We start from the raw sequence: 72089 nt of genomic DNA, 5'->3' as shown, positions 1-72089 counted from the left end.
AAACTACAATACTGCAGGCTTTAGGACTGAATAGGTTTGTGACATGCATATAGACTGACATACATATGTTGTGTGACTGCCTTAGTTAATTGCCTAAAATTAAGTTTTTTTGTTTTTGTTTTTTTTTTTTTTATTTAACTTCCAAGATGCATGTTATGGGGTTTTTTGGGTTTTGTTTTTGTTTTTGTCTTGCAAACCAGTTCATTTTTCTAACATAGCTGAAATTCTTAGTACTAAAGAAATATGATTCTCGTGTTAATCTACCTATATGTACACCAGCATAACACAGTAACAGGTATGTTCAGCATTTAAATGTTGAATTATCCTGATTAACTCCATACTTCTAGGGTAATGTGGTCCAGATGCTGAATTGGAAGTAGCAAGGTGTAGAGACCAGACATATTTTGTCATTTATGCTGCTTACTGTAAATGGTAAGAGGTTCTGCTTCACAATTCTCCACGTGTAGATTCCTCAGGAGATCTAAAACTTAGCAATATGAGAACAAGCTATTTTCTGGTTTTCATGAAGACATTTAAATATTTAAATTTTAGATCTGTCTTCTATTTTTTTGAAGAAAGTTCTATGGGATTGAGTTTATTTTATCTTGAAAAAACTAAGGCAGAAAGAAAATTTGGTGTAGTAGAGCCTAACTTAAAAAGTTATTTATAAAATCAGTAGCACTGAATAACTTTTAAAATGATGGTCATGTACTTTATTAATGATATCTGAAAGCTACTCAACCATTAGTAATTAGTGTTCTTATAAGGAATACTATGATGACTTCATCACATGTTTGAGAATTTACATGATTTTTATGTAACCATAATTGAATAACCAAATTAGTCTTTTTTCTTACACTTACTTTTGGTAAATAGTAAAAAAGTTAATATGGGCATATCTAACCAGTTCTAGGGGGTATTCTGATATCTATATCTTGCTCAGCCTCAGACATGATTATATGGTCATGATTTAAGTACAAAAGGATGAGTATTCAAAATCCTCAGCCATTGAAGAATTCAGTTGAATTGTTAATTAGCCTTTTATGTTGTATTTAAAGTCATATTACAAAATATAAAGTAATACTTTTTAATTGAAATAACATTTTCTGCCCACAATTAAATTTTATCAAAAATATAAATTGTTAAATTAATGATATTTAGAGAGTAAAGACCTCAAAAATTTCAGCAAGTAGGTTTTGGGTTCTAGCTGTACTTTGAGTTGAATCCTAATTATCAAACCATGCCCACCCCAAACTCAGACCTTTTTTTGAAATCTTAAAAATTTTCTGTGGAGTGGGAAGTTACCATTGTAGTAACAGGTCCTTTACTATTTGGAAAGTATTATTATGATAAATAGAATATCTTTATAATTTTGGTTGCTAAAATGGAACACAATATAATTATTGGCCATAGCTACCAAAAGCTCATCAGATAAAGTTATGTTCTTTTTTTAAAAAAGCAAAATGAAGTCATATTTTACCTTTCCAATACAGTAAGTTGCTTGTAACTTCTATTAATACTAGAAAAGAATTTGTGTAGACCTGTGCTGTGGTTTATGGCAAGAAGTTTTAGAAACATGTTTTTGCTCTTTGTAACTTAGGAAGTTAGCTCTGATTCCAAAATGGGATTTGTTTTTTCATCGGGCATTTTAAAAGCCAGCTTTAATTAAAACCACCAACGAGGTAATCCATATAATTGTACTTTGTTCAACCCTGTTGTAATATCAATGTGTTAGGTTTCAGAATTTTTAGGAGATGAAGTTCTGTTTTTGGAGTCTTATTACCCTGACCTTCATACATTCATTATTATTTCAGATCTGGGATGACTTTGGCAAGTTTGTTTTGCTGAGGTCTTTGGAAGTGGGGGAAAAAACCCTTGTATTATTTGAAATGAAATTCTTTACAGATTAGGGAGTATCGGAATTAGTGTATTAACTGTTGTTAGTAATGCTTGCTGCACATTGAATGATATTTCTCTAGAATGCTCTTACACACAAAAACTAAAGAATTGTACTTTGAGACTCTGATTAGATGATATCATGATAATGAAGAGCTATATTGTTCACAGATATTTCACTTTTGAACATGATTAAAAACCCAACTACTTAGGTAAGGGCAGCTGAATATGTGCAATGCCAGTTTACCTGTAATCTTAGTATAGCATTTTTAAAAAAGATACTTGTATTTGCTTGCAATCATTACCATTAGTGAATTAAGTTAGGCTTTCCTAAGATGTCCGGAAATAAACTCCTGCTTTCCTATTTTAGAAATAAAATTCATATTATTTTAGATTAGGATTTTAGACCTTGGACTATTAGCATTTTGGACTTGGTTTTTTTTTTTTTTCTTTTTTTTTTTCTTTTTTGGGTAATGGGGGAGTGCTGTCATGTGCATTGTAGGATATTAGCAATATCCCTGATGTTTATCCACTAGATGCCGGTAGGACCCCACATAACCCAGTTGTGACAACCAACATTGTCTCCATAGGTTGGCAGATGCCCCAGGTGAAGGGAGGCAGGCTTTGCCTCAGTAGAGAACAACAGTTTGCCAGAAAATTTGCTTGTTTCTAGCAGCAATACCCAACTGAGAGTGTATGTAGGTATTTCTCCAGAAAAGGTAAACAGAAATCTCATGTTTACATAGGCAAAGAGTTTTCAGACAATCTTAAATGTCAGTATTTTATTTTCCTAACTATATGTACTGCTTCTAATCAACCTGTTTTCTTCTACCAATTAAAACAATCATGGCTTAGTGAAAATAGGTTTCTATTCTTATGTTCTGTCTTGAGTAAATCCTTTAACCTGGAGTGTTTTTCTCTGCTATAAAATGGCTTTTTGCATACTTGGTAGAAATATGATTATGAAGGGGGTTGTAAGGCAGTTCAAGTGCTTTTATATCAGTGCTTTTAACTTGTACTGCATACAAGTTTAGGAGCAGTAGTCATGAGCAACCAATGTACTTGAATTCTTCAGTGAAACCAGAGTATAATGGGTTTTCAAAATCATTAACTTTCTGTCCATGGGAACGGTTTGTCCATTAATTTACTTTATTGAACTAAAGGCTCGTTTCCAATATGGACATCTTTGTTTAGCTTTATGCCAAATGGTGATATTTTGTATTATAATTCCAAAATATATTTGGGAAGAATTATTAAAGTCAAGCTGACTCTAGCAGGTTTTTCTAGAATTAGTTTATGATTGGAGACAATAAAATTATTGCCTCTGTATGAATCTTGATAGAATTTTAAGGGATATGGTGCTGGTAGGCAGAAAAACTACCACAGATTTCCCATTTCTTGAAGTGGGACAGTGAGTAGTCCTTCAAATTTCTGAACCATGTCATGCCCATTTGAGAGAAAATGGCCTAATGAAAGATAAGTTAATTGCCTTTTACATAGTATTAATGCAATATTGAAGCCTATTGGTCAGAAGTTTAAATGTCCAGAATGCTGAGTTTGGAAATCTTGAACTTCGCTACATATTTAGAAATTTTCTCTATGACTGAAAGTCTATATCCATAGTTTTAAAAAATACATTTAAAAGATTTAAATTTATTAATTTGATTCAACATCAGTTTTCCTTTAAAACAAGCCAGCAGTCATGAACAGGTTTGGCTGCTGAGATAAGAGTACCACTGCTGATAGGTACGCTGCCAGAGCCCTTACAGTGCTCTACATGTAAAGACACATAAATCTAACAACTTGTGTGTGTATTTTATGTGTGCATTTATACACACACACATATTATGGTCTGTAGTAAATCTTTTAATCTGTTTTTCTCTGACTGTAAAGTGGCTTTTTGAATACTTAATAGTAAGTATGATAATAAAGGGGGCTTTGAAGACAATTTAAGTCCTTTCAAACCAGTATACTACATATAAGCTTAAGAGCAGTAGCCATGAGCAACCAATGTACTTGAATCCTTTAGTAAAACTGGAACAATTATGTTTCCATGTCCCTGTGCTTCCATCCCTTGTACATGGGTCATCAAGTTAAAGGCAAAGCAAATTTTATTTTCCCATCTTTTGCTACTCTTTAGTACTGTGTACTTGAGTATGTGTGATTATTAGTAAGTATTGTAATATCCAGAGAAATATAAGGTTCTTTATGATTTATGGCAGAGGTTCCTTTGGGGGGCCGGGAGCAAAACAAGCCTAAGAGGGGAAATGTATTCCATATACTAGGAATAGTATTAGAGCCTAGAGGCAAGACTATATGGTATGTTGAGGAGGTCTGTGTGGCTGTAATTTAGAAAAGGGAGAGTAATGAGTGGCTGGGAAGGGCAGAGCATAAGGGCCTTTTCAATAGTTTGAATTTGATTATAAGGATAATAGCCATAAAAAAGGCTTAAAGCCAGAGTGATCAGGTTTGTATTTTGGGGAGATAAGTTGCAGTGCAGAGAAAGGATAGGAAGGAAGTAAGGTCCTTACCTTATTGATGAGTTAGGACATATTAGGGTAATATAGATAAGGAGTGGTAAACGTTCTGAACCATTGTAGTTTTGAAGCAGAGCTAAGAACATTTGAAGTAAACTTTGCAGGATTTAGCAAGTGATTGGATATTGGAAGCATGTGTACAGTTGCATGCTGCAATACAAGCAGCCCTCCAAATGGTGATTCAGAACAAGATTGATTTATTCTATATGTCTTTTGGTAGCTTGGGAGGGAGAGATCTGTTTTCTATCTCATCTGGGACCCAGGATGATCAAGATGCCATTCCAAACATTGCTGGTCTTTGTAGCAGAGGGCTCTGAATGCTTTCACCTGAAATGACACACCTCTTTTGTTCACTTTTTGGTGGACAATTGAATACACATTCACAAGGCATTGGTGGGAGCAGCAAGCTCACAGTTGAGCTGGGGAACGATTCCTTTTTAAAGAAAAACAAGGGAGAGATTGAACCCATTGCGTACTCCACTAGAAAATGCCATGTTCCTATTCTCAGGAATTCTTTCCAACCACCCTGCCAGTAAGTTTAAGTTCAGACCCCTCTCCTTTCTCCCTTTACTTTTCCTTCACCATTTAGAAAACCACCTTCACCTTTTCCAAAATAGCAATTTAATATTTTCTTTCTTCTTTTAAATCCATGGCACCTAGGGCTGTGGGAAATGAATTGTTTACCTTAAACACTTTTTTTCTTTAGTATATTTCAAGTGTATTTTTCCAAACAAAAGCAGCAGTCATCCTTAATAATTTAATGTTTACATTTATCTCCCTTGATGTCCACTGTTTTTTTAAACATCTTTTTTCCTGATTTTATGTCTTTTATAGTAAATTGATAACTTACAATTTATGTATTTATGGGGCAAAAATGACATACAGTACGAATTTTTAAATCAATTACCACATGCATCACCTCAAATACTTTGGTGAAAACATTTGAAACTCTTACCTATTTTGAAATATACAATGCATCATTATTAACTATAGTCACTGTGCTGTGCAATAGTTCTCAAAAACTCATTTCTGTCTAACTAAAACTCTTGTACCCACTATTTCAACCTATCACTTTGCAAGATATAATTCAGATATTTTCATCCAGAGTTGTTTGAACTAAACTCCAGTATCCTCTAACTACAACCTACCCAGCAAGTTCTGTCATAATCTCAGTCACTGTAAAAATTTCATTAACCTTGTAGAATCTTGCAGTTTCTGTAGGTCTCTGCTAGCTGTCTGGCTGATTTTTATAAATGTCTTTTTCATAAAATTACTTCATCTTTTATTGGAATGTGGACATTCCCTTTCCCACTCCCTGTACTTCAAGTGTTTAACCCTTGCTTCCATATTCAGCAGACAACCACTAACCTCATTTCATTAATATAGTTAAAGCCTTTATAACTCACCAAGTTCATCTGCTGGACTCTCAAAAAATGCTAAGCCTCATCTAAAATATATAATTAAAAAATGCATCTTCAATATAATATCTATTTGTAGAGACTTAGATTTGCTTTCTGAATTTTTTGCCCTTTTCTCAACCTATTCTATAATCTAGCCTTCATCCCTCTTTTGATGATCATAGCAAAACAAGCTCAGTAAATTCTTAGATGCTTGAACATTACATTTTGTCTTTTTTTAAAAATTTGAATTCTTTCATATTATACTGTTGCTTATGCCTTCTTTGAAACTACCTTGACTTCTAGGACACCATAGTCTTCTGAGGATTTGTTTATACCTGTGTTGTCACTACATCTCATTTGCCTTTAGATTCCTCAAACACAGAATATCTAAAGATGAACTCATCCTTTTCCTTAGTTTTTCCTCTCTGCTGCTGATACCCTATTTACCTACCCATCCATTCAAGCTAAAAATCTGAGAGCTGCACTTTTCGGAGGCAGAATAGAATAAGAACAAGGACTGTACTGTCAGCTATCACATGAGTTTGAATCTTGGCTGACTTGAATGAATCGCTTATCCTCAAATTCCTGGTCTAGAATATGGGGGAAAATTAGTAGCTACCTTCTAATGTTATTTTGAGAATTCAATAAAAATATTTGTAAATTATTTAAAACAGGATCTGATACATACTAAGTACTATGCAGTTGTTAACTTCTTCCTCTGCCTATTTTTTCCCCAAATATCCATTGTGCCCATCCCCATAACTCTTGGTTCAAGACCTTATTTCCTCCTTATCTATTGGACTGATTGCAAACAATTAAGGCCTCTTAATTACTGTTTTTGTGCTCCTTCAGCAAGCTATTTATTATGCACTTTTATCAGAGCTGTTGGGGCAAGAAAGACAGGTAAGAGATATCAGGAAGCTTGCTGATTACCTTGTGAAGATTGATGCAGGGGGCACACAAGTATGAACTCTAAAGTTCGTAGAGGAGATGAAATGTCTTGAGAAATTAGTTATTAGAAAAATGCTTTTCAAATGAGTGTGCATCACAATCCCCTGGGGAACTTGTTAAAATAGGTTCTAATTCAGTACATGGTAATGTTACCCAATAATTCACATTTCTAGTAAGTTCTAGGTCTTGATGCTATCTCCAAAGACCACATTTTGAAAACCACTGCATTAGGATAACCAGAAAACTTTCATTCCTAAGTCTTCTAAAGAAACCACTGCCGAAACAATGGTCCCTACCATTTCACATTAGCACTACATTGAATATATTTGTCTTAGAGGTTTTCAAAAAATAAAAAGAAAATTGCTAAGGATTCTAAAGTAAGAATCATTTTCTAGAAGAATCCCTTTCTTAGTAGATTACAACAAGAGGAGCTGGTACCTAGAGCTCTTCATTCTAGTATTGATAACCTTCTAGGTCCTCTAAACTCAGTAGATGAAGTATAAACAAAGGCCTGATGTTGTCTCTTTACTTCAGTACTCATTTCTAGAGGAAAAGTCTTATCCTCACAGGGGAACACAAACCTACAGACCAAAACACCTCCAAAGCTAAGAAGTTGTGGGAATAGTTGCCTCTTTCACCCTCCAAAGTCAACCAAGTCCTTGTGTTCTGAATCTGAGTTTTCTTACCTCAGTTATAAGGTTTGTGTTTCATGACTGAAAGCAGGCACTACCATGGATCCAGAAGACAAACACCCAGTTTTTGTTTGGACAGAGAATGTTTAGCAAATGAGAGAGAGGTAAGAGAAGGGGATATAGGAATACTTGGAGAAAACTCAGTAGGGAGTAGGAAAAACAAGAATGGAACTTTCTGTGACTAGAGAAAATAGAAGTGGAGCATATATCCACAGTTAATGGGGAAGAGAAGAGTCTGTTCCTACATAGGTCCCAAGATTTTGAATAGGATTGCTGTCTGCTATGAGTTCTCTGGCTTACAACTCTTGAAAAAAGACTCCAATTCTTCAGGAGAATGGACAACAGGCTGGGAAAATTAGTGTCTCAGTGGTGAAGAACAGAGGCCTCTTATCTTAATCCTTGGTCCCAAGACTCTTTCCTGTCCCACTGTCATGAAAAAGATTGAGAATGAATTTCATGCCACTTTGAGTAGTGGAGTTCTGAGATAGGCTTTGCTTTATTTAAAGCAAATTTCAACATCCTTAAATTTCCTCAGTATATTCCATGCATTTGAAAGAAGTTTCAGCATTAAAGAGAAAGAAATTGCAGCCTTGTTAAAATTTGCTAAAAAGGTTAATTTCTTTATAATTCCAGGGAGAAATAGCAAGAAAGTAAGGGGCTAAGAATGGGGAGCTAAAAGTTATTGAAGAATAACATATTTAGAGCAAATGGTATAAGTCATAAGTATATGGCTCACAGTGAATTACCAAAGAGTGGGTATACCCAGGCCTTCACTCTGGTCAACAATGAGGACACGGTCAGCACCCTTCTCATGCTTCTCATTGTTCCTCTTTGTCCTGGTAACTTGGAGATACCTGGGACTATGACTTTGGATTTCTTACCTACTTTCACTCCCTAGATAGGCTCATTAACTCTTAAGAATTTAAATATGTATGCTGACAACTCCAAAATAAATGTCTCTAGGCAGAACTTTTCCCCCAAACTTGAGTCTGGTATATCCAACTGCCTCCTTGCCCTCCCTAGTTGGACATCTAGTAAGTTTCTCAGGCTTGACAGATCCAGAACTGAACTCCTGACTGTCCACCTCATAACTATAGTCAGTATCTTTCAATAGTCATAGTCAAATCCTTCTAATTACTGAAGTCCAGAGACTTCCAGTCAGTCTTGATTCCTCCTTTTTCTCACATATATAATTTGTGAGGAAATCTTATTTGCTGTATTCTAAAAGTCAGCCATAGTTCTGATCACTCCTTGGCATCAAATGCTACCAGTTTACAATAATCACCATTCTACCTGGTTGGCCTCCCAACTACCTTGATGCTTTCTCATGTATTCTTCTATAGTTTAGTCTCAATAGAGCAGTCTGAGTGGTCCTATTAGAAAGTAAATCCATTACTAAGAAAACTTCCAGATATAGACTTTTACCCCTCTTACTTCAGCTATCTCCTGTTCACTCTGCTGCAGTTTGCCTATCTGCCGTGCTGGTGCTTTCTCATACCAGGTACATTCCTAGGCCATTTGCATTGGCTCTTCCTTCTGCCTACAACACTGTCCCTGAAGAGCTCTGCTTCTGCCAGGTATCTATGTAGCTCATTCCTTCTTCTTTTTTGAATGTTTGTCCAAATATTACCAATGCTGTCCTCAATCCCCATTATCCCTTTTATTCCATACAGTAACCTTTATCACCTTCAAATGTGCAACATTACCTAAGTATTGTATGTTTCTTAACCCATCCCCATAGAACTTAAGCTCCAAATAGGCAAGGATTTTACCATTTGAATTGTTATTAGATTACTAAGAAGCCCATGATATATGCTCAATAAATATTTATTGAATGAATGAATGAGTGAATAAATAAATAATTAAATTCCGTGTTTCTGTATATTCCAGATTGTAGTATCAAGCTATGTGATCTTTGGATGTGTTTTTTTTTATTAGTTGCTCATGACAATACAATGATCTTGACATATCATACATTTGAATCAAATGGGGTATAATTTCTCATTTTTCCAAGTGTACAGGTTGCAGAATCACATTGGTTATATGGCTACGTATGGATGTGATTATTTTGATGGAGTCATTTTAATGCCAGAACAATGTGACAACTTTTTTTGAGACTACTGTTTTTACATAGGCAAAAAAAAAAAAATTATTCCTTTAATCAGTAATATATATGCACGGCAGAAAATTCAAAATATTTTACAAAGGGTATATTATGAAAAGCAAATCTCTCTTCTATCTTTATCTCCTAATTTCTCCTCTTGCTCTTAATGCTTTGCTCTTAACTTTCTTGTGTGTCATTCCAGAAATTGTTTAAACATATACACACATATTTGTAGATATTCTCTTTTACCCAAACAGCACCATACTTCTTCCCCTTACTCTTTTTAAGATTAATTTTGAATTTAACAGGGTAGCTTGGATAATCTTGCATATTAGTAGAAATACACATAAGCATACTTAATTCTGTTAAGGTATTCTAATCCATAGTATAGATTTCCCATTATTTACACAGCCACTTCTTTATTGATGCTGTTTCCAACATATTGTTATTTCAAGCAACACTGCAGTCAACATTAAAAATGAAGACATTTTGAAGTTGCCAAAATAAACCAAAGAAAAAGAAAACATATCTAGGTTCTAATTTTTTTAAATTAATAAGTAATTTTTAAATGTTCTTTTGGGATTGTTTTGGCTACACTAAAATATTATAATTTACAATATATTGAGCCTGACTACATCAACTACAATTCCTAGGATGAGAAACCAGGATAAGGTGGATCAGATGGTCTCTGTGGTTTCTCTGTCACTAAACTTTCTTGCTGTACTCTACTCTGCCTTCCAGTGCTAAAACTGTCTGACCTGCCTCATCAGGGAGGTTTGACCCATCCTGCAAGCAAGCCACATGACACCCCATTTTCTCATAATCCTCTGTATCTTGAATGGTTTGGGATATTTTTAAATGTGTGTGTATCCACACCATATATTGAATTAATACTAATAAATAGGAAATATATGTATTAATATGTAATTATTAAGGTATTAATCCAATTTTGATTAATAAGTCACTCCTTAATGAAACCTTCCATTTTCAGTCTGAAGACAATGAGATGGACTGGAGATCTTTGGAGTCAAGCTGTGCAGTTGCTGACCTTCCTATATCCTGAGAACAAGAAGATAGGGGTGGGGTGGTAGACATCTGGGCCACAAGATGATCCTTATTCTCAGGTTTGGGTGACACAGGCAGTTTTCAAAATTAAATATCTAACAGTTATTGTATTTCTCAAAGCTACAAACATATTATAGTTAATATTCAAAACTCCTTTACAGTGTTTTGGGAGATAGAATTGGGACATCCTTAGAGGCTTACACAGTTTTAGCAGACCTAAAAATATAATTAGTATCAGTAATAACATACTCTGAAAAAAAATCCAAATACATAGGTCTTACAGAAAATATAGGTCTCCTGTAATCCAGCTTAGGTTGATGGATGCAGTAAAGCACAGTAAGTCTTTTTTTTTTTTTTGTACATTGTTATTTGGAAATAAAAATTGGAAACCTAGATATGTATACGTTTTTGATACATCCACTTTGATTCAGATGTGTCAAAATGACCTATTTTATAGTGCCATTTTAAGTCTTTAATGTCTTGATGACAAAAACCAGATCTGTGTCTTTCTATCCTTTTATTTTTCTCTTTCCCTCTTTACCAAACTGTTCTACCCACCCCACCTTGTCCTTACCCTCCACTACAACCTCCTGGGACTTCTTTCTCTAATTTCTCCTTTACTTAGTCCTTCTAAGCCTAACAGTCAAAACATGAGAAAAGAATAATAGACTATATTTTTAGGTTAAGTTTCTTAATCTATAGACTTGAGTGTTATTATATATTTTTGGTGGTAAGGAGTTGTGATGCAAATTAAATTATTTTTTACTGTTTTTATTCTAGTTTTCCTATAGATACTTTTGCCCCTCTGGATTTGATGTCCTTGAGAGAAAAGAAATATGAGCATTTGATGTTCATTGAGTTATTTTGACTCTGAAATCCTCAGTACACAAAAATAAATAACTTATAAAAATCAACTTGTCAGCATTTTTTATTGGTGATGGTAATGATAGTCTTAGGTATGGGAATATAAGAACAAATAATTAAACAATTCTCTTTAACTGTGGAGTAACAAGTGATTAATGAGAATGAAAGAATTTTCTCTAGAAATAAACATCTGAAATAGTTTATGCCACCCAATATGATATTAAACTCTTAGAATTTATTTGATTTCATAGTAATGACAGTGGAAAAATTATGTTATTTAATGTGATATAGCTGGTATTTAAAAGAATATAAAGGAGTATTTTCTAAATATTGGAATTCCAGAACATTATAATTATATGATTTGGTGTTTTCAAAAGCTAGAATACTGAATGTTTTTACAGAATGCCTATAAACTTCTCCCAGTCCATTTAATAAGGCATAGTTGATGAATAAAAATTTTATAAATTTTTGGTATACAACTTGGTATTTTAATATATGGATACTTTGTGAAATGGATGTCTACTTATAGCCAATTAACATATCCACACTCTGTATCCTTACCATTTTTGTTATGAGAATTTTAAATATCTATTCTCAGCAATTTTTAAGTATACATTATTATTAACTACATTGCTATGCTATATAACACTATGCTATATAACTGCACTCCAAAACTCACTTGTCCCAAGACTTTATACTCTTTGATCAGTATCTCTTCATTCCTCCCAAGCCCACCACCCCTACCCATTGGTAACCACCATTCTACCCTCTTGTTTTAACTTTCTAAGTATCTATATTAAAGTAATATCATGAAGTATTTGCCTTTCTGCATCTGTCTAATAACCTAGCATAATAACTTCCAGGTTTACCCACACTGGTGCAAATGACAGGATCTCCAAAGAATTTTGTTTAGTCTGAATAGTATTCCACAGTGTACATATAAGCCACATTGTCTTTATCCATTCATCTTATCAATGAACACTTAGGTTGTCCCTGGCTCCTCCTGCTCTCTGCTTCCCAGCTGCCATAAACTGAGCATCTTTCCTCTGTGACCAGGCAGTTCTGCCTCGATGTTCTGCTTCACCTGAGGCCTAAAATAATAGGGTCTGTGACCATGGAGTGGCATCCCTGAAACTGTGAGCCAAAATAAACTTTTTCTCCTCTATACTGTTCTTGTCAGGCATTTTAGTCACAGTGACACAAAGCTGAATAACATAAATCATTTGTTCATTTTGTAATTTGAGTTGTTTTCTTGTCATTGAGTTATTTGAGTTCCTTATATATTTTGGATATTAGCCCCTTCTCAGATATTTATTTTGCAAATATTTTATCCCAATGTGTTTATTGACTTTTCATTTTATTGATAGTTTTTTGTTTGTTTGTTTTGTTTTGCAGTGCAGACGTTTGATGATCTCCTTTGTCAATTTTTTCTTGCCTATTCTTTTGGGATCATATCAAAAATGAAAAAAAATCATTGCTCAGATCAATTGTGAAAAAGGCTTTCTCCTAAGTTTTGTTTTAATCCTTCTACATTTTCAGATCTTATGTTTAAGTCTTTAACCTGTTTTAAGTGGATCTTTGTATATGATGTGAGGTAAGGATCTAATTTTATTCTCTGCACAGTTTTTTCAACATCATTTGTTGAAGCCACTTTTTCCCTTTGTGAGTTCTTGGCACCTCCTGTAAAGGTATATTAACCGTAAATATGACAACTTATTTCTGAAATTTCTGTATTTCATTGGTCTATAAATCTGTTTTTATGAAAGTACCATGCTGTTTTGATGGCTATAATTTTGCAATATATTATGAATCAGCAGTGTGATGCCTCTAGCTTTTTTCTATTGTTCAAGATTACTTTGGCTATTTGCAGTCTTTTGTTGTTCAACAGAAATTTTGGGATTCTTATTTCTGTGAAAAATGTTGCTGGAATTTTGATAGGGTTTGTGTTGAATCTGTAGATAATTTGGGGTACTATAGACATTTTAGTAATATTAATTCTTTCAGCCTATAAATGATATGTTACCATTTTTGTATTTTCTATAATTTTCTTTTTAACAATATTTGATGGTTTTCAGAGATCTTTTGTCTCCTTGGTTAAATTCATTCCTTAGTATTTCAATTTTCTGATGCTATTGGAAATGAAATAGTTTTCTTGATTTCTTTTTCAGACAGTTAATTGTTAGTTTATAGAAATGCTGCTGATTTTTGTATGCTGGTTGTGTGTATCCATATCTTCACTGAATTTGATTATTAGTTCTCACAGGTTTTTGGTGGAGTCTTTAAGGTTTTCTATATAGTCAGGCCATCTGTAAGCAGAGACAATTTTATTTCTTCTTTCCCAATTCAGATGTCTTTTATTTCTTTTTATTATCTACTTATCACCATGGCCAGGACTTCCATTACTATATTGATTAGAAGTGGCAATAGTGGACATCCTTGTCTTGTTTCTTGCGTTAGAGGAAAAGCTTGCAATTGAGAGAAACCTATTCAACCAAGAATGGTGAACTTCAAACTGAGTTGAACTAAGCTTCAAATGAGATCACAACTGTTAATGACATTTCAGCCTGAGGAGAGTGCCCAGTTAACCAACACTTGGACATGTAACCCTTGGAAACTGTGAGATAATAAATTTATATTGTTTTGTTATGGGCCAGGCTATATAAGAAATGACCAAACAGACTCCATCTTACCCTGGGACTCTACATCATGTAAAAACTGCTTCTCCCATGAGAAATCGCCGCCTCTGTACCCATCAATTGTGGCTTAGCATAGCATGTTTGGCAACACAAAATGGCAATTCTTAAGCAATGTAAAATTGTTCTCTCTTTGGTTCCCATTTTTCTTGGACAATGTACCCTGTCAGAGATTGATTGTACAGATATTAGTAACCATTCTTTAACTTGTACTCAACTAGGGACATTTTGACCCACTCCTCCTTCTGCTTATGATTTTAAATCTCATGACATTTGTTTATGGTTTTGAATCATAGCAACAGCCACTTATGATTAATATGGTTTTGGCCTATAAAATGTATACTGAAACTTCAGGAGGGGGTTGAAGGTTGTAGACTTGCAGCTTGCCCCTTGGCCTGCCAGCTGGTGGATCCAGACCACAAACTGGTAAATAAAGATTCTGTCTACTGCTTCAAGATTGACTTGGTGATTTAGTGCAATCTCGACTTAGTAGTTCTAAGCTGCTAATTAATTATACAGCAATTAATTATACAGCAACAGAAAACTAAAACATAGGTCTGACATGCTTCATATTCTATTACATTGCAATATATTGTTTTTTTTCCTTTTTGAGACTTTTGGATATGAAACGGCCAAGAAGTTACACTCTGTAATGATTATTTGGTTATTTTACTTACTATGTATGTTATTTCCCCATGGAAAATCAGTGCTTACATTTTTCATGCATTTCTAAATTATGTTAATAGTAAAGAACATTATTAACTCTTCCTCACTGCCATATTTGTTGAGATTATTTCATAACAAAATAATAGCAATAATATCAGTCACTCCTAATAATTACTTAGTAGATGCTATATGGTAAGCATTGTGCAAAATGTTTTTTTTTTTTGAGTTCTCACAAAGTGCTACCAAATAAATATTATTTTTATTACTTTCTTCTTAAAGTCCAGGAGCTTGCTCAAAATCATATACCTTGTGAATGGTAGATCCAGAATTTTATCCCAGGCTGCCTACCTCTTTAGCCTGTACATTTAACAACTATGTTATACTATCCGCAGTGATTTACGATGTCAACATTATTGAAAATAAAAGTGGACCTTTAGCATTCTTGTATTTTACATTTCATATATTTATTTTCAGTGCTAGTGCTCAAACTTGCATGCTAGCCAAGTTCTCTACCACTGAGCTAACCCTCAGCTCTCCTGTGTATGATTTTGACTAGTTCCAAGCAGTCCTGTAGGCCCATGTGATTTTGTTGTAGTATAATTTCATGTCATTTAAATTTGAAGGGGTAGGGCAACTAGCGAGGGACCCAGGCTGATGGCCAGGTAGTTCTCAGCTAATGGCTATGAATGCTCTGATGCTCATTAAACAAACCCAAGGGATCATTTCAGATTTTAAATGTTTTCCTTTGCACTATGGTAGAAATTATATGGTATAGTAAAGAAAAGGGTAGAGTTTTAATGATATTTGGCTTGAAGGATCCAGGAAGGCTTAGGTATCTGAACATAAGGACCAACAGTAGAAGAGAAGCAAGAAGCCATTCTATCATGAGAGACGAGGCCAATGTCCCATTGATATGAATGAAGGGGGCTCTCAGCTTAGGTCTGAGGTCTAAATGGAACTTGCGAGTCCTCAAGCCTATGTCCTAAATTCGGAATCTATTACCACCTCCACTTGGCCTCCTGGCAGAGTAGCTTTCATCAGTGGCCAACAGGTTCAGGCATGTGTTCAGAAATAGGCTGCTGGGCCGTGGAGGTAGCCTTGACTCAGTGACTATTCCTGATGTGGAGAATAAACAGCAGTTAAGCATCTATGCAAGGAAAATGTCTACGTAACACACAACTAATAAACATGTCTGAGTCATTATCTTGGATTCCAGCTGATCACATGAGCTCTCCTCCCTTGAGATACCTAGGAGAGGATGAGCAATCTTCCTTTTAAAATGGTAATTTTAGATTTAGGGGTTTGAGAGTCTGAAAACAACTCCCAAGATGTAAGGTGAATCTATTCTTATTATTTATTGCACAGATGTATACCCAGCAGCATCTAAAGACACATAGTTGAAGCTGGTTCCAGAATGGACACATTCATGTTTCCCTTTGCTTATGTTTAATTTTATAAGCCCTAAGTCTATGGTCATGAGGTAGAAATAAACAAAGGATAATGATTTTATGGTTAAAACAAAATCAAACTAAAAGCCACTTCTATCCTCAGCTGAAGATTTGGAATGTGATCTGACTTCCAAGTTGAAAGGGAAGAAAAAAAAAAAAAGCCACAACAGAGCATGGGATTGAAAGGCAGTCTCCTTCCAGGGGGCGCCCTCCAGCCTGTCTATCTACATTATAATCCTATTGTGAGGCTGCTTATGTTGTCACCCACAGTCACTTCTATTAGTTACATTTTAAAGTGAGAAACCAGAGAGCTTTTGAAAACTATGATTAATTTTGAATTCCTTATAAACAGCCAAAGCCTTTCCCCCTTTTATTATTTCTAAGTGAGAGTGCTTTAAAAATATGTTAATATCTAGTTGCATACTCAGGCTTAATTGCCCAGCCAGCCTTTTGAGATTAATTATAAATCCCAAGCTGTCATTACATTTCAGACTGGTTTCTCTGGTTGGGAGCAGTCTGCCTCTGAACCAGTGCTTCCTGTGCTCTTGACTTTCTCCTGTGAACTGTTCGGAAGTTCTTAGGGAAATCTGTACCGCTGCCCTCAAGGTGGCTTATCTCTTTCCAATTTATTTTGATGGGGGTCATATCTGTGAGTCTATTAGATTTATGACCCCAAAGCCTATTGATCTCATTTTTAATATGCTCAAATACAAAGATAGCGAAAAGAGTTTAAGTGGAAAGAATTTGAAAGACAGAAATATAGTAATAATTTTGAATAATTCATTCAATTGACAAAAATGCATTGAGTCCTTCCTGTGTGCTTGGCACCTTATAGAAAGTGGGGACAAAGGAGTGGACCAAACAACAACCTTATCTCAAGAAGCATATGCTTACCGGGCATTGTGGTGCATGCCTGTAATCCCAGGATCATGGGAGACTGAGGTTAGAGGATGGTAAGTTCAAAGCCAGCCTCAGCAACTTAGTGAGGCCCTAAGCAGCTCAGCGAGACCCTGTCTCTACATAAAACACACACACAAAAAGGGCTGGGGATGTGGCTCAGTGATTAAACACCCCTGGGTTCAATTACCAGTAACACCCCCCCCTCAAAAAAAGCATATGTTTATATGGGGATAAAGGGAGATGATAATCACAAGCTAAGCGGGGATACATGCTAAAGCAGGGGAGAAGAAAACAGTACATTTCATACAGGATTTTGAGAGAAGGCCTCTATGATAAGGTGACAAATGATCAGGCGCCTGAAGAAAGTGGGTGGCTTGTGAGGAGGAAGAATATTTCCTTCAGAGGATGCAGTAAGTACAAAGGCCCTAGGGCGAGAGAGAGAGAGAGAGAGAGAGAGAGAGAGAGAGAGAGAGAGAGAGCGCATTCAACAAACAGCAAAGAGGCCAGTGGAGCCGAATGGAGGGGATGAGGGGAAAGGTAGGTTGGGGAGATCAAGTCAGAGAAGTATTGGGCTAAAGAGGACTTCAGAGTTCAGGGCTAGAACTTCAGATGGAAAACTTTGGAGAGAATCTTCATTTCCTGTTGCTGCAATAACTAACTTTCACAAGTGTATAGCTTAGGAAAATACAACTTAATTATCTTAACTGGGGGCTCAAAAATCCAAAATGACTTGTAGGGTCTGCTAGTTTGTTAGGGCTTCCACAACATTGTACAAAAGGAGTGACTTAAACCACAAAGACTCATCAGTTTACAGTACTGGAGACTCTAGGCTGAGGTCAAGGTGTGAGTAGGGGTGATGAGGAATCATCTTCTTCCTACCTCACCTTTAGCTTCTGGTAGCTTGTGGCAATCTTGCCTTCATTGGTGCTTTTTATCTTCACAGGTAGCTCTTGTGTGTCTGTGTCCAAATCCTCCCTTTTTTTATACAGATATCTATCACATTAAATCAGAACCTACCCTAATGACCTCAGGTAAAATTGATGATCTCTGTAGAGACCTGATCTCCAAATAAGATCAGAGTCTGTGGCATTGGGGCTTAGGACTCCAACTTGTCTTTTTTGGGGGAGGAGAACAAAATTCACTCTTAACACAGAGGTTGGAATCGAGGCGATGGCAAGGCTGCATTGCTGATGGGGACTCTGGGGGGGAACAAGTCTCCTTGGCTCTTCCACCTTCTGGAGGCCACCCACATTCCTAGGTTCATGCCTCTGTCCCACCCTGGTGGCATTGAAGCCTGCCCTTCCATTGCCATGTCTTTCTGATTGTGACTCTGTTGCCTCCCTTTTATAAAGACCCTTGTTAATACACCTGGAACACCAAAGAGAATCTCAAGATTATCCCCATCTCAAGATCCTTAATTTAGTCACATCTGCTCTTTTCCCATATAAGGTAGCATATTCACAGACTGTGGGGATTAAGGGTCAGGGATTAGGATATTTTTGAAGGGTCATTATTTTCCCTACCCCTGAGGGTTTTGAGGAGAGGAGTGACATAATCTGTGTTGCGTTTAAAAATATTGTTCTCTTGATTGCTGTGTGGAGTCAGAAGAGTTTGAAGCAGAAGACTCATCTGGAGGCTGTGGCCAAAGTTGCTGGTAAGAGATGATGTGTCCTGGCACAGGGCAATGGAAATCTTGAAGTCAAATTCAAAGGTCAAATTCTGGACCTTTCTTGAAGACTTGGCTTACCCACTGATTGTGTTAGAAATGTGAGGTGGTAACAAAGAATCTTTTCTTTTTGTTTTTTAAGAAAGCTTTTACTGTTGCGTTATGGTTATACATAATAGTTGGGTTCATTTTGACATAATCATATTTGCATGGAATTTTTTTGTTCCATTTTAGTCTCCAGTGACACCTGGTTCCCTCCCCTCCTCCCATTCCTCATCTGCTACTGGTCTTTCTTAATCACTTATTTTGTTGTTTTTCTTATTGGTGCTTTACAGATATACATTAAGGTGAAATTCATTGTGGTATATTTATCCCAAGTAATCTTTATTGACTCTTTTTCAGAATAGCAGTAACTCACATTTATTTACCACCTTGAAGTTTTTCAACATGAGTGTGTGTTTTCTTGTTGGAACCTGCCACAACCCTATTATGTATCATTATGTTTATATGCATTATACATAGGAGAGAGTGGAAGATCAAAGAGGTGACTTTTAATGATTTGATTTTTAGTTTGTGGAGTTTATATTTTTTTAAAATTGTCTATTTCAATGCTTGATGAGTTTTTTATTTTATTTATTTTTAGTTGTTGATAGATCTTTATTTTATTTATTTATATGTGGTGCTGAGACTCGAACCCAATGCGGCACACATGCCAGGCAAGCGCACTATAGCTAAGCCATAACCTCAGCCCCAATGCTTGATGAGTTTTTTTTTTAAAGTATCACAATGTTTATTGATAGATACAAGTATATAAAATCAGGGCATGAACATGACTTGATAAATTAAGTAGACTTAATTTCAATACTATAATAAGAGGCACCAATTCAAATTCTCACCATTTGTTTCACACCCACAAAAACCACTTCAAGGGCATTAATGATCTCTCAAAACTGATCAGTTTTGTGCAAGTAAACCATGTTTCTTTTAAAAAGACTTGTGCACTTGCCCAGGCTCAAGGATATTAAAATCTAGCACATAAAGCCCATTACTAGAGGTAGAAATACAGGCAATATACTATTACGGCAACAACCATCAATTACAGTTAAGAATTTTTCTGTAACAACCAAATGGATAATCAAATATTGCAACAACTCAAGTATTACTGAGCAAAGTGCATTTCTACAGTATTCAGTGTTGCTATTCAGTTAAGCACAGAAATTGTTGGTTAAGCTTAGACTAGTTAGTTATAAAGGGAAACAGACATTCTCTGGTGTCACCTATGTTATAAATAAATTTACTAACCCAGAGCCTACAATAGTTTCATATTTAGTTTGATGGGGATTAAATAAGTTAATATATACAGAGTTCAGAACATTGTCTGGTACATGTAAGAACTCTGTAATGTTAACAACCATGACGGTTATCACTTATGATTTAGATTCAGTTCTTCCAAAAGAAAGGATAAATGACAACTTTAAGAAGGCAAAGCAAAACAATAAGAAACAAAATTCAAGAAAAAATTTGTGTTATGAGTACCCAGATAGTCAACATTTAATTCAGTATATCCAGGAATCATGTCAAAAATTAAACATCATTATATAATATAGTTCTTGAATTGTAATTGAAATCAAATTAGGTAAAGAAACAGCACTTTTATGAAATTCTAATCATAATTCATTGTGCAGTTCCTTGTACAAGAGACCTTGGAGACATGTTTTTCTTTGGCTTTCTTACACATTACATCTTTGTGCAGTGAACTCCTATATGCATGTGCTAAGCTCACAAACTCCAGTGTTTATTTTTTGTAAATATTCATCTTCTCTCCTGTTGTCAGAGTGACTTTTAAAAATGTAAACCTGATCATTACTCCCCTGCTTAAAATTCTTTCCAAACTTTTCATTGCCCACAGTCATATTTTCTAGATTTTTGGTTTATTAACCAAACTGGGAAATTTTTGAGAATAAAAAGAGATATTAAAATATTAAAATCATATGATTTTTAAAATATTTACTTATTGATCAACAAACTGTTTTTATATTACTGTTGGTCATAAAAATAGTTCCATTCAAAACTATGTTTTTAAAAGTCTCTCTAAAGATGTTATCTGAATATTTAAAAAACACAAGTGTAATAATTATTCCTGAAACCTATTACTACGCTTAAATAAGTTTCTTAGTTGAATGTGTCTCTTTGACTATGACCCTGTGTTTCTTTCCCTCTTTGCTTCCTCCTCCTCCTTCTTCCACTTGCTTCTTTTGCTTTGAGTAAATAATGCATTTGAGGATATATGGTTCTCATAAAATTGCTTATAATTTTAAAAATTGGATTTTATGATCTATAAATTAGAAAATTTTAATATCTTTAATTGACTTTTCTCTAAAGACCTTCTTTTTAATGAGAATGTGTGCTGAGGTCATTAGTAAGCTCAGAGAAAATTTTGCTAAATTAAAGATATTTTCAATTCTATTTTGAAAAATATTAAAACAGGTAAAAAATATTTGGCCCAGATATTTTTATTGGATTAAAAAAAATCCATTGTACCTTTCTTTGGCATGCATTTTATCACAAAAGTAGTTTTAAAATGTTGTCTTTCTTTATGATTATTTGGAATGTTTCACCAAATTTAGATTTTGCAAAAGTGCAGACTTCTCAACTCTATTCCATTCTATTCTCAACAAAAGTGCAGTTCATTCAATCAAAAATAGGAGCTCCATCAAAAGATGGTCCCTAAGTCACTCCAAAGAGTAATTACAAATTAAATTCTCTATACTGTTTAAGGCCTTATTTTTTAATTTGGCCACTTCCTTCTACTGTGGATACAAATTTTACTACTTCTCAGTTTGTAAATTTCATTTTCAATAACTGTAATTCCCTTAAAAGATTTGCAAGCTGCAGTTCCTTGGTCATCCTTTTTTGAATGCCTTAATTAAAGATTCCAAAACTTGTTAATAAAATGCAACCTAAATTTAGAAAATTTATGTACAAAATGTTCTAATACTATTGTATGCTACTTAGGTTGACTTGAAAAGTAATTTATTTTAAAAAGTCAAACATCAAAAATCCAACTGACTACAGGCAGCAAATCAGAAAACAAAAACAAAAGCACAGGAATTCTATTTTCATTCAATATCAGCTTCATCAAAACAATTTCCTAGTTCAGTTATTTTAACTACATATGTCCATATATATATACATGTGTGTATGTGCATGTATACTTGTATATACATATATATATATATATATATATACATGTATCTGTGTATATGTACAGATTTAGGAAACTTATTTTGAAAAGATTTATATTTTATGTGTGAATTCCATATTCGTTCTTTATGGGGTTCTTTGTTTAGGTTTTTATGCTATGTTCCACAAAAAAAAATTTGTATCTGTATATGATTATTTTCAGTAGTATAATTATTATAAAAAGTTAAAGAAGTACCTGTTGAACTCTTTTGGTAATAGCATTCATGAATAATGAAAAATGATGTTTTATCTTTTACTGCATGAACTTCTACAGGATTTAGTTTTATTCCTTGAATGAAATGAAAGAAATTAAAGCAACATTGGAATTGTATTTGAAACCTTTGATGTCATGATTTAAAACTAATATTATTTAACTGTTTGTGAATTTCTTTTGCCAATATAGAGAGCATGTTGCTTAGCTTCTCATATATGTGCATAAGAAGACTTGGAATTAAAAATAGGCAACATTCTAATTGGAATAACAATGCTTTTATCTAAATGAAAAGTTAGTGCTTCACAAAGTGCTGTGTCAAAGCTTCTTCTGCATTAGCATGTGTTGGCTTTGTCTGGCACCACATCATTAAAATATTCACTCCTAAAGGGCATGCTGATATTTCCTAGGCAAAGAGGCACCTTCTGGTGGTTTCCACAATGGATGGGAAGTGTCAAAAAACACCTTGTGCTGGTATGTGCTTATCATCAACTATTTGAGAAGTGAAAATTCAGTACTTCTTATCACATTATACCTGGGTGTCTCCCACCTCCCACTTTCTGAATTCATTGTTGCTGAAAAGATTTATTGCAAAATAAAAAAAAAACATTACCAAGTAATAAAAGAGCTGTGAATTTATAATGCACAATAAACGACAATACATCACATCAAAGGTCTTTGGAAGAACTGCTCAGCTTCTATTTCTTATATCTTTTCTCTCCCTAAACATAATTTAGCATGTTACTTACTCTGCCAGATGCTGGGCTGGTGCTGCCTGGATCTTGAAGAATGTGCCATGAACCAAGGTTCTACTTACTGACTGCCACACTAAGTGGTGCACAGGGGCATTAATGTATGGTATTCTGCTGCACACCTGTAATACCAGTGGCCCAGGTGGCTGAGGCAGGAAGAATCGCAAGTTGGAGGCCAGCCTCAAAAATTTTGTGAAACCCTGTCTCTAAATTTAAAAAAAGGCCAGGGATATAGCTCAGTGGTAGAGTTTCCCTTTGTTCAATCCCCATTTCTTCCACCACCGCCACTACTCACCATCAGGAAATTCTTCCAATTCAAAGTAACTGTTCTGATTTAAATCTCAATGTCTTTCAGAATTGGGATCCCTTCTCCTCGGAGGGTAGCTCAGGCAGCTCAACCACCCAAAGCTGTTACATTCTTTTGACATTGGGAGTCACAGCCATTCTGTGGCCTGAATGGTTTTGGCCCTTACAGCCATGACTTATGCTGGTTTACTTCTAACTGAGTCATCAGGTTGTCACAGCCACTCAGGTGACTCTGCATCCACCAGAGGCTCTTGGAGGCTGCTGGCCTTTCTCAGTCATTTTATACTCAGGAAATGTAGGAATGCAGAGAGTGCGAGCTTAGGGTACAAACCCCAGGCAGCAGCCTACACATCTTCCCTGTCTGTGGCTGCCAGATTTAATGTGGGGTTTCTCCCTAAGTCTCCTCCCCTCCTGGACCACACTGAGAAGGAGGCACTGTTCTCACCATCTGAGATTCCCCTTAGGCTTTTCTGGGGTTGGGTTGCAGTTTCTGTATTCCTGCTGCCTCCTTGCTCCCAGCAATCTGTCTGGGAACTGGAATGCTGGGCCTTTTTCCAAGGACCTTCCAATTTATTTACACGGGTCTCATCCCCTGGATTCTTCCTTTTCTATTCTAATTTTATTTGGGGAGTAATAAAGCAGTTCACATCACTGTAGAGTTTATTATCTTAAAACCTATATACCAGGCCCCACAGCATTTGGTTCATGATATTCAAATTTCCGATTTTAGAACAACAACAGAAAAAACCCAAAACAACTCCCCTCTATCCAAAAACATGAAACAAAAAGCCATTATTTCTCAACTTCCTGATTCTTACTGTGGAAAGCCATGGCCTTTGTGACCTAGGACGGCACTTAAAGATAACTCCTGCTGCTGCTGGTGTGGTGGCACGTGGGACTAGGAGAGGCAGTGGGGGAGGGAGGAGGATAAACGGAGATGGAAAAATGTGTGGTTCAGTATTGAAATATTATCCTATATCACAGTCTGGCAAAGGCTAGTACTGAGAGCATAGAGAGTGAAATTAGTACTTAGAAGGTTAAAAGTGAAAGCTTCTGGAACGCAGATGTTTGAACAAAATGTTGAAAGAAAAGTAGAAAAAAATTGGCATTTTAAATATGATAAATATGCATATTCTGACCTTTGTATATCTCAAGTCTCTGCAGATCATCAAAATTAATTATAGGGGTAAACTGACAATTCATAATCTGGAATCTTCAGATGATAAGCAATATTGGGAACTCCACATCAAATCCTTATTCTAACCAGTCTAGTTTTCTTTCTGAAACAGACACCAAAGCACATTATTTGGAAGCTGTTGTTTGAATTTGCCCATGGGCTTTAGAAGTCAGAACCTGCCCAATATTCATTTTCTCTATATCTAGTAATGATGTCTTATTGAATCACTGATGAGTTTAAAACATGAAGTGATTATTAATGTCCTCACCAGAAGCAGAACTCTTTAACCAAGTTGACTTTAGGAGAAAAAATAACAAAGCCTAGGTTGATAGTAGGGAGAAGAGGTCAAGTTCTTGTGTCTGTGCTCAGGCTGTGCCTGAAACATTAGGTTTATGCAATACAAGAGTTCAGCTGTAGGCCTGGGATAGGGCTATTCTCCTAGATGTTATAGACACTGGTCTTATGGGCATTGATAGCCTGTTCACTTCTGACTTCAGAGAGAGTCAACCATTCTCCAGAGAGGCAAGGAGTGGCTGAGGAGTTGTAAGCTGGTTCATTCATTAAAGGTTTTTTCTTGATGGGTGCAAAACTTTGGCCCATGAGGAGATGGGTCTGTCTAGCCATAAGAGAGTTCTTAGGACAGATTGGGAGGAAAGCAAGTGGGCATATCTTTGTCTCCTTGTGGATTGGCTAGGAAGCATCATTCTGGTTGTTCATGGTGCTGTGTGCCTCTGGAGAACAGCCCCTTCCTTACTGTCTCAAACATCAAGAATGGCCATCCATCTGGCACGCATCTGCAGAGTGCTTTCCATGTGTTAGACAGTCCCGAGTTCTGGGTTGTGGAGTCCCATACCTAATCTCTTCTCAGAATGAACCTGTGGCAATTTTATTAACATGTGCTGGTCACTGCGGTGAGGGCCTAGCAAAGCAAGGGACTACAGACTGCTCCCCAGGAGGAGACAGGAGAGGGACAACTGAGTTGCCATTTAAGGACAAGTAGGCATTACCCAGACTGTCAAAGGGAAGGCATTTGACATAGAAGCAAGAGCACATGTTCAGTGTGCAGATGGAGAGAGCCTGGCTCACTTAGGGAACATTTCAAGTAGTACTGGGTGCTGGAGTTTGAGTTTGTGTTGGGAGTACACTTGCTGAGAATTTACCCAAAATCAACTCATTAGAGACTGATGAGATCTATAGGGAAAGGATTAGACACATTTTAAAATCTTTTACATAAAATTCATGAAAAGTGGTGTCTCAGTGAAAATCTATTCTGTACCAAATGGCTCAGTTTACTTTTGAGTAGTCTTACTCACAGTTTTACTCTCATTTCAACGAGAGACTTGCAGAGGCTTTAAGACAGTTGCTCCATTGGTGGTATTAGAGCCTTGTACATCTTGGTCAAGTGCTTCAGCTACATGTGTTTATCGTGTAGCATAAACAATGGAAATGTTCAGCTGGAAAATAGCTGGATGATCAACAAGAAGGTGTCTGAGACCCCAAGTGACCGAGCAGGTGAGGTTCTATGGTGAGGGAGGAAGCAGCATGCAAGGAAGGACAGGATGAAGGTGACAGGTGGCAAGAATTTGGTTGTGGATTAGTGAGGCATTTCAGGTTCCTGGCTACTTATGAAAACTCAGTTTCTGACCCCAAATGTGGATTTGGTAGGAGGTTGGGATGCTGAAGTACTGTTTTGCTATTGTGTGGGCAGTGTTCTGCCTCAAGAAGAGGATTGGCAGTAGCAGATTTGCTTTCCCAGATACCAGAAAATGTTCCCAGGTTAACTTATTAAGTAACTCCACCTAAGTATCATTGTAAAGAGACGGAGCCCAGGGGAGAGGGAGGCTTGGGTTTAGACACCAATATCCCTACTTGACCCTCATGCTTTTCCTTTTAGTCTGTCTAGCTTGGGAAGTCAAATTCAAAACCTATAGGAATTTAGCAGAGTAAGAATTGTGTCTTTTAGATTTTCTTGCAATACTTCTTATAAGCTAGACTCTCAAGAGTAACTGAATTTAAAAAAAGGTGGGTAGGGGGCTATCACATGCTACTAACCATTTTTTATCAGTTATAAAAGATTCCTTCTAAATTCCTAAATTTTGTATTCCATGTTTTGTGCTTTATAAATTAAGCACAGTCACTATTTAGAAAGGAAATCTGCAATCCTAGCCTACTTCAGGATATCGGAGAGTTGTTTAAGCTCTAAAAATTCCAAAAGTCAGGATAGTGGGGCAGGAGCAGGGGAAATGTTAGAAAGAATAGATGGTTCATAGGGTGCCTGGGAGGATTGGTGGGAGTTGAGTTTAGGGATTTCTGTGCCTACGTACAAAGAGTTTATGATGTGGGAATGTGAAGTGATCAAATGCAATGAAGTTCTAAAAATTTTTTTTTCACTTGTAGCATAAGGATACTGATGGAAAAGACACAATTATCAAAATAAAAGTGTGTCTTAAAATATTTTAAAGTGTTGCATTGCATACCTTTGTTGTTATATGAACCAAACCTCAAGAAACAAAGATGGGCCCTGGTGTATGGAAAGCCAAATACTCAGATTCTTTTGGTTTTGTTTGTGCCATTTGTGTAAACAACTCCAACAAGCTACTCGGGAAAACAAGAATTAATCAGGGAAAATTCTTAGTCTTGTTACTAATGTTTTAAAATCCTTAGAATTCAATTGCCAAGTTCTGAGGCTTTAAAAGATAAGGATGGTTATTTTTCAGAGCCAGAGTGTGGAAATTATTCTTTTGGTATCTCACTGAGCTCCTGCAGTGTTATTGACTCTTAAAAGATGGGAATCACATATCTCTTTACTAATGAGGACTCAGCCCTTCTCTGGGGATTGGCAACTTTAAAGGCTCATTACTCAGGTTTGATGCTATCATTTGCTCTTAAATAACTGATGCTGGAGTTGGGCACATTTGCCTTTTAGCTTTCCTATTTGCCCAACATAATGCTAATTTATGTGGGATGTGAGTCAAATATGTATTTTCAGTAGCTATGGAATGTTTCTTTCTTGAGACTTGAGGAAAAGTGTTTTTGCTTGAAGTCTGAAATCCAAGCACCCCTTCTGCATTCTTGGTCTCTTCCTCCAGGAGATGGCGATAGAACATCATAAATATCAAAGTACAAAATGTAAGTGTTTTGCCCCCCAAGGGCTCCCACCTTAGAGCCCAGTGGGTTACTCTTCAGGCTGTGAGCCATGGCTAAGCTCTTCTGTTGCAATATTTGATTTCCACATCATGTGTGAAGAGAAGGATTTTCAGCTCAGTTGCTCTCTTCTTATTCCACTTAGCATCCTATTTTCTGCATTTATGCTGTTGAATGTTGGAAATATTAAATAGGTTGGCTTCCTGTTGAAAGATGCTGGGATTTACTTCCTCTATTGCTGATGAGGCTTTTTAACCTAGAATTATTTCTTTTTCCATAAACCAGGATGGCAGCTACCCAGTTTTCCAGAGGTATGAAGGTACTATAGGCTCTATTAGAGAATGATTTTTATTTTTAAATATATTTTAATTGACACATAATAATTGTAGCTATTTGGGGGCATGTACACAATATGCAATGATCGATCAGGGTATACCTATTGCTTCAGATACTAATCATTTCTTTGTGTTGGGAACATTCAAAATCCTCTCTGCTAGCTGTTTTGAAATATTCAAATAATTGTTGTCACTCATAGTTGTCTTGCTGAACATTTGAAGTTATATCCCCCACCCAACTGCTCCTCTGTACCCAAGAACCATCCAGAGACTGATTTTTTAAAATACTCCCTGCTATTCCTGACTTTTTATGTTGAGTGTTTTATATGGTGTTCTTCAAGTTGGTATTTGGCAGTATCTCTGCTGAAGGATAAGGTTGAGAAAAAGAAGCAAAAAGACATTCACTAAGAAACAATTTCACAGGACTTTGTTTAGGGAATGGGAATTTGGTATCTTGCTTGTTTACCTTCCAAATGATTTCTGGTTTCCTTAGGGAAGAGAGAGGAAGCTATCTGAAGCACTATCATCAATGGCTTCCTGTCTAGGATTAGCCACCTTCAGAATGATCTCACGTGAAAATATCTGCTTTGTCATTAACTTGGAGGTTTTATTAAAATGAAAAGTTCCTGATTTAGCTAAAACAACTCTAAGCAAAATTGGAATAAGTGTGCAAAAGGGAGTCCAGTGGAAAGTTGAACATAAGAAGAAGAGCAAGAAAGACGCTTGGCAACTAAGGGTGGGAACTTTCCATTGGGCGATTTCAATGCTTTTTTTATTCCCTAAAACATATAACAAAATCGCAGCATTCCACAACTAAAATTACTTACTTCCAGGTCAGTAATTTTGCTAGGTGTTCTTTCTCTGGCATGAAAGTTTTAAACATTAATTTCTTGTAAAGTTGTAAACATTAATTTTTTATACATAAAGGTGTCCAACAAGTGCTTATTTAATGCATTCACAGCATAAACATTATTGAACTCTTACTCTCTGCCAGGTCCTGTGTTAGGCAATAGAAATGCAAAACATGACAATAGTGGATGTAAGAAATAATAATAAAAAAAAGAAATGCAAAACATAGTAAGTTTGGGAATGCAAATGTTCTGTAATGGGTGGTGATAGACAGATAAGCAACCATTGGTGAGCAATGTCTTCTAAAATCCAAGACTTTCCAGATTTTACTTGCCACAGCGTGAAAAAGAGCCATGAATACCAGCTGTATGAAGACTAGAAAGCTGGGAAAGTATCACAACAGTAAATCTCTGGTGTTGAATTCTGGTTTGTTGGTCACTAATTGTGTGCCCTTGGGTAACTTTTTAAAACTTTCTAAACTTCAGTCTTCTCGTGGCAAATGGGAATGGTCATACTTACTGGGAATTAATGAAGTGTGCAAGTAAAGGATTCAGTGCAGCACTTATTCCAGACTCTCAGCGGTGGCTACTGGATGGCTTCTACCTGTCTCCCTACAGTTAACTTCTTCTCCTGCCAAGTGCTGAGTGCCCTTCAAGTTTGTTGTTCTTTGTGATGATGGAGATTCAACCCACTCCCTTTGCTTATGTATTTGTTGTGGTGGTGACAGGGGAACATCTTCTCTTGCCTCTTCAAAACTGTAGGCACTCTCAGAGGCTTCCTCTAGGTTTGCTTCCTCCAGTGCTTAGGGCTCTATTTCTAGAACTTACTTCAGGCTCCCATCTCTGCCTAGTACTGGCTGGCTGGGCTGATAAATGAGCCTTTGGCAAAGAGGACATCTCTTGAAAGTCTAACTTCACTTTCTGTCTTGTTAAAGGAGGGTGCCTCACACCTGTTACTATGCCTAAAGGCATTCTGACTTTTTTCTTGAGGAATAAAATGTGAGGTTCCACAGGACTGCATTCTGGTTCCTGGTGGAAGAACAGCCCACGTATTCATTTAGAAGCACATATGGAGCGACCCTGCATTTTGAGATGTCAGGAGTGTACAGAGGAGAGGACAAAACAGACACTGATGTGTCATTGAACTCGAACAAAAATGGGACTACAAACATTGATAGACCAATACGCAGGAAAAAATATTTACAAATTTAATAAGTATCACAAAGGAAGCAGTATAAGAAAGAAGAGCTGGCAATCTAAATTCAGATTGAGTGTGTTTTAGGGCTGCCATAATCAATGCCACAAAGTGAGTGGATCTGTATGTTCTCATAATTCTGGAGACTAGTCTGAGACCAAGGTGTGGGCAGGGCTGGTTCTCGTGAGGACTGGGAAGGTGAATTTGTTCCATGCCTCTCTCCTGTCTTTTTGGAGTTTGCTGACAGTCTTTGGGGTTCCTTGGCTTTTGCCATATCACCCTAATCTTCACCTGCATCTTCACATGCACACAGGAGTTCCACAGTTTGAGTTCCACACTTAAACTTTCCCATATTGGAGAAAAATGAGACACACAGAAATGGTCAGATGACTGCGGCTTATATTCTCATGGACCACAGAAAAGCTATGGGCTTCTGGGAGTAGTAGAAGCAAATGGGAGCCTGAGGAGAGACGCCTGGTTGATACAAGGTGGTCAGGAAAAGGCCCATAAAGCAAAGTTAGAGTTTACCATGCAGATTTAAGTTGATGCGTTCTTCATTTACTTAGCTAATGATTTAGATATAAATTTCTCTTGAAAAGGGGTAACTTATGAGAGTTTCTGTGTCTAAAAGTTTCTCAAAATGACCAACTCCAAAATAACCAATATGCAAAAAAGACACATTTTAAGGTGGTGTTTTCTGGTTCCCTCTATCCATGTTTTGAGGTGGTATGTACTATTCTGCATCATCTTCTGATATGGCCTGAATGTTCGTGTCCTCCCAAAATTCATACGTTGAAACTTAATAGTGAATACAGTATTCAGATGTGGGGCCTCAGGAAAGAGGATGTACCTCACTCAGTTGCAGCAAGTGTCTAGCATGTATGGGTGAGGCCCTGGTTCAATCCCTGGTACTGCATACAAAACAAAACAAAAACAATCATGTACAGTGGAATGTCTGTAGTCCCAGACACCCAGGATACTGAGTTTGGAGGATCACTTGATCCTGTGTGTTTGAGACCAGCTGGGCAACATAAGTGAGATCCTGTCCCTTCAAAGGTGAGTCCTTCAGAGGTGATTAAGTCATAAAGATGGAGCCCTTATGAATAGAATAGTGCCCTTATAAAGGAGGTGGGAGGGAGCTGTTTGTCCCTTCCACCATCTGAGGACACAGAAGAGTTAACACCTTTGAAGCAGAGAGCAAGTCTCTATCAGCTACTGAATCTGCTGGAGCTTTCATCTTGGACTTCCCAGGCTCCCGAACAGTGAGTAATCAATTTCTGTTTTTATCAATTGCTCAAACTAAGGCAATTTTGTCATAGCAGCAGGAATAGACTAAGACACTATTCATTCTTCAAACACCAGCAAAACCCAGCAAAAACCTTGTTGGAGTGTTATTTACATGATCTTATTCACATGATCAAGGTCCAATATGAAAACAGAATCCAGGCCAGGAAAAACAGGGCAGTTGTTATGGAAATTAGTTTTCCATTGGAAAAGTAAACAAGGGGGAGTGTGAGCAGCCTTGAGGTAACAAAGGCAAGAAGCTCCTACCACTCCCAGGCCTCACCAGCACCTACAGGGGAGGTTTTCAACCCAACTGCTCAGGATTTCTCTAGAGTACTTGTTTGCATGTACCAAGAAACAGAGAATGGACGTATTAGCGGAATAAAGGAGTTTGATAAAAGAAATGAGAGTCCATGTAAGACTTGGCTTATATGGGGAGGGAAACAGCAGCCAATGGGGTATGATCATCATACCAGGAAGAGATCTCTACCCCCAGAGAGATGAGAGTTTGGGCTCAGTTCTTTTAGGTGATCTTAAGTTCAAGGAGAAGGAACCATTTATTCATATTTCTAGATCACACTCCCTGGGAGGCCATTCTTGCGGTTCAATCCTTGTGGGGGTCTGGTGCCAGCATTGCCCAAGGCGCCTTTGGTGTTGGCAATTCTCATTCCTCTAAAACATGTTTTCCCAAAGGGCATCGGTGAGGCTGTAATGGAGACAGAGTGTGAAGAAGCTCTGTGGAGAAAAATCTCAGTGCTTCAGAGGAGTTAGCACTTAGTTTCATTTCAAGAAAAAATGCTAGAGTGTGAGAAAAGGTCCTAGTTTCCCCTGTTACCCTCACCTAACCTCATCTGAAGGGATGATGAGTGTGAGCAAGCAAAGGTCTTCTGGTAATTTTGAGGGAATTTCTGGTAGTTTTTGCTCTGAGCTGTAAAAATGAAAGAGAAACTTATTACAGACAAGAAAAACAAATGGGAACGATAGATTTATAAATGATCTTGGACTTAGATTTATAAATGATCTTTAACAGCATTGATGTGCAAATACTGTCTCCTGCACTGTAAAAGCCAAGATCAAGAATTTCACTTAAGGGTAAAGGTGTAGATAGTTAATCATTCAGAAATCAGCCAGTGAATAGATTATCTAGGTCATTTGATGTCTTCCTTTCTCTATTTAAACTTTTCCTTTTCTCATTAATCTCTCCACCAGTGTTAGCGCTCTAATAATGCACTCAGGGGATGGCATTATGAGCTGGTATCTAAAAAACTGGTTGGCTTTCTTCATTACTAATGTTTTTGATAAAATACTTGCAATAATACAGGTTGTAAAAAAAAAGACACAAAGTAAAATCCAGAGATAATCTGTGGATTTTGTCATTCCAGGTCTCTCCTGTTCTCCATCATCCATAAGCACCCGTGATCAAAATGCAAACATTCACGGTTTCAGGAAGTTAAACTGCTTCTGTAATTCAATAATTTCTGACCTGAAGAAAAACATCCTTTTTATCACAGATTCTTATTTTAAGAGAAAAAAAAAGTCATTTAAATTTTTCTGAGATGAAACTTTGATTTTGGCACTTCCAACTGAGGTTTCTTAGAGTAATAGTGTGGGGAAACTAATAAGTACAGCCACACATTACTTAATGACAGGGACACATTCTGAGAAATGCCTCACTCGGTGGTTTTGTCCTTGTGCAAACATGCCAGTGCACTCAGGCAAACCTAGATGGTGGAGATCAATCACTCCACGTGGCCTCTTGATGTGATCAAGAGATGCAGAAACATGAGACTCTTGAAGCTGCTGTAGGTAGCACAGCATCATATTCTACAGTAGATTTCTATATAAGCAGAAGGAGCACACTCTATAATAACAATGAAAAATATAATCTAGTAAATACATAAACTGGTAACATGCTTGCTGATTATCACGATCAAGTGTTACGTATTTGACATAATTACCTGGGCTATCCTTTTTATGACTGGCAACACAGTGTGTTTACAAGCAGCAACACTTCCGACTTGTGAGTAGCATGTTGCACTCTGATGTCACAAAATTTCTGGGTCACAGGAATTTTTGAGCTCTATTTAACCTTACTAGACCACCTTTGCATATGTGGTCCGTCCTTGACCAAAACATTATGTAGCAATGACTATACAACTGGAAGTTTCCCAGAAGAAAGAACTCTTAGAGAGTAAAACCTATCCTTTCTTAGAGGAAACCACACTCAGGAGTGAACACTTTGCCCACTGGTTCCAAAAGCCCTCCACAGGCAGTCTAAATGCACTAATTTAAGGAATCCTTTCCTTTTAAATACCAGATACTTCTGGGTGCGTTAAGCAGTCAGTGCCGTAGAAGAACTGGGTGAGCTGATTGCTTACTGGAGACTCTAGGCCTTCTTCTGGAGCCTTGCTGGCATGGGAGAAAGTACCAAGCAAGATACATGCAAGCTGCATGAAAGCTCTAGGACCAACATTGCCTTTGGGAATTTTTCCCAGAAGGTATCTAGTTGCTGATCAAACTTTACTTCTAAAAAGACCATCCTTGATTTGCAGAACTAGTGAAAACATCTTTGGAACTCTATTTACAATTAACTGAATGAATCTTGATTAAGCCGTGATCATGGGCTGAATATTGAGTCAGGTGATATTGACATTTACTGAGCACCTGTTACGTGACATGAGTTTTGCTTCCCTCATTTTGTTTGATTTTCTCATCAACTTGTTTTGAAGTGAAAAAACCTAAATGCAGAAAGGTTAAGTGACTAGGTAGGGAGTAGCAGAGTTGGGATTCAAATCTAGTTTTACCTGTTTTTCATGATCCCTGGATTGGAATGAAGTGTTCCCCAATTCTAGAATTGCAAGTAAAAGCCAATTAAGATCTTTAACTGAATTTTTGGTTATAGCTTTGTCTTTTGACACCATTTTTCTAGTTGGTGTGTCTAGAAGAGAGCTGATATTGTGGTGTAAAGGGGATCATCTTTCTGCAGAATACTTAGCACTTTGAAAAAAAAAAAGCTGAGTAATTACATGATGGGGAAATGTCAAAGAGAATCTGATGCCAGGTATCATATGCCTCCCTTGAGTAAAATAATCTTCTGTAATAAGGTCACAAGGATTTTTTTAGATGCAAATAACATTTGCATGGATATGAGAGATTGCAGAACTCATAGTTGACATACAGACACTGCTATTTAAAAACATTGAGGGGCATTTTGTTAAAATGTTGAAGAATGGATATTTTTAACAAACAAATATATTTAATGAAGCTGTATCCACTCAGTGGAATATGAAGAACCTATATCTCAGGAAGATCCTGACAGAAGACTAATACTTCCATGTAATTGAAGTATTTTTTTTTACTTTTTCCATGATAACTTTAGCATGCCAGGGCACAATAGGAATAACCTTATTCTCTGCTAATTGGAATGCAGAAGTCTGAAAGAGACATAGATCATCTTAATTGGAAATAAGGTTTATGATGTTGAGTTAATGGCCTTTGTTTTAGTAATTTGAAGTAAGTTCATTTAGAATGGGAAACAAACTACCCAGGGCTGTTTCTTCTAGCTCAGTCTGTGAGCCCACATGGTTTAGTCACCTTCTGAATACCAGGCAGCTCAGCATGAGCGGGGTCAGAGTTTGGGTCAGCCTGAGTCAGGGCTGAAGGAAGGAGGTGTGGCTATGTTGCTGGGCCCTTCTCCTCGCCTTGTGCTCACTCTCATCTGCTTAACAAGTGGTTGGGCCCTTCAGGATCTTTGAGTTTGCCAATCACTGCCCTTCAGGACACCCCAGGCACAAATGCATTTACTGTCCTCTTCCTCCTCCTTATCTTCCTCCTTTCTTCTACTCTATTCAAACCCTTTTTGACTTGGATGGGCTGTTTTCACTCCTTTAAGAGGAAAACACTGCATTATATCTAGAATCACACGGAAGGGTAAGAATTTGTGGACTGACCAAAAGCACCCAGCCTGGGAGGAGTGAGCAGAAATGATTCACCCGCTGCACCCTGCCCTTCTCTGCCTAGAAGCCCCAGTGCTTTCAGCCAGCACCCCCTATGGACTGTGTCACCCCCACAGGGGCCTCTTAAGTATTCATCCACCTGGAAGAGCCTTCTTTCCTGTTCTACACAAAGGCACACTGTAGCTCATGATGCCTCTGACTAAATACCTATTGCCCCAACATAGTCCTCAATGCTTTTATTTTAATGTGCACTTATATATATACAATTGCATTTGAAAATTCCAATAGCCCAGGGACTTAAGATGGGTCAGGGACTATTTATCTCTACTGCGTGGCTCGAGTATGGTGTTCCTACTGAGATTGGGACTTTCCTGAGGTAGTAGATCTCAATCTTGGATGCTACTGCTGTGACTTTACAGCCGCTGTCCTTTCCACTGTGCCTTTGTTGGCCCTTATTTATTCATAGTGGAATATGAATGACGAATAATATTTTAAAAACTTTTTGTTTTGATATTGTGTATACACGTAGGACCCTGTAAGGAATAGAATAAGAAGCTTATGTATTTATTATCCAGATTTGACACTTACTGGATTTGGTCCCATCTACAGGTCAATATCAGGTGTTGTGTCTTTTCTTTTCTTTTTTTTTTTTTTAATTTTTTATTGTGGGTTGTTCAAAACCTTACAAATTTCTTGACATATCATATTCGACACTTTGATTCAAGTGGGTTATGAACTCCCACCTTCACCCCATACACAGATTGCAGAATCACATCAGTTACACATCCATTGATTTACAAATTGCCATCCTAGTGTCTGTTGTGCTCCGCTGCCTTTCCCATCCTCCCCCCTCCCCCCTCCCCACCTCTCCCCTCCCCTCCCCTCCTCTCTCTCTACCTCCTCCACTGTATAACCCTGAGGGTCTCCTTCTATTACCATGCAATTTCCCTTCTCTCTCCCTTTCCCTCCCACCTCTCATCCCTGTTAAATGTTAATCTTCTTCTCCTGCTCTTCGTCCCTACTCTGTTCTTAGTTACTCTCCTTATATCAAAGAAGACATTTGGCATTTGTTTTTTAGGGATTGGCTAGCTTCACTTAGCATAATCTGCTCTAATGCCATCCATTTCCCTGTAAATTCTATGATTTTGTCATTTTTTAATGCAGAGTAATACTCCATTGTGTATAAATGCCACATTTTTTTTATCCATTCGTCTATTGAAGGGCATCTAGGTTGGTTCCACAGTCTTGCTATTGTGAACTGTGCTGCTATGAACATCGATGTAGCAGTGTCCCTGTAGCATGCTCTTTTTAGGTCTTTAGGGAATAGACCAAGAAGGGGAATGGCTGGGTCAAATGGTGGCTCCATTCCCAGCTTTCCAAGAAATCTCCATACTGCTTTCCAAATTGGCTGCACCAATCTGCAGTCCCACCAGCAATGGTGTCTTTTCTTATTTCAGTTTTTATCTTCTAGGCAACAAGACTCTGTAGAAAATTTCACTTGGATTTTTTACCATTCCCCAAACCCCAGCATCCCCCAAAATTCCAGAACCCAGCAAATGATCAGTGGCAAAAATCGGTCTTGTATCAGACTCCAAGTTTTCAATATTTCATATCTGAGTGGACACTGAAAGGTCTGCTAGTCTCATTTCTTGGCCAAGCTCAGCCATTGTCCTCTTAGCAGTGTCAAGTGCCCCAACCTGGGGGAGGGGAGGTACCTATGGGGTTATGGTTTAGGAATCTGGAATAAGTTTGTATAAAATGGGAAATCTCACCTAGAAAATATTTACCACTCTGGATTTTGAAATTGATGTAAAATTCCAAAATACTATTTGATTTAACTGTGTATACTTTAAAAAATGCTTTTATTAGTGCATTGTAGTTATGCATAATAGTGGGGGTCATTTTGGCATAATCACACATGAGTGGAATATAATTAGCTTTACTTCAGTACCCAATGTTTCCTCTTTCTCTCTCTTCCTCCTTCTCCCTAGTTTCCTTATCTACTCTACTGACCATCCTTCCACTATACAGAGATCTCTGATATCTTGGATAAGATTTTTGCAATTTGCTTTCCTGTAGTTGTCACAGTGAGACTGACTGCCCTTGATGCCTGTTCCATCCCATTTTACCTTTAATGGTGCTGATGCTAGTGATCCAAGACCCACAAATTCAATTTCATGAAAGTGTGATTCAGAAAAGACAATACACTTGCTTGGATTCTGTAAATGTTTAATAATCTACAACTGAAGGTTTAGCCTATACTGGGAAGTATTCATGAAGATACCTTCTTCATTTACTCAGATACTGAGAACAAAAAATATTCTAAATTCTAAAAAAGTAAATGGAGGACTGGAGTTGTGGCTCAGTGGCAGAGTGCTTGCCTCGCACATGTGAGGCACTGGGTTCAATCCTCAGCACCACATAAAAATTGAAACCAAATAACGCCTATACCTAAAAAATTAAAAAATATTTTAAAAGGTGTACATAGTTAAATCAAACAGCATCCAATTTTAAAACACGATTTTTATGAGTGTCTATTTAAAAAAACATATCTGTCAGCAACTTCTTGTTATATTTCAAATTCAACAACAATAAAAAAAGAAAAAAGAAAAAAAATCTTGAAGAAATTAGTCTAGTGTTGATCAGCTTTAAAAACTCATCCTTTAAAAACTCTTCTTTATTGAGGCATCTTTTAATGTTTATATTTTAATGAGCTTTTGACAAATGCATATACCCGAATAGCCATCCTTACAGTCAAGATATAGGAAATTGCCTCAAATGGTTTGAGAAAACTCCTTTTGATATTAATCTCAGATAGACCTTCCATAGCAGCCAGGTATGTGATTACTTTCTCTTCATTCCAAGTCACTGTTTTTTGACTCAAGTATTTATACTTGAGTCAGTAACTGCCATTACTGCTTCTGAAATAAATAGTCCTTCTCAGTTTTCCTCAATCCTAAAAGACTTTCCTGATAAGATCATCTGCCCTCTGTTCCCTTCTTTTTACCTGGAGCCCTCTAAACTCTCATGAATGCAGAAGAACAACTTTGACTTGGGCCTATTGATATGATGCTTTGTAAATCTGTTCTTCCCTTGATTTATATTTCTATGCTCTGACTGCCTCCTTGGAGCCAGAGGTCTTCTATTTCTTTTGAAAGCCTCCAGAGTACCCTTTACAATGTTTTCTTCAGTAAGTGCTATCCATAGACACCATTTGCAGAGTCTAAATGAACTTCATTTTCCAAAGTCCTCAACTTACTGCATACAACCTCTGTGGACCTCATTCCATGCTAGGCGTTCTGAGCACACGCCCATGGCACAGAGGGTGCCATTAGCTCATTCAGCCTTTCAACATAATTTCATACCTGACTAGTATGAGATTGTCTTTTACAAAAGCATTGACCCGTAGAGCTGGCAGCATCTGTCTATTAGTATATTCAACACTAAATTGGAATTTTAATGCTAATAATTAACTAGAATAATATCTCTCTTGGACAGAAGCCATTTCATTCTCTCCTTGTGAGCTACAATGTTATTTGAATAACTATCAAGGCCATGGAACTAGAAGGAAAATTTTATTATTACAATGTTTTAGGAAAGGTTAAAAAAAAGAAATTCAGGTTTCATGAAAATATTTCTTAAAAATAATTATCCTGAAATGGCATCAGTTACCCAAAATGATCTTGCTGCTAAAATCTTATCCCATCTCTCTTCTGTTTTTGATCTAAGTGAATCCTAAAAGAATACAAAAAAAAAAAAAAAAAAAGGAGACAGACAGGTTTGTGTAAACCTTGACCAACATAAGTAATTGAATTGATTGATGAATAATCCAGAGTTGGTAGAGATCAGTGTGGGACACAAAGAAGGACATGAAAATAAACCAGGAGATTTCCTATGTGATCTCAGATTTACCACTGTGTGTGTGTACACGGGTGTGTGCACATTGTATCATTTTAGAGATACGGAGAATAAGACTCAAAGCAGTTTAATTGGCCAGAAAGAGCCAGAGACCAAACCTATATTTTGTGACTCAAAGGTGCATATAACTAGTTCATGTCTAGTCTAGTCGTTGTCAAAATGTGGGTGAAATCATATCCCCATAGTGCCAAATACAGATGTGGCAATCCCACTCTTTTGATATTTCTATATAGTAAGTTTATTTTATCTGCAGTTTCTTCAGAGATTCAAGCAGAATGCAGAACCCTTGGTCCTCTGGGAATAGGTATCAGTCCTTCCTTCACAGGGCACTGGTAGGGACTGCCACCTTTCAGTGACATCTTACAGCCTTCCTGACTGTGGCTGCTGTTGGCTTAGGGAGCTTCCTCCTAGGGTAAGCATCAAGACTGCAAGGCGCAACCCTGGCCCCAGATTGACAGTGCTGGACTTTGTAGGTGACAGAAACCCAGTAAATATACTGAACGTACAAAAATGGTCTCTAAGCTTTGGAAATGGGGCCAGGTGGTGATGACAGAGACAAATGTGGTTGGTTTGCCCTCTGTGTGTCTGCGTGGCCCTGTACTAACAGCTTCCTGCTCACGTTGTCACTGTTCTTTCTCTCTGTTTCTTTTCTTCATAAAGCAGTGCCATTTGAATTCATAAAGTGAGGGGCCACTGCACAGGTTAGGGCATGTCAGGAATGCAAAGTTGTGGAGGTAGAATGTGTGTGACCAATGAGATTTACTTTTTTTAAAAAAATAGATTACATAAAGTAATTAATATGGCAGTCATTTAGTTCAGATGATGTAAACCTACAGATAAATAAGAATTAGGAATGCCCGAGGAAGACTTATTGCATATATTATAGGAAGGCATCTGCCATGCTATTTAACAGTTCAACTGCTGCATAGCAATTGAAATAATGAGTGCTCACTACGTGCAAGGCGCTGTGTGAAACTCATGTTATTTCGTTATGAGACAGACAGGATTATACACATTTTAAAAGTAAAGAAGCTGAAATTTGGGGTGGTTAAGCAATGCAAAGTCATACAGTTACCAAGAGTTGTAGCTCTGCAGGAAGCCAGGTCTGCCTGACTTGGAAGTCCATGTCCTCAAGCTCCTTATTGAATGGTAAGAGAGTGTAAGCTCAGGTCCCCAACCTGTGACTTGTTCATTTTTCTCCTTCCAGATTCATTGGCAGAGTGGGGAATGGAATCTAGATTTTAGTCTTGGTTCATTGAAGCTGATTGGCGTATTTTGCTTCTTTGGAATCAGTTTGCTTTTTTACTATTTCAGAAAGTAGGATTTGAAGTCAAACAAGTTCCAGCAGGATTATTTTTAAAAACTCGACACAAAATGAAAACTGTATTTGGTGGACAGAAAACTGTATTTGGTGGACTACTCTGGTGGACAGAAATGCAGAATGTTCCAACCCAGGGCCTAGACCCCTTCTGATCTGTCCCTGCCCTACTATCAACACCCAGGTACCACACAGAGGGTGCATCAGAGCCCAGGAAATCTTCCTATCAATGGTCACTGATCTGATCATAAAGGGAAATTAGACTCTGCCCAGTGGGAAATTAGACTATACCCAGTTCCAGTTCCTCCTGTCTTCCTGATCTTTCGCCTGTCTGAGGGATAAGGCTGCCAACCATGGTTGCTCTAGCCCCCCGTGCTTGCTGCTCCTGATGTTATCAGGAGTTAAGTTGTGTTACTGCAGGACTCGGGGTGTGGCTCTGTGATAGAGCATGTGCTTAGCATGAGGCCCTGGGCTTAATCCCTAGCACCAAAAAGAAAAAAAAAAAAAAAAAAGTTACTGTTGGATCAGCTTTTTCAAATTGTACTTACTAACTAACTATAGTTGAGAGATACTAAAGCAACATTATGCTATCATCATGCTTGTTAAAAATGGTCCCCATGACTGAAGGAAATAAGCCGTGACTTCCTAAAGGTCTACCGTAACTGTCAGTTGCTATGTCTGACTGAATTTACTGTTTCCACTGCAAGATTTTTTTTTTTTAAATACAATGATACCACATCTATTCCTGAGATTTTTTACAAGGCATTTGAGGCTCTTCAACATTCAAAAACTAGGTCACTTGTAAAACTCGTTTTCTTTACCATAAAAGCTAGGCCTAATCTGGAAGCCAACTCCATTTGATAGGATTTTAAAATGTTTCTTTTGTCTCATTAAACTGATTGCTTCATGTTAAATGAGCAGGCATTTCTCTCACACAATGCCTTTGCTATACTCTGACACTGTGAATGACAGAAAAACTTCACACATCTAGAAGCTCAATGTAACCCTTATCTATCATAAATACGGATTTCTGTTTTAGAACAAATAGGGACTTTTCAGATTCACTTCTACATCCTAGCAAAAGGGAGTGAAAAGATGAGTAAGTCAAAGATAATTTTGTAAGAAAAGCAAAGAAGGTACAAGATTTGAGGAAAAAAAATAAAGATCTCATTGGCGATTAAGATGTGTTTATTTGGGAAATTGTATTATTTTCCTAGTGATACTGTAACAAATTACCATTGTCAGAGCAGCTTAAAGTAACATCCATTTATTTTCTGACAGTTTTCTAGGCTAGAGGTCTGGTAAGGCTCAGTTTTGGATCTGTGAGATGGAAACAAAGGTGTGGGCAGGCCTGCGTTCCTTACTGGAGGCTTCTGTGAAAGAATCCCATCCTCTAGGTCAGTTCCTCTGGCCTTTGAACTGTGGTTCTCCTCAGAGAGTTGGCTGTGCCCAGGGCCCTGTTTTCAGCTTCCAGAAGCTCACATTCCCTGTCTCCGGCAGCTTTCTCCATCTGCAAAGCCAACCTGGGTCATTCAGGTGCTTATCTCACTTCATATATCCCCTGGCTCCCTTTCCTTCCTGCCTCATCTTATAACACCTCTGTTGCTGCTGGATGTCTCTTGACTGTAACCAGACAAATGCCTCTGTTTTAAGGACCACAAATGACTAGATTGGGCACATCTCCCTATTTAAAGATCTGTGATCTTAATTATGTCTGCAAGATTTCTTCACAGTGATACCTGGATTGCTCTTTGGTGAAATAATCTTGGGAGGGACATCTTAAGAATTCCATTTGGTTCAGAGATGAATATAGCAACAGCTACCATTGGGAACTCTGGCCAGAGGTGGGTGGACAGCAAGTTTTGACTGGGAATTTTATACCATTACTGACTTTAATATTATTAATTTGCAAGAAGACCATCATCTGAACAATAAACTATGTGGCCAGCATATAATAACTGGTTTTAATATGGTAGCCAAATGAAACTTGTACATTTACTGACATGAAGAATCAGTTTTCTGTTGGCTTTTCAACACATATGTGACTTTTGGGTTAATCCAAAGATAATCTTTCTCTGTTTAGCAATACTGCCCTGAGGGCCAGTATCCTAGAGGTATCCTTCTTATCTCTCAGGCCTAAGTCCCTCATTGGATGCAGCCTACAATCAGAGATGGAGTGGCAGTGGGGAGGAAGAACTGATGGCTAGACCAAAGGTCACCTGACAAGTTGTTCAACCTCAAGGAAGGTGAAGAAATAGGGTTTCAGGGAAAAGCTCCCAGTGTTAGGAATAGAGGAGTTTCTCTGGGCTTAGCAAAGAATAGCAGACAGGGGACTTTAATAGGTAGGAATTTTCTCCAATGCTCCCTTGAACTCCTTAGCCATTGTTTTTTTTTTTTTTTTTTGGTACAGATTCTAGTGAATTTTCCATTTCCTGTTTCTGTATTCACAATTCCCTTCCTTGAATTCATACTCAGAATGTACAACTGTTCAACATATCAAAACATAGAAATAGCATATTTACAAATGAACTTGACCTACACTATTCTGAACAAATAAAAAATTGCATGGTTTTAATTTACTTGAGTGCTCGATGGATTTTGGTTTAAGTAGAACAAAAAAAAGTAAATAAAAACTTTCAGTCTATAGACAAATACAATATACTCTCTGTCATCTAGTCAATCCCATTGAAATTGCACTTCTCGGGCTGAGGTTGTGGTTCAGTGGCAGAGTGCTTTCCTCGTACATATGAGGCACTGGGTTCGATCCTTAGCACCACATAAAATTGAATAAACAAAATAAAGATAATGTGAAAAAAGTATTTATAAAAAAAATAAATTGCACTTCTCTCCTTCACTGGTAGTTTAACAATGTGGTGATTTGTATGCCTAATAAAGGGCTCAGACACGATCATGACTTCTGAACTGTCAAAGAAGATGACATTGTGCCCAGTTAGGAATTATATGCATATTCCTTGAAAACTGGAATCTAATGTTCCATAGATACATAACAACTTCTGACTTAACTTCTAATATTTGCTGGATAGAATACCCCATGCCCTAAATAGGCTGTGAACTTTACATTACTATTGAGATTTTAGTATTGCCTCTTGGCTTTCTTTGCAGGAATCCCTGGAAAGAATTTTGTGAAAAAATGGCCTTGATTTAGCCTTGTTCAGAGATTCAGAACAGTCAATGGCAGTGGAGGACTTTGTCCTGTCTAAGGGGTATCCCAGAGGTCTGTGACAGTGGCCACAAAGCACCTAACAACTAACAACAGCACTACATGGTGGTTGGTTATATCTGTAAAGTATTTAACATGTGATTTACAGCATGAAGCCTTAGGAAGGAAGCACATTATAGTCTAAGTTTTGATTAAAATTGTGTTCATATTTGTAAAGCTTTTATTAGCTTTTGTTTCATCGTTAAAGAAAAGAGGGACCATACAACATTATGCCCCTAAATGTCCCTTTCTGTTCCCAAATACCTAGCCAAGTTAAGGGAACAATGAGCAAGTCGGGCTGGAATGTCCAGATACATGTTATCTTGAAGGACACTGTCTTTCTTGTTTGTATGCTGGGAATTAGGGCAAGTTTGTGTTATCTGTAAAATGACTACATACACCCTCTCTCTGTGGTTACTCAGCATTGGCCACATTGGATAAAGGGGTGGAGAGGGATAGGAAGCCCTATTTTCTAGTGAGGCATCATGTGAAGGAGGGATATACCTGTCCAGTCCTATTACAAGACCTCCCCCATAAGCACTTCCCAATTAACCCTTTATTGCCTATCCCTCCTCCTGGTGTCTTCCTTGGTCTTTGAGCTATCTGTTCTACTGACTGAGCACAACTGCAAGATAGTACAGCTTTGTCAACCTAAGTAAATTTGTCTCTCTGAGCTGTTTGTTTATCTGTAAAATGAGAATAGTACTTCAAAGGATTAATGTCAAAATTAAAAGATAATGTAGGACAAAGGATGGGCATGGTAAACTCTAGGTAAGTCTTTGCTCTTATTAGTATAGTGCAAGCCCATCCATTCAGTGCTTATATCATAAAGATTTGTGTGTTAACACCAGAAAGAACAATTGTCTTATTAGACAGTTAGCCAGAGGCGAATTCTAATTTATGTGGCCTTGATATAGGAATATTTTACCATTCAAAACAGAAAAAAAGTGATGGTGGGATTTCTTGACCCCTAAGGGGATGGGTGCAATTGTCAAGAATGAAAGGAGGGAATCCATACGGCTTTTGGTTTATATGACTGGGGTCCTAATTCCCAGTAAACCATGCACTGAGAAATTACTGAATTCCGCTCCATGCTTTATTACACTGTCCCATTTGATCCTTGCAATAATTCTGGGAAGTGGATACTATGACAATCCACTTCCAGTTTATAAATGAAGAAACTGAGGTTAGGTAATCTTCACTGTTGCCGTTGCATGGTTAATAAGTGTCAAAGCTAACAGTGAAATTCCAGTCTCCACCCGTGCTGTGAGCACAGGCTCACTCAGGTATACTTCCTCTGACACAAGTCCATACCCCCCAACCCCCTCTAAGTCATCCTGCAGGTACTAAGGAAGCTGGGAAGAGATGTGCCATTCTAGCCTAAAGGATAAGTTCATCTGGAGGCCCTGGAGGTGGGGTAACTCAGGCTCCTGACCAGGTATTGTGATAGCACCTCCCTTGTTTAGTGAAGTAGGTGAGTCAGGTAAATTTGAGGCAAATGTTTGTAATAATAGGCGTCATATATTGACTTACTTAAGGCAGTGTAATCCATCCCCAGGATGACCCATAAAGTAGGTATTATTATTCTCTTATTACAGGTGAGCAAACAGACTCAAGAGGTTAGGGAGTTTGCTTAAGGCAAAGTCAGTTGCAAGAATAAAAAATACTAAGTATCTGAAAGATTTATGACAAAGAGAAATCAGATGGTCAAAGAGTCACTTAGGAAACTGGCAGTTGCCTCCTGATGAGAGATGCCTCTGTGCCTTCCAACACTGTGAATTTAGCCACGGGGACTTTGAGAAGCCAAAGTTCTTCCTATGGGAGGTTGTGGAGACAGGAGGCTTATGAAAACCACAGTCACAAAAGATCTTAGAACAGTGAAAGCCAGTCACTAAGGTCCTTGCTTGATTAGAAGAATTCAATAACAGTTGCATAACAAGATGTTCGTAATAAAAATATGCTCATATTTATAGAATTTTCTCTCACATTTGATGAAATATTCAAAACATTTTCTCAGAAAGGCATAGGAGAGAAACACCTAGAGAGAAAAGAAAAACATGACGTTTTTAGGTTAGATTACAGCTTGTCACTGTAAATATATTTTTTGAAAAGCCCTTTTGAGCTTGCCAATTCAGAGAGAACATTATGACGAAAAATAAGAGTGAGGTTAAAAAGGACAGAATGCAGAAACTGCTAGCACAAACTATTTAATCTGCCTCCCCCACACTCCCTCTGGGTAGTTTATTTGACACATTTTAAAACCCCACAACACAGACTACATTTGACTGTGTTCATGTTAATTTTAATTATTACAGAAAGTATGTTCTCAATAAAGTCTGAAGTTGACATTAGAAAAGAAAACCTCCAAAAAAGAAGCCACTGGAGGACTAGAACAGGAGACGAATCCTGTTCCTGTTTACAATAAATTTCATTACCATGACAACTCCCGCCACTGAGGACTTATCACCATGACTACTTGGGCCACAGGTTCTAATTGTAAAATGACGAATAGAAGTAAAGTGGGCAGTATTCAAATTAGTATTTTTAAAATCAGTTCTTTTCTAAATTATGCATGACAATAGAATCTATTTTGATAAAATTATACAAGCATGGGATGTATCTTATTCTAATTAAGACCCCATTCTTGTGGCATGATGGTGGGATTCACTTAATTTCATAAGTGTACATAGGAAAATTATGCTACATATATTCTACTGTCTTTCCTATTCCTAGCCCCACTTCCTTTTGTACCACTTTGTCTAATCTTCTGAACTTTTCTTCTTCCCACCTACTCCCCTTTATTGTGTTTTAGCTTCCACATAGCAGTGAAAACATTTGACCTTTGGAATTTTGGGATTGGCTTATTTCACTTAGCATGATAGATTTAGCAGATCCATCTATTTACTGGTAAATGTCATAAAGTCATTCTTCTTTGTGGTTAAGTAGTATTCCATCTTATTAGGTTTTCTAAAGTAACTAATTTGGGGAAATTGGAAATGGGGGAAAATATTCTAATCAGCTATCATAATATAACCAAAGGGAGAAAATGGGGTAAGGTTTTCAATCAGGTCCACATATGGAAGAGAACATCCCACAGTTTAGCATATAAGATACTAATTTCTAGTCACTGGGGCCTTGAGCCTCTTTTCTTGTTTGGCCCACTCTTATGTACTAATTGAGTGCTATCTTTACCTTCGCAAAAGCCATACTCTATCTGTTACTTTTTGCTCAATTCTTTGTTCAGGACACCAATGACCTGGACTTAACTGGACATCCCAATGGTAACGCCACACATCAATATTTGCTTATCTTTCACCTCTTGTTATGTCTAGTGTTCTCTGTTTTTTTTCTATATGTTTTATATTTGCCAGTATAAATTTAAAAAAAGACAAATGGGAAGCAAATTCAAAGCTGTCTTTTGAACCAAAAACTTGTGGTCCACAGAGAAACATTTCTGGATTGTCATTAGTATAACATAATTATATAATAAGAAGAAAGTTTACAGCTTATTGAGCATTTAGTGTATATAAAGTGGAACACCTTAATACCCAGTTTGCCTTTAATATACAGGTTGACATCCCTAATATGAAAATTCAAAATCCAAAATAAGTTGGAGGATTTCAGATTTTGGATTTTGGTCAGGATACATTGAGATAAAAGTGAATTTTATGAACCTTTCCCGCCACATTCCTGCCAACATTTATTGTTACCTGTATTCTTGATAATTGCCATTCTGACAAGTGAGATAGAATTTCAATGTACTTTTAATTTTCATTTCTCTAATTGCTAGAGATGTTAAACATTTTTTTCATGTATTTTTTGAGCATTTGTATTTCTTCTGTGAAGTGCCTGTTCAGTTATAGTGCCCGTTTGTTGATTGGGTTGGTTCACTCATACATTGCTGGTAGGACTGCAAATTGGTACAACCACTCTGGAAAACAGTATGGAGATTCCTTAGAAAACTAGGAATGGAACCACCATAAGATCTATCCCACTCCTTGGTATATATCCAAAAGATCTAAAATCAGCATACTATAAGAATATAGACACATCAATGTTTATAGCAACTCAATTCACAATATTCAAGCTGTGGAACCAATCTATGTGTCCTTCAACAGATATATAAAGAAAATTATATATATATATATATATATATATATATATATATACACACACACACACACACACACACACACACACACATACACATACATACATACACACACAATGGAATATTACTTAGCTATAAATAAGAATGAAATTATGGCATTTGCCAGTTAATGGATGGAACTGGAGACTATTATGCTAAGTGAAATAAGCTAATCCCCCCAAAACAAAAGGCCAAATGTTCTCTCTGATATGTGGATGCTAACACATAAAAATAGAGGGGGAGGGAAGAACAGAAGTTTATTGGATTAGACAATGGGGAATGAAGAAGAGGGAGAAGGGATGAGAATAGGAAAAACAGTATGCAATTCCATATCCCATACAACCACAATAATAGGATCCTAATTAGTATGCTCTATGTATACATAATATATCAAAATACAATGTACTGTCATGTATATCTAAAAAGAATTTTAAAAATTAGGAAAAAGTAGACAAAATGTGCATAGAAACTCTGTACTATTTTGGAACTTATTTCTAAGTTGAAAATTATTTCAAAATAAATGTGTTAAAATATATAAAAAAGTGAATTAGATGGTTATAGCAAAGAAATTTTGTAAGCAGTTATAACATCACCTCTTGTGACTAAGAAGAAAAATGTTCATTGGTTTAAACTTCCTTATAATTACAAAGAAAGTTGTATAACATAATATCCAGTGAAGCTCAGCTGAGACATGCTGAAGTAATGTAAGCATGGAAAGCAGGTGAATTATTTTAAATTATTCAATTTTCACTTCTATTAAAGTATTTTATAATTGAATGCCAGGTTATTGTACCAATTTTGGCAAATTACTGGTGATATTAAAAAGTTGAGATTTATTGGGACTATAAGGGTTAGACTTAAGTGACCATATTTGGTTTGATATATTTACTAAGGTAAACCCTCCAGCAAGTGTGCTCTGGAGTTGGTTGTTTTTGCATAATAGATATATTTTAATAATCCTTTAAGTCCTATGACAGTGAGCTTGGTAAGCAGGATGGGAGGGTCTTTGGATTGGAATCTAAATGTTTAATAAGTAACTAGTAAACTGAGCTTTTCTTTGGTTAAAATTTTTAATTTGTGTAATCTTTTTTCTCCCTAGAGTACTTAAAACATTTTTCCACTTTACATTTCTTTTTTTTCAGAGTTGATATGTAGGATTTTTTTTTCAGCAACCACTTATATTCTTGCCTATATTGTTCAATAATTAGAGAGTTCTGCATTAATTCCTCATATTTATTATAGGAAGCATCCTTTGTAAACTAGTGTTCCATTATAGAAATAAATTAGTTATTGATGAATAGGACCTTCATAACCAGAATGCTGTAGAAACACATCATAATTTTTTTTTCTCCTTAGCACATTTAAAAAGCATTAAAATAAATGACAAAGAACTTACTAAATGTTTATGACTTTGGTTTATGCTGTGGGCTAATGGGATGAAAGGCTAATCCATCAGTTACTCTTACTGCATTTAATTACCCAGGATCACATTCTACTATCCTGCAAATTACTTGTCTCTTTTCTTTTCCCTAGGACCAAGAACATTTAACAATACCAGGAAACAGTTACCTTAAATTCAGGGTTGATGTAAATGGAGAGAAAAAGAAGCTTAATGTAGAAAACAAACAAGGTGCTCTGGCATCTAGCGGCTGCTCTTGAGCCTCTAACTAGGCCACTTCAGTTTTGGATCATGTTTTCTTCTTTGTGTCATTGCTGCCCTGTTTTATCTGTGACATTGCATCCATGATGTCTTGAGAGAGGTATTCATGTTCTTGTTTACAGAGAATAACTTTGTATTTTTATTTGTAAATTATTCAGCACTTATATTTTTAAAAATGCTTTGCCATCAATAATTTGTTATTTTTGTTTCAAATTTGACAACCAGCTCAGGGAGGCTGAGCTAGGAAGACTGCAAGTTCAAATCCAGCCTCTCAGCAGCTTAGCAAGGCTAAGTGAGAGCTTGACTCAAAATAAAAAATAAATAAATAAATAAAAGGGCTGGGATGTGGCTCAGTGGTTAAGCACTCCTGGGTTCAATTCTTGGCACCAAAAAAAAAAAAAAAAAAATCAAATTGGACAACTAAAGTGTGGTACTTGATTAAAAATGGGTGCCATTTTTAACGGGAGAAACTCCATGAATGTGGTGATTGTAGGTAATAGATGTTCATTAGCAGCTGTTATCAAATTAGGTAATAAAAAGCAACTTTCATCTTGGGTTTAGAGGAGGCAGCTGATTACATCTTTGTAAATGCAGGTGTGCTTTATGGCACTGTGCTCCAGAGGAGACCTGGGCACTGATTGGAAACGGTTGGGTCATTGTAGATAGTTGGGTCAGATTAGCTACCAGCTGATTGTGTCAGTTTTAAAAGGTGATTTAACCTCTCCTGGATTTGTTTTTCTTGACCACAGAATAAGAAGTTCTTTCAAAATTAGCAGCTTTCAAGCTGTCCTGAGTCAAAATACATCAGTTTTATATGTTGAAGCCCTAGAAGCTCTTGGGCTGTAGACCTGAATCACAGCAGGAAGCAGGGAGGGCCCAAAGAAAGAATGGGTTTTCAGAACCCCACCATGGATCAGAAACTTTTTTGTTTTATTTATTAGGATTTTCTTTTTCTTTTTGGTGGGGGAGGATTGTCTGCTTAAAGAAGCAAAGAAAAAAAAAATGTTGGCAAACTCAATCCAAGACAATATCTAGGTCATCTTCCAGTGTTTTAATTATATACTTTGAAGCCATAGATAAAACCTGCAATGTGAATAAAAATGATTTAAAAAATGAATGCCTGTAGAGGAACACAGACAAATTCTTGTCCATTTGTGTCTTTAGGTTTTACATATGACTCTGGTTAATGGTGTATGCTGCAAATGGAGTAAGGCAATTTAATAGTTAAATTGACATTCTCTTGACTAATTTACTATAGATTATATTTGTCTCTGTGAATCTAATGGTGCCAAACAGGCTGTACTTGAAATGACTCATACTGAATTTGGTGCCTTTAAACAGTTTTCTCAGTAATCATGTCCCTATATTGAAGCAATTTCATTATCTGATTTCATTGGGAACATTTGGTTTTGGTGATCACAATTACCAATACGTATAGCTCTTTCAGTCTGACTTTTAAAATTTTTACATTTGTTTGGAAAGATCTGTAGACAACAATATTAAAAAAAAATAACCTCAACGTTTGTAGAAATGGTGAGGGTAGAGGAAAAAAAGAAAAAGGAAGTCTTTAGCAAAAGAAAATTCACAGTATATCTAAGATATACAGAGCTGCTTGGCACTTTATTCAGTGTGTACCTGAAGATTATCAGCTCTTAGAGCAGGTTTGCAGAAACCGTGGTGAGACTCGTTTTTCTGGTTTAGACAATGTGATGCTGTGACCTAGATATGGAGCAGGGAGATGCCAAAGGAAGGGGCAGGGGGAAGAGCAGCCCTATTTCATTTCCCTGAGGGTTCACATCCTTGCATCTGCCATAAGCTTTTCACACTGCAGAGCTCCGAGGGTCCCAAGCCTGCTTGAACTGATCTGTTTTGATTTCTAGGGGAGGTGGCAGTCAGCCTGTGGGCTTTTGATACCATGTGGCTCCTCTCTTCTAATAAGCCTGTCCTTGAAACCTACTGATATTTTGCCCCAAGAAATCTTCTCTTGGTTAGAGGAAAGACATCAGGGTCAAGATATTCTGTCCATGAGTTTAGGAGGATCTCTGCAGCCCATAGTCAGGAAATGTCATTGCTGCTAAGCAGGGACAATATATCCTCAGGTCACCCCAGATGCAATCTTCCTTAACATGAAAGAGGTCAGGTTCAGACTGTAAATAAATTCCTGTCACACAACAGTGCGTCTTTTCAGGTTGGACAGTAAATCTTCATGGAGATGAGCAGCTGCATGTATTTTCATTCTACTCCTAGGATTCTGGACTTCATTAATTTTTGTAGTTTGCTGTCTGTCTCTGTTTAATGGAAAATAGGGTACATCGATGATGGGGATATGAACTTCCATAGAAAAATTTGTAACAAGCCTTTCTGAATGTTGTAAATGGTAAAATCTCCAACATCTCACAACATATTGCATTTAATTTCCTTCATTTTAACAGTCCAGATGTTAGTAGCTGGAGTTAAGCCTGCAGTCTCAATTCTGATTCTTTTGAGCTGTAATGATACAAAAATGAAGGAAATTGGTTGTCTCAAAGAACTCACAAACTAGCTGGAAGGAGAAAGATGCAAAAAAAATAGTTAAAATATAAACTCCAAATGCTATCCTTTGGTTTACCAAAGGGCGGTAGAAAGAGGGAGGGGATTGCCTGGGGAGTTTGGACTCCACCAAGGAAGTAGAACCTGAGCAGATTCTTGCTCAGAATAGTTAAATTATAGGTAAAAAGAGACAGGGAAAAGGAAAAACATTACAGATGCAGGAAGAGCTACTGCAAAGACCTATAGATGTAAGAGAATACCACATATATAAGTAATTGTGAGGATTTCAACATGATGTGAGCTTAGGTAGAAGTTGGAAGTAGGAGGATATGCAACTTAAAAGGTCAGAATGGTTCATTTAGGCCAAGGACATTGGACAGCCTGCCTAGCAGATTCTTCTTGTCCCTGACAGCCAAGTGTAGGTAAGATCTAGGCTCTTTCTATTGCTATGACACACCCCTATCTTTGCTGCCTGGAGTGCTATCCTGGATAGCCAGATGAGCTGTAGTACTTCACTGTGGTCTTCTTGCTTTGAGAAGAATGTGTATTCTGCTTCTGTTGGAGGCAATGTTGTATAAATTTGTACTACAATGTGGTTCAATTTAGATGTTTCTTTCTTGATTTTCTGTCTGGATGATCTGTTCATTGAGGAAGGTGGAGTGTCAAAGTCCCTCACTATTGTTGTATTAGAATATATATAATCTCCCTTCAGATTTAATAATATTTGCTTTATGTATTTGGGTGGTCCTAGTTAGGCGCATATGTTTATAATTGTTAGATCTTCCTTTTGGATTGACCGTTTTGTTTTAAAAATATTTTAAGTTTTAAATGGACACAATACCTTTATTTTATTTATTCATTTTTTTATATGGTGCTGAGGATCGAACCCAGTGCCTCACACGTGCTAGGCAAGCGCTCTACCATTGAGCTACAACCTCAGCCCAATTGACCTTTTTAACAATATATAATGATCTCTGTCATATCTCTCTGTCTCTCTTTCAGTTTTTAATTTAAAGTCTGCTTTATCTGATATGACTATAACTATTCATGCTCATTTTTTATTTCCATTTGTGTGATGTATCTTTTTCCAATCCTTCTCTTTTAGTGTATGTATCTATCAATGAAGCAAGTTTTTTGTAGGCAGCATATAATTGGGTCTTGTATTTTATTTTATTTTTTGTGCATTTAAGCCATCTATGTCCTTTGTTGCTTTTTAGTTTTGCAGAGGCAGTTTATGTCTTTTGATTTATATGTTTAATCTGTTTACATTTTAGTTTATTATTAAGAATAAACTACTTCCTCTCATTTTGTAAATTGTATTCTGCTTGCTTTGTATATTTTTTGTTCTACAGTTTTCTTGCTTTGCACTCTGGTCATGAGGCATTCCTCAGATGACAGTATATTTTAGAGGAAGCCCTCATCTTTCACCTTCTCCACTGTTTTAACAAAAGTTAAGAATGACAGTTATCGGAATATAGGATGAGGTCCTTTGCACGACTCAAGAACTACTAGAAGAGAGAAAAATCATTAGGAAGACTAGTCATATTTCTCTTTGTTTAATATTTTGGCAACATTATTTTGTGTTTTTGTAAAGTAATTGATTTCAAAATCTAGCCTGGACATTTTTAATTTTATTTACAGTACTAAACATTTGCTTTATATATTTTACAAATACATGCAAAGAAGAAAAGGTCACTGGGGAGTAAACTTTCTGAGGTTGACAGAGTGTTGTCTTATAAGAATCTGAGTTCTTACCACTAGTAAGAAAGATCATTGCTACTCCTGAGTCCACAAAGTGAAACATGAGTTCTGGTCAGTTATATCCACCAATATCAGTCGGAATTAAAATGTTCACAGTGTCTTATGAGAACTGTTAAAATTAGCACAGAAAGGACACAAACACAGAGACAGCAACAAGTTCTATTGGATATAACACAGATTTCTGTTGGGATGGAAGATGCTGGAATGGACTTCTAAGGATTCTCATATCCCCCTTTGGATATTTTGATCATTCAATGCAGGGATTCATTTATTTAATCTATCAGTACACACAGATTGCATTCTTTTTGTGTCACAAAGCTAGGGATACTGTCTTTCAATGCAGGGATTCATTTATTTAATCTATCAGTACACACAGATTGCATTCTTTTTGTGTCACAAAGCTAGGGATACTGTCTGAAAAAGAAATAGGCCCAGATTCCATGGAACTGCAGGCTAATTATAGTATTTAAGTAATAAACAAGAAAATTATAAATTGAATATTGGCAGATGGTAAATAAACAGATGATGAGAGAGTGGAAAACTCAGTTGGTGATAGTTGAAGAAAGTTTCTGAGGAGGTTGCTTGTGAACTGGGGATAAGCTGTAAGAAGAGACAGGGAAGAGCATTCCAGGCAGAGTGGGTAATAGAAGCAAAGGACTTGAGGCAGGAATGAAATTGAATTGTTTGAGGAACAGAAAGGAGCAGAGTGAGCAAGGATGGGGTGGAATGAGATCAAACTGTAAAAGTAGAAGGGGTAATATGTTAAGGTCCCCACCCTTCCTACCTGCAGTTATACACTGGGAGGGCTGCCAGGACTCACCATGGCAGTACTCATGCTCAGGATTCATTTTACCAAAAGCCGTCAAGGAAAAATTAGCAAAGTACATAGGACAAAGTCTGGATGAAACCAGGCCTGAGCTTCCAAGAGTCTTCTCCCAGTGGAATCATACAAGATGTGTTTGATTTCCCTTGCAATGAGTTGTGACCACTGGCTGGCCGGGGTTTTCATTGAGGGCTGCTCATATAAACATTCTCTGCTTATCACAGATAAAATCCCAGAGTCCCAGAAGGAAAGCAGGTGCTTAGCATAAGCTGCATTTTTTATATGAAAAGTTGAGGCATAGTGAGCCACTTATTAGTCTAAGGAATGTGGGAACCCTCTTGAAATTCAAGGATGCATATACCAGTCAAAGGGCAACCTTGCAATAGGACTAGCTAAGGGTAAGCAGTCTCAGATCAATGTGGTGACTTTTTGCAAAGGATGTTTTACAGTACAGTAGAAGCACTGGAGAAACTTTTCTATGCTTTGAGCAGTACCACTGTGGCTGACCTATGATGACCTTGCTCAGTACCTCAGAAAACAACTGGGATTTCTGGAGAGAAGTGCAGATAGAATGGCTTTCATTGGGCTGTAGAATATCAGAAAGGGAGGCCTGGTGTTAAGTTCTTACACATATGTGATGCTCAGTCTTGATGGGCTATAAATGACTCATGTTTCAACTTTGAGTCATTTCCACCATTGGCCCATGAAACTCGATTAATCCTCAAAAAATAGAAATGGGGTGCCCTTGGTACCTTGAAGCTTCATGTGGCCCTTATCCCATGTTCCATGACATTGTGGTGATACTGGAGGCATAGTTAGTACACAAGTATAAACAGTTCTGCTGACTCCCCTCAGCCTCCCAGTAAGAGGAAGGGCCCTTGGTTGGGGAACAGCTTCTAGGCCTGGACTTTTCATGATTCGGACAATAGAGCTTTAGAGGTTTATGAAAATATTGAATGGCAAGCCAGGACCTTCAGCTACTCCTGAAAGAACAGATTTAGTTTGGGATATGATATAATTTGGATCTGCAAGGCCCTCCAAAGGTCCATATGTTGAAGGCTTGGTCCTTAGCCTACAGTGCAAATGAGACATGGCAGATAGTTTAGAAGATGGAGCCTACTGGAACCAGGTGAGGTCATCAGGGTATGCCTTTGCGGTATATTGGGAAGCTGGCCTTTCCTCTTTCTCTCTTGCTTCCTGGCTGCTGTGAGTTGGGCAGGCCTCCTCCACCATACACTTTTGCCGTGGTGTACTGTGGCCAACAGGCCCAATGCAGCAGTCCCAATGACCATGGACTGAAACCTCTGAAACTGTGAGCAACAGCAAACATTCCTTCTTTTAAAATCAACTTATCTCAGGTATTTTTCACAGCAATGGAAAACTGACTAACACAGGGTATTAGAGGAAGGGAAGGAAGTGGAGAGAAATGAAGAAAGAGGCAATTACTTCCTGGAATTAGGATAGGAAGAAAGGAGATTTGAAGGAAGCAGATGCTATGAAGAATGGTACTATGAGGAAAAATAACTCTGTTTTGGGTCATGCAATGTAGCGTCTGTTAAGACATGTTTCTTTGAAATATGTGGTACATTTATAAATTCCTTTTTCAGTATTTTAAATTTTATCTGGTTCATCTGGAGTATATTTAATCACATCATATTTCAGAAACATGAGACACTCTGGATTTGTCGCACTGCTGAGCTTGTTTTCCTTTTACCTACTCTGATATCACATACGCTCCTGGAAGACAGGAAATGTAAAGGATATTTTGCTCATGGTGGATACTAACAAATATTTGGGTAATGAATGTACGTGCACATACACTAATTGATGAAAGGAAGAATAATGATGTTGTTTTGGAATATGCCCAATAATCACAATTTGAATAATGACAAAAAGAGAAGAAGATAAAGAATTTTCCTGGGAGGAGTAAGTAACCTGCATTTGATGCTAAACTACTGTGTGGGTGAGATAACTGCAGACAGGCAGAATTTTAAGCATCATTTTGGAGAATTTCAGATGACCTAGAAGCAAGATTTTGATTTACACATATGTGATGACCTAGAGGCAAGATTTTGATTTACACATATGCTCTAAAAGGATAACAGATATTCTAATCCATTTCCAAAACTGAATCGGATGTTTTTGAACAAAGCAACAACTTGGGTAGAGTAGTCTAAAAATTCACTACTAATTGTTAATAGAAACTTTAGTAGCAATCCCAAATTGGTCTTTATGAAGACTCAGAAAATTGATAAAAATAATTTCAAGCAATTTTGTTACAAGCTGTTGTCAAATTTTTATTTCACACTTGATGCAAGCAAAGAGATCTTGCTGAACAATTTAAACATTTACTCTTGGAAAAGATATTTTATAGGAAAAATGAATAGTTAGCTGCAATTAGTCTTTATTTGACTTGATGTTGAAATGGCTCCCTGGCTGCTGAACCATACATCCAGCCTATTAATCCCTGCTGAGAAACAGGTGTTTAGCATAAGTTGCATTTTTTATATAAAGAGTTGAGGCATACTGAGCCACTCTTATTAGTCTAAGGAATGGTGGGAATCCACTTGAAATTCAAGGATGCATATACCAGTCAAAGGGCAACCTTGCAAATAGGACTAGCTAAGAGCAAGTGATGGATCCTGCTTCCTAGAGCGCAGGTGGCAAGCACAGGTTGCAGCCCCTCAGGCTGCCATGCCCAGGTGGTCCTGAGGCACAGAGGGCCAGGGCAGAGGCAAGAGGTCATGCAGACCTGTTGCACCATGTTGGGTGTGATGCCTGTTCCACACAGCGTTGCAGATCCAATTCCTGAGCCCCCAATCCCCGAACCCCCAAACATCCATCAACCAATCAGGAAAATGGAAATGGGACAGACCCAAATGGAGATTGCAGGGCTAACCAATAGTGTTGATATTTTCCAAGACCTGATTAACATAAGTTTGGACCAATTGTATCTGTACTTTTCCAAAACCTGAATAGCATAAATTCAGATCAATAATGTTGACCAAAGTGCTATATAAACCCCTAGACTAGCATATTCAAGGGGTAACCCATATTGGTCCTCTCTTACCCTGGGAGAGCTCTAGGTCTCTTTTCTTCCCACTTGAATAAATCCTACTCTTACACAAACTCTTCCTTGTCTGTGGATGTTGTGAGACAATAACCTGAAAGAAGAAATTGGCAGTGAGCTGCTGGGGGGTCTGCTGTGACACTGGAGGGCAAAGCCCACCAATAAGAGCTATAACACACCACTTCATGGTAGTAGAGATGAATTTGGCTTTGCTACCTGCAACTCTCCGAGCTGATGCAGAAAGGCATCCCCTGCCTTGATCAGCTACTAACACTAAAATAGGCTTTCTTGGTTGCAGAGGCCTGTAGCTTTTGCAGACCCTACCACAGACTCCACCCACAAGCAGAAGCCAAAGAATTCTCATTTCAATATTATAAAAAGCTATTCTGCTTACATATAGTTAAATTCCTTTACAAATAGGTAGTAAATTACCAGAAGAGATCTTAATCTAATTAAAGTTTATCAGAAAAATACTCAGGAATGTTCAGTTTTTCTAAGAAGAAAGTTGTAAATAATCTTATGATATGATTTTTGTCTCATACTATGTTTGGGACATTTTTTCCCCATACTAATAAAGAAAATAATTTTTTCAGTTGCATTGGTATGTACAGATACAACAGATACACATAGATCTGAAAGTAAAAGGATATTCATGTCTGTGAACAATTGTACTTGGAAAAAGAATCGTCACTCGGACCCATAGCTCCACTTGTCTCAGTAATATGTCATTATCAAGTTTATAAGTATGTACATTAGATACAATGCTCACTGCATGTTATATCTTAAACTAGTTTAAAAATAACAACACTTATGATAAGAAAGAGGAGTGACTTATGGAACCCAAAGGCAAGAATGCAGCTGGGCACTGGAAGGTTGCAGAAGCTAAGTAGATACCTGTTGGAGATCCAGGGAGTGTGCTCTCTGGTCTCTTGGTCTGCTTCTTTCTGTGAAACTGCTGTATCCTTTCTTGCACAACAGTTTTTCCTGCTGTCAGTCGATGGGAAGATGGCAGCCAGCAGCTTCCGTGTGCACAAGGTTTAGCCACACCGAGGAACTAACTCTCTTATTTTCTACCAATTCCAAATTTCTGGGAGACTGGACTTCTGGTTCGCTTACATCATTCCCAGTCCACTAAACTGAGGCCAGAGAGTTGAGTTGTATTGTAGAAAAATTCTGCTGTGCATACTTCTGATAACCTGGGAAGTTTTTAGAAATGGAGGAAGTGTTATAAGGTAGGCTGTGTTATTAGACAAATTGAAATTAGCAGATTGTTTTAGATTTCATCTCTCTGACCAAAATACCTGACATAAACAACTTTAAGAAAAAAATGTTTAATTTGGTTCATGATCTCAGAGGTTTGAGTCCAGGGTCTGCTGGCTCCTTTGCTCTGGGTCTGTGGCATGGAAAATACATTATGGTAGAAGGGTGTGGTGGAGGAAAGCTGCTTGCCTGCGGGAGGCCAGGAAGCAGAGAAAGAGGAAGGGGCTAGGACAAGACATAGTCATATAGCTTGCCCCCCCCCCAAGGAACTATTCCCTTCAACTAGATGTCACTTTCTTCATTTCCCACCACCTTTTAATAATCCATTAAGCTATGATCCTTCAATAGATCATGATCCAATCACTTCCTAAAAGTCCCACCTCTGAACTCTGCTGCATTAGGGATAACCCTTCATCACATGAGTCTTTGAGGGGCACAGAGTTTATTTGAGCAAAAAATGTCTAATTAGTTGGGCAGCAACCTGGACTGACAATGGCCCAGAATGCTCTGTCTTGCAACACGTACTGGCTGCATTTAAAATCAGAGAACAGAAAATTTCATACAGAATGACCTGATTGGCAGTAGTTGGTGTTTGCCTTACACGGTCGTGTTTTGTCAGTTTTCACCTTGTGATTAGCTAGAGATCTAGTACTATAATTATTGGGTGAGACTTGGCTACTCGTTACAAGAGAGGTTATGGTCTGTTTGTACAAGTTAGGTTTTCAGTTCATTATGTATGGAGAAATTTTTAGGCCAAACCTAATGCATTGAACCTCAAAGTGTAACCATTAGGTTTGATCAAAAACAGGATTTATTATTTCAAAGTTCAATATAGGAAGAAATAAACCACTGACCAGCCTCAAAGAGCATAAGCTTCTACTCAGTTCTGGAAAGTACCATGGAGCATCACCCTCTACAGTGCCTCTTACACTTGGCCAATCACCAGGAACTAAGTTACTGCTTTTAAAAGTAGGTTCTCTGGCTCTTTCTCCTGTGATTCTGATTCATTAAGTCTGAAATATGGCTTTAAAAGGTTCCTTTTTGATTATCAAGCAGACTTGGTGACCAGTGATCTATACATCTGGCCTCTGGATAGCAAAAACAAACAAACAAACAAAAAACCCAAAAAACAAAAAAAGAAAAAAACCAAACTTATTTCAAGGTTTTTCTGGGAAAGACATTCATAATACGAATCATCCATAATGCTTATTAATTTTGGCCTGAGAATCACAAGTGTTTTCTTTAAAACCAAATGAAAATTTCATGTCTTGTATTTATTCTCTGCTTATTATTTCCTAGCTTCTACCCCAAACCTTCTAGATCTTTGTATACACTTCCTATTCTGGGACTATGGAGTATCATCATATATATGCATTATCCAAATTCAATTTTATGTACCTGAACAAAAACATTTTCTTTTAGAACATACTAGAAATGTTTCTAGGCCACTGTTCAGTTTTCCTCTGTGGGACCTGAGACCCTCCCAGCAGTAACTTCAGTCTTAATTAACTAGGTCCAACCTTGTTTTGTCAAGAGGATGTTCTGGGATATTCTCTAGAGAAGCTCAAAGAAAATGTAGTTTGTGGGGTAAGTGCAATTTCCAGGAACCAAGATTTAGTACCAGAGAAGCATAATATCAGGCAGTGGACAGAAGGGTGAAGTTAGAGACAGGTGCTGAGGGGCTGAGAGCTGAAGTCATTAGAACAGGATGGAAAAGACAAGTGTGAAGCATGTCCAGGCAGGATGGTGCACTGGGCAGGCAATAGGGCAGACTTCTTGGTGTGCTCTCTCACTGAGGCTGCTGGAGGTAGGGGACAGGTTGGCTTGCTTAAGGATAGTGGCTTGAAAGTTGAGCAGATGTTGGATGTTAAACAAGATAAAACTTACCAATTGGTTGTTCCCTTTGTGTACACACTTGTGAGATTTGTTGAATCTCTGTTCTATTTCCAAACCCATTTTCTATTCTGTAACTCACACACCCTGTTTTAATTCCCCTGGTACTTTTCTTGTTTATTCTTTCAGTATCTTCACGATGGTATGTTAATCAATCCTGCTGTGCTCTAGGAAGTGACATATGAGTCTTTAGTGGAAAGACTCACTACTTGACTTAAGTATTAAATGTTTTCTTTCTTTTCCAGGAAGCACAGAAGTACAAATAAGTGAGGGTACAAATAAATGGACAGAGAACGTGGGACTATACTAGAAACCCTTTCCAACAGCATTTCATTGAAGTCCTGTAGAGAATTTTGAGAACAGGCCTTTAAGGCTAGTGAGTAGAAAGTTGGAATAGGCTTTGGAAGAAAATAATACAAACATTTAAAGGAAGAAAATAATACAAACATTTAAAGGCTTTGGAAGAAAATAATACAAACATTTAAAGGATCTAGTATGTTCTAAATTAGAATCCACGTCTTTGGGTTAAGGAAACTGGAAATGGTTCACTAAAAAGTAGAGTAACATGCGAGGCACCGCGGCATATGCCTCTAATTTCAGCAACTCGGGAAACTGAGGTAGGAGGACCTCAAGTTCAAGGCCAGCCTCAACAATTTAACAAGACCTTCAGTAACTTAGTGAGAGCCTGTCTGAAAAAATAAGGACTGAGATATGGCTCAGTGGTAAAATGCCTCTGGATTCAATCCCTGGTAATAACAACAACAAAAAATTAGAGAAACCCGAGGGGTGAAGTCATATGGAAGAATAATCTGAGGGAATATGTATTGAGGGGGGCTGTCTTTGCAGAGACAAAATACATCTTCCTGGAGCATCAGTTTAATGCAAATATTGGTGGGAGGTGTAGATTATGAAATGTGAATTAGGCCTAGCTGTATCACAGAGTGGAATGTAAATTCCTTATATATTGTTAATATAAAACACGGGACTAAAAGAGATGTCAATCCCTTGCCTGAGCTGCTATGGCTTAGCTTTGTGAATTCTGGGTATCTGTGTTTGAATTCTTCAACCACCAGAAGGTATTTGAGATTTTAGTCACATTAGGGAAGATGGTGGCCAGCTTTCTACCAGCTCGATAGAACTAGAACTATAAGTTACAAAGAGGATTTTAAGAAGGACTTTTATTGAGGGAGATTATAAATAAATCAGATTATCAAAATGAATTTAAAAACATTTAGGAGAACATCCCTCATCTCCAAGAAAAAAGTAACACTAATAGAGAGTAGCTGGTATGTCAATCTCAAGCCTCCTTGTGGGCTCCTTCTGAAGAATTAGAGTGGAGGATGAGTTGTGTGATTTTTTCTTTTGTTTTGTTTGGGGTGCTGTGGATGAACCCAGGGTCTCACACGTATTAGGCAAGTGCTCTGCCACTGAAAAGCAGCCTCAGCGCTTCTTTCTTTTGATGTGTTTCCTTTGCCCTAGTGGAATCATGGTTAACAGACTTCTTGCTGAGGATTCAGAGGATAGGGTTGAGGCTGATTTATCCAGAATATTGTTATATTTAGACTTATCTGGAAACAAGTCACCAAGTTACCAAACTAGGACTTCTGGGTATTGAAAGAACGAACAAGGCTCATCAGAGAAAATGCCTGTTTATTGGGGAACAGCTCTGCATATTTATAGAGCCAGGGGTGGTTTGACAGTTATGACAGTTTAATGGTTGAAGGGTTTGACAGTTGGCATGGGGTGCTTTCTGATTGGTGGGTAAGGATCATGTGAGCCAGCAGGGCTAGTCTGATTGGTGGATAAGGATCATGTGAGCCAGCAGGGCTCACCATTGGATGGCTCTTCTCAGGGGATGGGGAAGTTAGTCTTTGGAGCCAACAGGTATATTTTTTAAATATTTATTTTTTAGTTGTAGTCAGACACAATACCTTTATTTTATTTATTTTTTTTATGTGGTGCTGAGGATCAAATCCAGGGCCTCGCTCGTGTTAGGCGAGTGCTCTAACGCTGAGCAACAACCTCCAATAAATTATCTGATTTCAATTACAAAAGAAATGCAATGGATTTAAGTGAAAAGTACATGCCATGCTCCCCAGTCTTACTTTTCAGAAATAACTACAGATAATGCTTTCTTCTGTGTCCTTCCTTATCCTTCCATAAATTTTCTATGCATGTAATGGGACACACATGTGCACACACACAGCTCATATTATTCATATTTTTTCAACTTTCTCTTTTCATTTGTAATGTCTGGGAAATTCATTTGATTTACATTGTTCTTCGTAATAGCAATAGATAGTTGTCAAGTGTTCTGTCATGTGATCGTGCTACTCATTACTCAAACAATCTCATATTGAAGGGAAAGTAAGTTGGATGGTTGATGCAGAAAGTTGTATGTATCTTCCTTCCTTTTCTTCCTCCCTTCTTTCCTTCCTTCAGCAGTGCTGAGATTGAATGCAGGACTTTCTAAATCTCCAACCATTCTTAGAAATTTTATTTTGAGACAGTGTCTTGCTAAATTGATGAGGCTGTCCTTTAAATTGTGATCCTCCTTCCTCAGCCTCCCAAATAGCTAGGATTGTAGGCATGTGCCACCATGCCAGGCTTTGTTCCTATTTCTTTCTGATGAAGAGAATACTGACTTTATTCAAGGCATCAATATCCTCAACCAAACCTATTTGTTTCCCCATACTCCCTTGGAGGTGGGGTGGCATGTAACACAGCTTAAGTTTAATGAAATTACAATATCCCATTGTATGGGCATATCATAATTAATTTTGTCAATCAAAGCAGGCTGGCTAAGTTTGGAAATGGAGGTTGTTGGTAATACAGGTTGAGTCAGAGGTACATTGTGCATTGCCAGTACGATTCTTATAGTTTATCATGTCTCCATTTCTTGTGGCCTCTCCTTTGTGCCTTCCCTGCCTGTCTGCTTCTGGCATTTGCAGCCAGAGGTCAGCTTCCCATATGTGGGTCTGTGTCTGTGACAGTGTGGATGTTATTTTCATTTGCATTCTACCTGGCTCTGTTCTGATGACTGGCTTAAAGGAGAAGAGTGAGTGAAGTCGGTCATTCTCACAGGGAGCAAGTTCACCCAGGCCTCAGGCAAATTTATTCTGTTGCATCTTTATGTCCAAGGTGGAAGAAATTGAGGTCACACATCATAGGCAGACTACAAACAGAATTCCAAAATATTTCTAAGCAATTTCACTTTGTTGGAAATATGATGCAGCACTGGTATGAGAAGAAGTGATAATCAGGAGAAAAATAATCAAAAGATGTGGAAGCTGCTTAACAGAATGGATGCCATCGTTAAACAACTGGCATGGCTGTACTGGAGTGTGCCAACTGGATATCAGCTGGGTGCACCGAAATGGGATTCTCCTCCTTTTTATCCCTAGGAACTAAATTAAGAGCCAGATGGACTCATTCCAGCAGGTTCTTATCGCTCCCAACCAGTTTGCAAGAATCAGAGTTCCTAAATTCTCCTTTGTATTTTTATTTTTTTTTAAATCTCTTTGTTTAAATCATCAATGGATATCTATTTTTTAAAGGTCCAGAATTCAGAACTTGGATGCATTAGTTAGAACTCTTTGGGTTGAAGGTACCAAGACTCATTTCAGACTACATTAAACATATGGGAGGTTTTTAGCTTACATTACTGGGAACCTAGGATAAAAGGCTTCAGGCGTGTTGGGATTCAGCCTCAGTGGTATTATGAAGGCTCTTTAATAATTATCTTTTTCCCTCTTTGTTTTTCAGCCTCATTTTTTCATCTGCAGATGATCTTTTTCCAAATTGGTGGGCAGGCTCAGCCTTGTGAACTTGCAACCCTTGCTTAGTTTTTCTTCTACTTCACTAGCTGCTTCTTTGCAGACTTCTTTGATGGATCCTCTCTCCCATTCTTATTCTAAAAGTTGGAATACACCAGAATTTTGTGGGGGTGGGGGGTACCAGGAATTGAACTCAGGGGCACTCAACCACTCCACTGAGCCATATCCCCAGCCCTATTTTGTATTTTATTTAGAGACAGGGTCTCACAGAGTTGCTTAGCACCTCGCTGTGGCTTAGGCTGGCTTTGAACTCACGATCCTCCTGTCTCAGCCTCTGGATTGGATAACATCCACTGGGATAACATGCACCACCATGCCCGGCTAGGGATTTTGATCTTGGATTGTTTCCTCACTTTTTCTTTCTGTCCTTCAATTCCTTGGTAACTTCATCTGTTCTCATGGTTTTAAATACCATCTCTACAATGATAATCCCCCAATACTTTTTCCCGGCATCGACTTCCCAATCTATCTGTCTACCACACATCTCCACATGGATGGCCAAATGGAATCTCAAACCTGACATACCTACAACAAGTCTTATTCTTCGCCAGCCTCCCTACTCTGCTCCTATTTAGAATGAATTCTACTTTCAAAGTAGAAGTCTACTTTTCAATTCCACTTTCATTTTTCAAAATCTACCTTGAATTCTTCAGTTTTTTTCTGCCTTTACTACTATTCTAATCCAAGACATCACTATCTCTTGCCTGGAGGAGTATAATAGTTTCTATATTGATTTTGCATTTTATCCCCTTATATTCCATTCTCCACCGAGCAGACAGAAAACAGTTTTTTTTTTTTTAAACTGCTTATCTACTTTGTCTTTCTTTAAAAAAAACTGATATTCTTCTGAATTATCCCCTGGTATAGTTTAGATCTGAAATGTTCCCCAAGGTCCATGTGTTAAAGTCTTAGAGCCCAGTTTGTGGCACTATTGGGAGGTAAAAGCTTTCTTTCCTTGGAAAGAAGTTAGGCCATTAAGGGTATGCCCTTGAAAGGAAAATTGGGACACTAGACCCTTCTCTGTTTCTTTTTCTTCCTGACCACCATGAGATGAGAAGCTTCCTCCACCACATGCTCCCACCATGATGTTTTTTTTAATCTCCACAGGCCAAAAACAATGGGTCCACCTATCATAGACTGAAACCTTTAAAGCTAGGAGCCACATAAATCTTTCTTCCTTATAAGTTGATTATGTCAGGTATTTTGCGACTGTGACATAAAGCCAACTAACACAACTTCCCCCTCCATGTGTGTCTTCTTATCAAATTAGAATAAAATCCAAAGTCCTTATCCTTTTTTAAGGAAATCTTCATCCTATGTCCCTTACTTCCTGCTCAGTGCTCATTTCTTCTCATATTCACATCACCCAGAAGACTTCAGATAAGTCTTAAGGGTACCTTAACATTTGTTAGGTCCTTTGATGAACACCTTTCTCTGTCTGGAATGTGCTTTTCTGACTTTTGCATGATCCTATGTCATCATCCCTTATCAACAAATTCACCTGGTCAGAGAGGCCTTTCCTAGGTCACCCAATCTAAATTTCCTGTCAACTCACTTAACATCTCTGCATCACCTTTTCACCCTTTGATAATATTCTCATTTGAGGGTTTCTGTCCTGCAGGTGTAAAGTCCTGGAGAACAAGCCTCTTTCTCTTACTGTTGAGCTCCATGTCCAGGATATTGTCTTAAACATGGCGAGCTCTCCATAGTGCTTGTTGAATGAAAATGAGAAAAGACACATGGAATGAAGGCTGTGGAGAGGTGACTGCTTACCTACTTTGCCTTTCTTTAAAAATAATATTTAAACTCAAACCTGAGAAGAGCACTTTGAAAAATCTTCCATATAATCTACTCTTTTGAAGACAAATCCCAGCCTTGATTAAGAGGATCTTTTATTCTTAATAATGAATTGTTGAAAAAGAAAAGAAAAAGGGAAAAAAAGGAGGGGTAGAGTCTCATTAACTGCACCAACTTTAGATGAATAATTAGTATTATATAAATTTGAAACTCAAAATATAATTGGAGTTTGAAGTCAATAAAAACTTCTATAATCATAACCCTCCTCTCTCTTTTTCTTCTCATCATAATTTTAGGGTGGATGCAGTGGAATTTTAAAAGAAGAAAAATTATTCAGTTAATATTATATGCATTATACCACACTAAGAATTGTACAAATTAAGTAATAGGCACATCTCCATTCTCCCTGACAGAATCTAATAGGCTAAGGAGAAAATTCTCTTGTGATCAAGCATTAAATGATTACCACCAAAATCTGGCAAATGCTATAATTGAATAGAATTATACCACTGACCAGACAAAAGCATGTCTGGGTGATAATAGTTGGAAATAGGGCATTTGGGGGGATTGTGAGTTAGATAAACTTATGCTGGAACATTCATAGCACAGACTCTCTATGATCAATAGAAGGCTGTAATACTCCTTCCAAGTCCCTTTTAACAGAAAACAAAACCAACACAACTTTCTTCTACATCTGTTTTAGTTAACTTTTCCATCGCTGTGACCAAAAGACCTGACAAGAACGACTTTCGAGGAGGACTAGTTTTTGGGGGGCTCACAGTTTCAGAGGTCTCAGTCAGTAGATGGCTGAATCCATTGCTCTGGGCCTGAGATAAAGTAGAATATCATGGTGGGAGGTTATGGTGGAGGAAAGCAGCTTAGGTTATAGCAACAAGGAAGCAGAGATATAGCAAGTCAATAGGGACAAAATAGAAAACCTCAAGGTACCCCCATTGACTTACCTCCTTCCATAACACCATACCTGCCTACAGTTACCATCCAGTTAACCCATGCCAGTGGATTAATGCACTGATTAGGTTCAAGCTCTCATAACACAATCATTTGACCTCTTTCTTGCACTGTCTCCCACATGAGCTTTTGGGGAACACCTCATATCTAAATCATAACAATCTTCAACAACAGAAGCCAGATAGATTCTTATATTGCTGGCTGTATAGGTCTTAAAACTGAGAAAAAAATAAGACCTTTCTATTTGAGTGCTCACAGCTGATCCCTGCAAAATTTTCCATGGGATCTTCATTCGTCATAGAGTAAGAGAAATTGCTAACCAGTTGACCTTTAGCAGGCAGTGGTTCAAGATCCTCTATAAACTGACCATGTCCTATAATTAGGCATTTGCTCTATGTGGGTCCGCATGTATCCATTAGGGTCATGCTTCACTTTTTCCCATTATCACAGACCCTTAGGAAGGCAGGACGGCCCTTGGAAGGAAATGTGCCTCTCCCTCTTGGAAAAGTAAATGTATCTGTGTGGGTGTGTGCACATTACTGGAAGAAAGGCATAAATTAGTCATTGTTTTCTAAGGACAAATGAATCCCTGGTCATCCTCTATAATTAAGTACCTGTTGTGGATAGTTGGAGAAACTGGATCTGACAGATGAGTTGGTGACGTCAAGGCCAGTGAGCTGCCCTCTCAGTGAGCTGTGGGTATCAAATTCCACAGAAGGATGACATCATCATTTAGTTTTTCCATTACAGCTGGGGTTTTCAGATAAGAAAATATCTGACTCTGAAATTGCTTATGTAACCATCATTTTGAAGAAACAAATATGATTTAATGAAAGTATCATTGTTTTTTCCTGTTCCCTGGCTATGTGACTTTTCTAGTGCCTTTTAGGTAATACCTGGGTCTATCCATAGTTATTTTAAGTTGAAAATGGGTCTCAATTCAAAAGATAAGTATGTTTCATCCAGGGTCTCTGAATTGAAGCTGATATTTGCTCCTCTCCCATCTCTATTCTGGCTGGTGTCTCGCAGTAGGGAAAGGTTGTGGGCTGGTTGGCTGCTTCTACATTGCTTCTCTTCCTCTCTTTTTCCTCCTCTTGACCTACTGTGCTGGCCAGTTCCTAATCTCTCCAGGGTAGAACTTGGGCGGAGCCAGGAACTAGGAAGGTGGTAAGTGAATTAGTTGTTGTGGAAGTTAACTTTGAATTCTGCTGACCTGCTGGGATGTTAAAGTGGATTTCACGTTTTTTCCATAGCTGGGTTCTGCTCTGCTTGCCTCCTTCTTCATTGCCCCAGACCGAGGTATCTAGACCAAAGTTAATAAAATGCAGCCCATAGGCCATCTTGCATCCATCTGGCCTGCCACCTGTTTTGTAAATGAAGTTTTCCTGGAACATAGTCACATCCACTGGTTTGTGGAATTGCTTGCTTATGGATGCTTTTGTGCTGTAATCAAGGAGTGGTTTTTGCAACAAAGACCATACAGCTTGCAAAGCCTAAAATATTTACTATCTGGCCCTATCCAGAAAAAAAATTTGCTGACCTCTCTTTTAGCATTTGGGTAAGCAATTCCTTCTGGAGTCAGCAAGCAGCCAACTTTCCCCTCCAGCTTCTTGTTTCTACATTCCTCTTAGCCCTCTATAGTCCTGTGGCTTCCTGTGGCCACTCTTGTCCAAAGGAAGCGTGCATGCAGCACTTGCCTCCAACCATAGAAGGACAGACCACCTATTCATAGACTTGTCAGGCTCATGATGCAGCCTTCAGCATGGGTGTGGGGGTAGATAGTCACTGTATTGCAATAACTTTCTGCAAGAAAATGTCTTGGGGTTGGAGATGTGGCTCAAGCGGTAGTGCGCTCGCCTGGCATGTGCAGGGCGCTGGGTTCGATCCTCAGCACCACATAAAAATAAAGATGTTGTGTCCACCAAAAACTAAAAAAAGATAAATATTAAAAAATTCTCTCTCTCTCTCTTTAAAAATAAAGAAAAGAAAATGTCTTTATAAATATTTCACCTTTGTACATTCTTAATCTGGCTGAGCATCTAAACATCATGCACTGGGATTTGATACTTCCTTTGTAAATATCAAAATTTTCTTTGTGTGTGCGTGTGTGTGTGTGTGTGTGTGTGTGTGTGTAGTGTTATATTTACTTTGGCATCTTATATTCATACTTGGGGTACCTCAGTTCAAGATTCAATGTTAGCATCTTACGAACTATAATAATCTATATGTCCGGGTAAGCAGATAGTCACCAATACAGTTAGATTAAAACGGTTCAATAAGGGTTTCATTGCCCAGAAACATTTATTATGAGTTGTTATCATTTAGGAATCATCCTTTTCTTTTCTTTTTTCAATGTAGCAAACTTTTTTCTTTCTTTCTTTCTTTGATTCCGGGGATTGGATCCAAGGGTACTCTACCACTGAACTACATTCCCAGCCCTTATTATTTTTTATTTTGAGACAGCCTTCCTAGGTTGCCCAGGCTGCTCTCAAATTTGAACCTGTTTCAGCTTCCCAAATTGCTGGGATTATAAGCATGTGCCATCATACCTAGTTTATAGCAAACTTCTAGAGGACATATGTTCAATGTCACATGAATTTTCATAAAGAAGTAGGAAAATGTTTTCAAGTTCCAAATCCTTTTCAAATTAATTTGCGATATTGATGTCTTCATTTTAAATTAAAAGAAATTATTATTTTATGTAGTACATGATAAAGAAGTAATTTTCAGTAAAAATTTATTTTACTTTTTTTTTTTTTGGTACTGGGGATTGAACCCAGGGGCACTTAAGCACTGAGCCACATCCCCAGCCCTTTTTAGTGTTTTATTTAGACACAAGGTCTCTCTGAGTTGCTTAGGGTTTTGCTAAGTTGCTGAGGCTGGCTTTGAACTAATGATCCTCCTGCCTCAGCTTCCTGAACTATGGGATTACAGATATGCACTACCATACCTAGCTTATTTATTGTATTTTGATGTTAGTTTTAAATAACTTAAAATATTAAAGATAGATTTTATTTTTACAATTGAATAAAAAACACAAGACATTTAATATCCTTTATTTCAAGTAAGAATATAAGAAGTATTTAGAAAGTAACATGTTTCATTTAAAAGGAAAACATTTAAAAAATGTACATTGACATGAAAATACTCAAATTTTTCTTTTAAAATTTGATGCCCAGATTCTTAACATTTGAACTATCAAAATTAACTTGTTAATTTTAAAATAAATTTGTTTCCCTCCCTTAATTATCTAATAGGAGAGAAAGTCTCAGGCTGTTATTTACAAACATGTCTTGAAACTACATTCAGATATGGAAGGTACTTATTTCCATTGAATTTTAATAGTTGCTGCATTTTATTTTTTAACATTAATTTTTTTTTAAAAAAAGCACTAAAGACATCTGACACAGTGTAAAACATTTTGATTAGATGCATGTAACCTATAAATCTGGTGAAAAGATTTATGATGAATTTGCTGAATTAGTATGACATAATACCATGCTGGAGGTCCACAATGATTTAAGTTTTAATATCTCTTTCTTTTGCAGTGCTGGAGATTGAACCTAGGGCCTCGGGTGTGCTGAGTGACCCTGCTACCACTGAGCTGCATCCGAGCCCCTCAACATTCATTTTCTTCAGCCAATGGCCCATTCTAAATATGAGGTAAATGAAACATGTGTAAGGATGAGCACATTGTAAAACTATGTGATAGTCCAGTCTAGTGTAGTGGACAGGGGTACTCAGCTTTCTCCTTGTTCAGCTGACTCTTGAGCCCATTTATCAAATCCAAACAACAACAACAACAAAAAGAATAAAAATTTACTTAATTCTCATTGAGGCTTTCAATTGTGTTTTAAAGGTGAAATGTTTAAATGAACTAATTTATTCATTGATTAAAAAAAAAAAACATGGAAATCACATAGAGGCCATGACTGCCTTCAACACCATGAACTCTGGAAAAAATTCATGAGCCCCTGGCTAGGAATCCTTCTGACAAGGAGGGTCTTTGGAAGGCTGGTAGGAAAGAAATGGGAGGACTGATGTCACCAGTGTGTAGGGCCAGGCCTCTGGGATAGGTGTGCATGTTTCCTCAAGGGTATGGATTCAATCTGGAGAATTAGAAGACCAACAGCAGTGTAGCAAGTATTTTGGAGGCACCATTTTTTTTTAACCTAAATGACAAAGAACAAAACCAAAACAAAAACTGTACCACTTGGGCAATCCCCAGTCCAAAACCACAAAATCCGAAACCTGAAACTTTGAGCTGCTGGCTGAGTCATAGATTTTTTGGATAAGGAATATTAAAAGCTGACGTCTGAAGGACTTCTGGCCACAGCATTTCAGAACCTGTGTTAACACAAATACAAATATATAGCAGGATAGAAAGCGACATACCTGTGAAACTTCATGATAAAATATAACAGACATCCCAGGTCTCCTAGAGATACTTGCTAAATTCAGCGTATTTTAGTGGACAATGAAGATTTTTTTTTCTAGGTCCAAATTTCATCCACTAATTTAATAGCCAAACTTTGACCCTACTAGACCCCAG

Source organism: Marmota marmota, unplaced genomic scaffold (genome assembly GCF_001458135.2).
Source record: "Marmota marmota marmota unplaced genomic scaffold, marMar, whole genome shotgun sequence".
NCBI classification, from domain to species: Eukaryota; Metazoa; Chordata; class Mammalia; order Rodentia; family Sciuridae; genus Marmota; species Marmota marmota.
This window is presented reverse-complemented; position numbering follows the sequence as displayed.